The sequence below is a fragment of the Lytechinus pictus genome, unplaced genomic scaffold, assembly GCF_037042905.1.
Source record: "Lytechinus pictus isolate F3 Inbred unplaced genomic scaffold, Lp3.0 scaffold_19, whole genome shotgun sequence".
Taxonomy (NCBI): Eukaryota; Metazoa; Echinodermata; class Echinoidea; order Temnopleuroida; family Toxopneustidae; genus Lytechinus; species Lytechinus pictus.
The window spans coordinates 7,015,066-7,079,951 of NW_026974140.1; the positions used below are offsets into that span (position 1 = coordinate 7,015,066).

Below are 64,886 nucleotides of genomic sequence, written 5' to 3' on the forward strand. Positions count from 1 at the left end.
AAATATCAATCATTACATGAATTCCGATCTGTACGAAAACTAGGTCGCCATCGCAGTGTATCTAAACCGAGACAAACAAGGAATACAAAACCAGAGTAAGGGGTATCGGGGGTAGAAAATGAGATAGAGCTGCGGGGATACATTGACGCAGGAAAAGTACAAACATTGAGAATAATTCGACGCTAAAGAGAGACGTGAATGTGTTTTGGTAGAGTGTGCTCTCTTAAAGGCAACCATCAGAGACAAACAGGAAATTCTACATGAATATGTTACGAGATCACCCGATACCATATACCACAGAGATCTTGTATTCTTCGCACACACCAGTATAAGTGTACCCATCCCATTAAGCGAAACACAACTTCGATATCTTCATTAGATAACTTCCAGACGACACAGAAGTCAACATCATTTTATCTTTCGTCACGTTTCCCCCAATACACATTGTGATATAGCATACAGGGACGTAAGAGAACTGCACCATGGGGAAACTAGTTGCATTTCAGATACAATTTGATCGGCAACATGCCGTGTACTCAGCCGGGGATCTCATTTCAGGATACGTCCAAGTCGATTTACAAGATACCAAATTTCTACGCGGTAAGTACGAACCTATCCGGTCTCCATCTAGTCAGTTTTCTCATAGATTTTGTTTGATTTTACTTTTGTGAACTGATTTTGATTGAATGTAAATGACAAAAAAAAATCATTGATATTATTTTGATTAAGAAATTTAGACAGTGCTAAAGTTCCAACCCGATGCAATGTTTTCTACCATTTCTACCTCTCTTCCACATCACTATGACTTTACAACAATACCCGCTTAATAGAGCATGAATTATTCGTCGTCCATTCAATCCTAATACATCGAAATTACAGAACAGAAAGAGGGAGCCTCCCACTGCCGCTTTAATTATCCCATCACGGCTTCATCGTTTACTTTTCATCAGTTAATGATGGAAGGTGACAGAAACAATATTATTGTAAGACCGAGTTATTATCATAAGGTGCGTCTAAAGCGCATGGTCCCCAGTTAATTTGAATTCGCGACAGACTGACACACGTAGGACAAGAAAATCTGAGAAAGGATTAGCAAGAAATTAATTGTAATACCTCACCGACTGCTTTATCTTTTTTTTAATTATTATTAAATGTTATTGGATAGTGGCAATGATAGAATATTTAATGACGATGTGAAGGAGAGGAGGGGTGGACAAAGGTCTCAGTTTTGCCTTATGTTAAGAAGTCTATGACATGTGTATGAGCTGTATCATCCCTTTCGAGACTATAATGTAAACTATAAAACGCACCTTAAAGCCATATCCAAAATTCGCGTTCATGATTGGTCGGATTCAAAATGCGTTTCATTTATGATGTTGGGTTTAGTAGCGACTCGTTATATGATTGGGCCAAGATCATCATTGAACAATGTGATCTTTCGCTGTTTCATTAAACTATTATGATATGAAAAATGTGGGCCAAATGCGTTTTTATCTAGCAGTCTATTTTTACCTTTCGCTATACTGTATTGTACATTATCAAAGTACATTGTATCCTGACAATTAGTATTACTATAGTTTATCAATCCTCGTGTGACACAACCCTCAGAAGGTGACAATAGTGTTCTATATAGGTCCCTTAACATAGAGCTTAACAACTTATTTTTACGATTGATTGTATCGATTAGTGTTTATGATCAGTCGTAAGAATCCGCTCGACCATCAATCGCAATGATTTATAATATGATACCCTGTGGAGTAGAACATTACTTTCGAGAAAAAGAATTGGATTTGGAAAGGGCAACTCTTGATAAATATTTCGTTTTATCCCCTCAAATTTAAAATAAGCAAACAAAGTTTTATCAACCTCAGCATTATTATTTCAAAACGGTATTTTCATTGCGCTCATTAACATGATTAAATTGATGGTAGAACTGTTAGACATACGAAGAGTACGAGCTTTGCTCATTTTTAAAGCGACTCCATACACGCTGACATAGAAGTAATATTTATTACATGGGGGTTGCCGTATGGACTATTACAATTTAAGGATGTTGAATGAATGCGATTTGTAAGAACGACCGGTATTGTTTTTAAATGACAGACTACTATATTCACTGCCATATGAGGACTACCTTTACGATTTTTTTTATCTGAGCCATTTGGTATTTTAGTGGATATAGAGCCTAAGTGATTAAAATTCTATTTCACAACTAAAATAAGTGGTAGTATAAAAAAAGAAGAAACAGCTGCTGCAGTAGTAGTAGTAGTAGAAGTAGAAGTAGTAGAAGTAGAATTAGTAGTAGTAATAGTAGTAGTAGTAGTAGTAGTAGTAGTAGTAGTAGTAGTAGTAGTACAATAATTAGTAGAAGAAGTAGTAGAAGTGGAATTAGTAGTAGTATAGTAGTGGTAGTAGTAGTAGTAGTAGTAGTAGTAGTAGTAGTAGTAGTAGTAGTAGTAAGTAGTAGTAGTAGAAGTAGTAGTAGTAGTAGTAGTAGTAGTAGTAGTAGTAGTAGTAGTAGTAGTAGTAGTAGAAGTAGAAGTAGTAGAAGTAATAGGGCCTAGTAGTTGTAGTAGTATAGCTATATCAATAGTAGAAGTAGCAGGATTTGTAGGAGGAGTAATAGTAATATTAGAAGTAGAATTAATAGTATTAAAATCATCAATTATCAGTATTGTTTTTGTCGTAATTATGTTGATCCGGGAGAATTTTAGCGGTTCACAGTTCATGTATATTGAGAGGTGTATGCGATGCTCTGCTATCGCAATCTTTCTTATTGTGTTGGATTATTTTTATTTCATAATTACTTTATATTTTTATTCTTTCTTTGTATCTCTGTCGGTAGGAATACCATGTATGAGATATAATAGCTCTATTTATTTCACCCTCTCCACACTACCCCGTCGGAACTGAGAATATTTCTTTTTAAAAAAATCTGGTTTGCCTCCGGTGTTCACAGGAAACACCGCAGAGCCTCTAGAAATTCTGAAATATGAATTATATTTCACTTGTCTCTTTTATTTAATTTCAAACAATACAGACGATAAATTATGAACGGAGAAGCGCGCGGTTTTGGCATGTATTCCCGGGGCGTCAAAGGATCTTTCTTTCGGACCTGTTTAAATGTCATATTTGCAATTCAGTGGGTCTTAACGGCGAGTATCATGGTTCTGAATTCATGAGTGCATCAGGCCCCCTCGCCAATCTCAAAATCCCATGCATATTTGATAATATCATATGCAGTTCCTTGTCAAAATAATTCAGTGTAGCTGCTTTTTGCGTGATGACATCCATACTCCATATTCTGTGATGAGCAATCAATGAAAAGAAAATAAGGCTTATCTCGTTCCTTAAAACGTTTCAATACACAACACAAGATCAGAGCAGAAGAGTATGATCAGTTGAGTTTCTATGGGCAAAGGGGCACGTACCTAGGGCACTTCTTTCAATGCAAGAAAAAAATACAGGAAGAATAGTTTGGTTGGGCATGTTGGGGGGAACGAGTTAAAAGCGTCAAAAATTTTAAGAAACTGCGATATCAGCGCTTACCCAACCGTCTGATGCAAGAAATTGTGCATTTCTTTTTTTTGGGGGGGCGGCCATCAGGGCAAAAATTTATTAAAATAGAATAACTGTTAAGAAACAAAGAACAAAATTTAAAAAAATAAGAAATTACAACAATTTAACTACGTTGGTGAACTTTTTGATTCGCCAGTTAAAACTGATATAGATATAAAACCAAAAGACAAGAAATACAATCGCTAAAAAGTACTAATGGGCACATTACAACTACAATAATGATGATATTAACTTCTTTTTCTGTTGGTTTGAGTGGCAATTAGTCATATTTGACTATTGTCGCCATTGACTTCATTTAGAGAGTTCTTCCTTCTCCTCACATAATGATATTAAAAATATATGTTCATCTTTACCTTTTATCCTTTGCATCATTTCAATGTGAAAAAGAAAATAATTTCACAATAAAGTTAGTTGTGATAATTAGTGTCTAAATTGGCATTACAAAAATCTCACTAAAACAAACCATTATCTTCAGCCCAGTTCCAAACTAGTTGTCCTGTCCTTTCAAAATGTAATCATACCAAGGGTGACAATGATGAAACAAATTATGGCAATGATAAAAAACAAAAGAAAAAAAATCGAAATTTATTAGAATGATTACAATACTAATGATGGTGATTACAATTATTAATGAGAAAAAAACAACCAGAGTTCACAATAGTAATAGTTGAAATCATGATAATAACGTTATCATTTTATTGTATTCCGTTTTATCATTATCAAAGATAATGATGGTGATAATTAAAAACTATGGCAATAATAACATTGTTAATTATGATGATGGTGATGATAATGATCATGATCATGATGGTGATGATGATGATGATACAAATGATGACAAAAATAGAGATAATTTTAAAGAATCATCTGAGGCTTAATCATCACAATGCGAAGTTAATAAAGCATTTCCTTTTCATTTCCCCACATTTTATGGGATACTATCTATTCCTGATTTAGATTTGTGGAATATCACTAACCCAGGTAAGCTAGCTGAAGGCATTTAATCTTTCAACTCAACAGACATGATGCGTGTCCACCAATGAGCTATACATCTTGGTTACTATGACAATAAGTGGGTAGATTGATGGGAAAGCAGTGCAGAAAGGAATTAAAATGGATTGTGTGAATATACATGTAGAGTCTACTATCGGGGAATATTACTATGCAAAGACTAAGCATACCGAGAACTATAAGTAGCAATACAAAGTTTTATATATTTCATCCCACCGTACCTCTTTCCTTCTTTTTGCTTAATTAATATTGGTGCTATCATGGTTATAAAAAGGAAGGAAAGGAATATTTATGTTCTCCCATACCTTGAAATCAGAAAATGATACAATCTCCTCATACATGCCTACATTCCGCACCCTTGTTCAAATATATAAACCACCACCAAGCCCCCCCCCCCCCTTTCTCACCCCTTACTCTCACACTCACCTGAACCCACACACTGATAGTGTACTGCATTTTCTATGTATTGTACCACATCACCCGAAAAATCCTTTTTCACCAAACGAACATAATGGTAAAATGGATATGATTAAAATCGCCTCGTCGTTTTCACTTTGAAAATTTCCGTTGTCTTTAGATCATTGATGATTTAACTCGCCCTTTCACTTGTTTACTTACTTATCTGCTTACTTTCTTACTTACTTACTCACCTGTTTTAATCCAAACGATGCATGTAGGACTATGTCTGTTCATCGATCAATGGCATTATACGAAATGCTCCAAGATATCAGTTTTCTGTCGTTGCATGTTGCAAGTGAGGATGTGGTTATGAACAAAAACCCGGAAATAATTATGCAAACATGTAATAATGCGTTCTGATGTAAGTGCTTTGGCGTTTAAATCTACTTTTTGATATACTCTTTTTATATTCTTATATTCAGTGAGAAGAATTGTCTGAATTAATATTATGTTAAAAACATATTTGTATTGTATAAAAAAGCCTGTATTGAACATCTTATATCATCCTTTAAAAAAAAAACTTTGAAGAGGAATCGATTGGTTGGAGAGACTGACATTTAAACAACTATTCATCATCGGGAAATCGTTTTGGGATTTACACGAAAGAATTCAGGAGAACTCCATGCTATAGTTGAAGTGTCCCTTTGAGCTATGCATGACGTCACGTTCTCTTCGATCCGATGTAAACAAGTCAATCTCCCCCGAACAGGTCGACTTCTCTTTAATTTCTTTTTCCTTTTCTTCTTTTTTTCACCTAGTTTTTAGAGAGAGGGGATGTTGTGCCAAGACGTAATTTACTATAATGCGTAGTGGAAAAATAAGATGAAATTATCATTTTAGATGATTGTGTAACACTATTCTAGTCAAATTTTCTATTAGGATTTAAATCATCGAAGTTTTTAATTGATGTAGTATTTTCTGATGGCTAGTATCTATCCAATTCATGATTATCAGTAAATGCATGCGGTCATTTACAGTCTATTTCAACATCATGCCTGTTGTATTAGAAAAGATACATGTTACGTACTGATGGTTATGCTTTCTTTTCATTGTCAGGTTGATGTTTTTATTATTATATTTTTTTTAACTTACATTTTTCATGTTAGAAACCCCCCACTATATATGTATATATATATATATATATGTTCAATTTATATCCTGTATTTAGTCATGTGTATTGGGTTGATATGCAAATGTAATGACCCCGGAGCTTCAGGCTGAAAGAGAATGACCTACCGCTGCTCTCATGGTTTTGAAGATAAATCGACTGCTTCGTTGCTATGGGAGACGGAGAATGGATTGCAGAAACAAAAAAAATTGATGAATATTAGAGAGCAAATGAAAGAGGATATAATTAGACTTAGATTAAAATCAGATACGAATGTTTTATTGCAATGACATCGATGAATAAAACTAGTGAACCAGTCTAGGTGAAAACTTTGCATTATTTCTAACTTTTGTTTCTTTGTTCATGTATAGAAGTGTTGATGAATTGGCCTCATTTTCATGAGTGATAAAAGCCTTTGAAATACTGAAAAAAATATTTTATGAATGTATAGACAGAATAATAGCAATAGGCCTTGGTTAAGGGCTTCGAAATAACGAACAATGGGAGAGGATGATACAAAATACAAGGAGATCAGAGAAGTCATAATGAAAAGTAATTAGATTACATAATGCTGAACAAAGAGAGTAAGAGATAACAACATGAAGGGAGATTAAGAGAGGAGAAGGAAGGAAATTGTGACCCCGCATGAAATGAATTTTGCCATTTGATGATTAGGTACGTTCGGGATAGAAAGGGTGTACCTCGTGCAAGGTTCATTTAACAAGTTCAGAGAATTATTCAAAACCCATGGCGGCTTCGAAAAAAAAGGAGATCAGAGAAGTCATAATTAAAAGTAATTAGATGACATAATGCTGAACAAAGAGAGTAAGAGATAACAACATGAAGGGAGATTAAAGGCGGTGCTGCACCATCCCGAGTTTGCTCAATCTCGAGATTTTAGCCCGATCAGCCCTCTTCGCGATTAATCTCGAGATTCAAGAAACCCCGTCTGCACCATCCCACGAGGAGCTATATCTGCTCGAGCGAGGCAACAAGCCCGATATTCCGGGCATGCGCACTTTCGGATCTTGGAGTTTTAACGGCCCGCGCTTTTGAATAACTTCCCGCGATATGCAAGCAATGAACTCCTTTCACTAGTACTTTCGCCGAATTCAACCGGTGTTATGCAACAATCCTTTCAGCTCAGCGAGTGAAGAAGTGATGTATTCTTCGTGAAATATGATGGCGGAGTAGGAGGCAACGACAGAGAGAGAGAGAGAGAGGGAGAAGGAGGAAAGAAATGCTATTTGCTCACATTTTGCGAAGGAATAAGACAACACTGCTGTCAGTGTTGTTATTGAATATGACCATCGTCGATGCGATGAGCGCCTCCCCCTTCGGTCTGGCCTCTCCCGGGGTCTCTCCCAAAATCCATTCACTGGTGGGGACACCATCGTTGCTTATGAACGCTATTCGCATGTATAAAGTTGACTTTCGCACGTGTTTATGTTTTGACCAAGGCGGAAGTGGAACGCGAATTGCATTATGGACTGACGTCATGAATAAATTACCCCGAGTCCAATCTCGAGTGCGTCTGCACCGACGAATTAGCGGGATAATTCGTAAAATAGCGCGCTATTTTGCAAATAAACCCGAGTTGACTTGGGATTGCAATCTCGAGATTAATCCTACGAACTAGCGCGATAATTGCGTCTGCACCGCCAACTATCTCGAGATTTTTCAGATCGGGATAATTTGCCGGATCAGAAATAGCGCGCTAATTTGAAACTTCGGGATGGTGCAGACGGCCCTATTGAGAGGAGAAGGAAGAAAATTGTGACCCCGCATGAAATGAATTTTGCCATTTGATGATTAGGTACGTTCGGGATAGATAGGGTGTACCTCGTGCAAGGTTCATTTAACAAGTTCAGAGAATTACTCAAAACCCATGGCGGCTTCGAAAAAATGAAAACGGCCATGAAGGAGGTAATGGTACGCGTGATTAGATATTAACGGCTTACTGCATGCCAGATCATCAGAAGTAGTGTAACCATGATAAAAAATGGGAAAAAGAGAAAATCTTTTAATCCCCTTTAAATGAATTCAATTAAATCATAAAGAATATTCAATTAATTATTTATATATTTAGGGTTTGAAACATACATGTATATAGTATTTTTTGTCGCATTTTTAGATGGAATTTTCACTATTATATTGATTATTTTATAGATTTGAAAACGATTGTTTTCCATGCATCACAATTTTTTATGAGAATTTATTTCATAAATACACTAAAGTATTTCACCTAATGCCGAGACTGTTATTATATCAGTACATGTCGCAAGCAAATTAATTATGAAGGAACTAAGAAAATGTGTTTTTTTTCTGTTGGATGAGCGATTCTGATTTTTAAAATGGCATTATTTTATAATACTGATTTTTTTTAAATGAATTTCTACAATTGATATACCATTGTACCTTTCAAATGTATGAATAAAGAAATGGAGAATGGCATTTCTTAAGACATTAGGAGAATGGCCTTGAGGTTCAGATATCGCAGGGATTTTATTAATCTGTTGGCGATATGTATGCCGACTCAAGAAAGGATTTATAGTTGCCGATGTCGGATTAATCAGGGTGAAAAGCTTTCAGTCATAATACCCTGACAGCCAATGAATCAAAGAGCTTGGAAAGTAGACGAAGGAAGCAAAATGGATAGTGAAGAGAAGGATGATATTGCAAGCAAAATCTCGATAGTCTAACGAATTTTTTTTTTGCTGCAGGCAATTTAAGTTTTTAACATCATCCGAGAAGGATTATTATCATGGAAGTTGTTTACTGCTGTCTGATTACTATGGATGACTGCTTTGGGGCACCTTTCGAGTTTATTTTGTGGGTTATCTTGTTTATCGATTAACTCTGAGTCCAAAGGTTAGAGTTTCGAATTTAAAAAAAGGTACACTACACTGTTAAAAGAATTTACTTAAAAAAGAAAAATTCCTGCAACAGAGTCTCGAGAAAACCTGTAATCTTATTGTCCTGCGTAATTTTTACATGCACTTGTGTAAAAATACAGAAAATTGGTATTTGGTGTATGTAACCTTACAAATGTATGGTAATAAAACTGTTTTTTTTTTTTTTTTTCAAACAGACCTGTTCTGTAAAATTGTATATAACAAATTTTTTTATAACAATTTACAGAATGATTTTGGTTATTTATTTCTTTAAAATCTTTTTTTTTTTCTTATGTTAAATCTTCTGGGTTTTTTTAACTGTACTTTTACTGCTGCTGCGGCGCTCCGCAGCAGCGCGCTGGTGCTACTGCTACTACTACTACTACTACTACTACTACTACTACTACTACTACTACTACTGCTGCTGCTGCTGCTGCTGCTGCTGCTGCTTCTGCTACTACTACTACTACTACTACAACCACCACCACTACTAATGCTACTTCTACTGTAATGTTATAAAGTGATATCTGTGCTCTAAATGGTTAGTTCTGGATCCGCTCCCAATACTCAATACCTTCTAGTCGTAGTAAAAGTACTGCTGCTGCAGTTACTTCTACCAATACTACTACTACTTCTGATGTCGCTGCTGCTGCTGCTACTAATACTACTACTATATACTACTACTACTACTACTACTACTACTACTACTACTACTACTACTACTACTACTACTACTACTACTACTACTACTACTTCTACTACTACTACTACTACTACTACTACTACTACTACTACCACCACCACCACTGCTGTTACTACTACTTCTACTACTACTACTTCTACTACTACTACTTCTACTACGACTACGAATTCTACTAATGCTACAAGCGACTAATATCGTAAAATAATTATAACGATATGATATTCCTCTATACACAGATCACATTTTGGTCGAAAAAAGAAAATCGAAATATTAATATTTTTTAATATTAGAATGATTGAGACAGAGTACGACTGCTGCCGGCGTACCTCTTTGTATTTCCTCCATTTGTTGAAATGTCACGTCCCATGTTGATCGTAAAAATAGCTTTATATTTCATGTGTACGTGCTCAAATTAAGCACACATACACCCTCGTCATCTCACATAATCACACACAAACAAAATGACATAGATCTCGTCCCTTTTATCCCTTTTTAATTTGTTTTCATATCAAACAAGTATGTACTTCCAAAAATGTATCTTGATCAAATTTGATTAATCGATTGCTATCCTTTTTGTAGTCATAAATTGGTAATTTAATATCAAGCAATACATATTCTGCCTTTTCTCATACCATTCTATTGGCTGTTCAGGATCTTCTCTCGACCAGCCCCATCTCCCCGTTCTAACTTTTCATCCAACCGTCTCATTCTCTATCTCTCACTCTCTCTTTCATTTAGACTTTCTCCTCTCGCTTTTGTCTCTCCATGTCACTGTATCTTACCCGAATACCCGAGTACTAGCATATTTATTATACTACTCTTTATTATTTCCATGTTGCAATGCATTATGGTATCCTTCAAGAAATACGAAATTACTATTGAAAAAGAAGAAGAAGAAGAAAATGTTTCATCTGACTGACTGAAGTCCAGCCGCCAGCAAACTCGGTGCATGGATATATGTCACATGTTCAGTGATCAGTGAGTGTTATTGTACTCAAATTCATCTCAAACTTGCATGACATTAGCACATGGATGTACATGCTGGTATGCCTGGAAAACGTATCTCACATTTTGTTATAACATTAGCATGCAGGAGTTCTTTTTTTCTTGATTGTTAGCTAAGGTGAAGAACATTCATCCATTTATAGCCCACGCTCGCATATTTTCCTTTATGTTGTTATTATGATTACAATACATGATTGAATGGGTTTTTTCCACGATTATACTTCCATAAATGCAGTGGATATGCATTGCATAATTTGTATACATTCAATGAATGTCCGCCTAGTTTTGGTATCAACGCTATCCCGCTTCTGCTCATTCTCTTGTTAGGCGTCACCAAGAGTCATATGAATATTTTGTGCACAAAGGCAATTGTCTAATTATTATCCCAACCCTTTCTCTTTCCCCCATGTCTCCATCTTCCTTTTTTAACGCCCCAATTTTATTGTTCCCCACCTGTCTTGATCCCTTGTCTATTTATTTTATTTATTTATTTTCTTCTTTTTTTGGGGGGGGGAGGGGGATGCAATCCATGCACCTCTCTCCCCCTCCTTCTCACTGACAATCATTTTCTATCCTTCACCACACACACACCTACCCTCACACACACACAATTTATCTCCATCCCCTCCTTTCTCTCTCTCTCCCCCCCCCTCTCTCTCTCTCCTCTCTCCCCCGGGCTCTCCCCCTGTCTTTCTCTCGCACTATCCTTTCTCTCACTCTCACTCACTCACTCACTCATTTTCTCTCTATTTCATTGTGTAACTCTCCTGAATCTTCTCTCCTATCTCTCGGGAGTATTATGTGACAGACCCTGCATGTTTCATTAGCGTCGGCGTACACAGTGCACCCGTCTTCATATATGCTAATGATGGGTGTCGGTGAAAGAGCTATGTATATAGGGGGTTAGTATTTCACACCCAACACCGGCAAAAAAAGGTTATAATATTTAACATCATTAAGAATCTTCTTCTGATCTCACCCACCCCTATAGCTTCCAAGACACAGCTTATATACATCTACATTGTCACTTAATAAACGTTATACATCAGAAAGGAGAATGATTTACTAACACGGTACAAAATCGTAAATTAGTAAAAAACAAATTACTACCGAGTCACATGTGCGTTCTTTGCCAATCACTTGAATAGGGGCCATTTTATCACTATTATCACCGCAAAACTCTACATAATTCCACATTTTTCTCGTGTAAAATGAAACAATTTCAAGTCTCGTTTTACGGTATAACCAAAAGGCTGTGTTCTTCAAATTTCCCCTTTTTAATGCATTTCAAACATGCATTTTATTTTCTTCGCCCGTTTAAAAGTTGATCTTGATACTTGATTTTCAACTTGCAGCATCCGATGTACAGGAAATAATAATAATTTTTGTTAATCGTCCTCTTCGCAAATATATTCAGACAGATTTAAGATAGTTTAGGACGTACAAGCCTATGCATCAATCTAAGAAAACAAGGGGAGAATAATGAATAAGATATTTTGAGATGCGCCCAAAAGGAAAAGAAAATTGTGCACTTATTAGTTATCTCTTTCTTGGACATAATCTTGATAAAATTCAGAAGAAGCCCGCTGTTATTGATGTGTGCGATGGTGAGGTCGCTGTGTGACATCATGAGAGAGAGAGAGAGAGAGAGATGTCAACTCTTTGTGACGTCATTCAGTCAAGTGTCTTGCGGTTGAAATCTAAAGAGAGTGTATATGTCCCTGGCCTCACGATGAGGGGCAATGACTAGCAGTGGCGTAATGAGAAAATAAAGTTTTGAGGAGGGAAGTTTGAAATACGGTGCTCTCTCTCTCCTTTAAAAAAAACTGTCAAGCGGGCGAAGCGAGCTAATAAACAAAATCGACATTTTGTAATCAATAAGTATTAATCTCTCGTATAAAAAGTAATGTAAAAATGACATTGAATTTTTTTTTTACCAGAATTTAATAAAACAGAAGAACATCAATACACAAATATGGGAAGACACAAGATATGTTACCGTGCTACTTTATAGAGACGATCTTGATTATGAAACAGAAAATGGAGAGTATGGAGAGGGAACATTTTTTAATTTTGTGACACTTAAATATAATGGATTCTAACTCGCTCAATCTTGCCACGCATGCGTGTAATGTGAGCGAAACGTATGCTATCGGCGGTAGATATGAAAACACTGTGCCAATATACACATCTAATAATATTGGTATATCATTGATCATAAAGACCCTACAGTAAATTAATTATCTTGAACATTATCAACGAACCACAAAGGTAATGTACGAGGGATGAGCAGATAGACCACTATCCTTTCCACCATCTCTCCTTAATCATTGGAAAAAGGCGCCGGACTTTTGTTAACACTCTATACACGTAATCGCTTATAGGTGTACATAAATATTTAAGGAATAAACTGATCGTTTTTCGTAAAATCGGTGATCGAACTACATAGGCCTTTAAAGGTAAATATCATATTGTTCGTTCTGTGGAACTGGAGCAAAACAGTGGCAATACTTTTGTTACCGTTGTTGTTTTAATTGTTGTTATTTATGGAACTTTAAGTCGGTCAATCTCTCAAGTAACTTCTAAACATCCCTGACATAGGTGTAACAACACGACTGGCCAAAGCTAATCCCTTCAGTATAAAACAGGAAGGACATGCATATACAACGTGATGATAACGTTGATATCAGTAGTTAGGTCTCGACTCGGAGGACACAGTTCTCAACACAGCATCAGCTCTTTCTTCATCGAGATGTTTGTCTAACCGATATTAGTTTATTCTCGACGTGATTGTGATTATGTTTGCTCGCCAGATGTAGTATCTCAATCCAATCTACAGCCCGGCTAAAAATGCACTCTTGCCTGTGCCCCCTTTCCTAATGAATATCCCAAAATTTTCGCTCGAGATATGGAATTGAAAATATGGTCTTTGCCTTGACGATTGTAGAGAGGTTTTTATGCATGCATGTTATGGCTAAAAATGTATGAATATACTACTTCAACTCTTTTCAGTGTGTATTGTTTTTACATCCAAACTCTATGTTGTTTTTAGAGTATGTGACTGGTATGTCCTGTCAAGCTTGCCTCCTTCTTATCACTCTGCTCAACGTGAAAAATGAAATATTTTTTAATCAGAAAACAAAATCGTTCGTTTAAATCATTTTGTTCACATTCTTTTGAAATACAGACCTTAATAAATCAATTAGATACCTCTTCTTGTTATGATTCGCTATATATTGAATACGCAGGTGAACAGTAGACCTATACACTTACCAATACATGTAATATGAGTGGGGAATAAAGGCTTTTCTCCGTTTCAAGACCCAACTCACATTGATACAGATTTTCAGGACAAATACGATCATATTAAGATGAATATGAACAGCAAGTGATTTTTTCCAGCTGGCTGCTTAATTAGTATTTTCATTATAGGTCTACCAGACAAGCCCATTCAGTTGAAGGATTTGGTGGTATTCGTCTATGACGAAAGAGACATAGCTTATCTGGAAAGTAAGAGTTTTATAAACTCCCTCAAGGTCCAGACTCATGCTTATCTTCTTATTCCTTTCTCATCTCACCCATCCTCCATCCCCTATACACACAGATACACACGCTCTCTGTCTGTCTGTCTGTCTGACTAGCATCCTCTCTATTTTCCCGCAATTAATATTTGTAGCAAGATACTCGAATTCATTTTTTTTCAGAAATCGCGGGTTTTGAATATTACTTGAGAATAAAAATATGGCGCCATACGAATGTTGTGTCTACCTCCTACTCTCTTTCTCCCTTCTCTCCCTCTCTCTCTTCTCCCACTTTGTGTGTTAACTTTTTATTTGTCATGACATTAGTGTTTCCTTGGACTCTTCCCACCCCCTCCCCGTAGCCTCTCTTTAAAATAGTCTTCCACATTCCAAACCCAATGTCAAATCACTGCACTTGTGCGAGAAAGACTATAATCGTGTGCTAATAGCCATGATATCGCTGCTAGTGTAGACGCCACCACAAGCAGGAATTGCTAATGGTGCCTTTTGAAAAATATAGCCCGGAGAGGGAAATTGACAATGCCTGCATACACCTGCGTAGAAAATTGACAGTTTGAAGTCTAATGTAGTCACTTATCTGTGAATAGATATATTTGACTGATGTGACAGCAATGGGACTACTATATATTAGTTATGTGTGGATTTTGGCGGTATCTTGAAATAGACTCTTCAGCTCAATTATTTTTTTTTTTACTTTATAAAATGTGATTGGGGGAGTCTATCTATTGTATTCAGTAACAATTGAATTATAATTGGATCTATGAATATCGAACATGAAATGGTCATTCTAGATCTACCATAGATTTTAGGAAACTTATCTAGTCCGTCATGTTTGCCAGTTTATATCCGTTGGTGAGCGTCGAGATAACATGTTAAAAAGGATCATGCCATATGTTTAAAAGGTGATACATTAATTTTATTGATTAATAATAGATGCACTTTTTAATAAACTATTTCTTCATCTACTCTAGATAGTTAGAAAAATATGTTGGTATCGTGTGTGTATGTGTATTACAAAGACAAAGTGAGAAAGGTAACACCGACGGGTTTTTAATTTAATGGGGGTTTGACTATGAACTGAACTATATCCCCTTAACTTTGGCTTGAATATAATTTTCCTGGATATTTTTCAAACTTTTTTCTTATTGAGAAAGAGACCTATAAAAAGAATGTATTTAGTCCACATTGAAATGGATAGTCATGAACAAATATTTCATCCCCTCTTCTATCGCACTACGTCCTAATTTTTTTCAGAGAATCCTCAAAAAATATTAAGATGACTATGTTTGGAATTAAATCTGTCCTCTTTGGCAGCTAAACAAGGGAATATATCATCAAACTAGGCTTTAAAAAATGTTATTAGAAGGTGCATGGTTGCATGACAGTTCACCTAGCGCGTGAAAATTATAATCAAATAATGAATAACACGATTTTTAAATGATGTATACAGCTCCTTTAAATTCAGTGAATGACAAGATGTTCACCTTTTCTCAAATCCTCAAAAGCCTCTGTTATGCATGGCACGCTTGAAATGGATAACTCTTGCTACTCTTACCTCATGGTGACCTAATACATATCATGCTGGGCAGAGGATCTAAGACAGTGATGGCCACGCGCGTAGATTCTTAACTCCCCGGGATCCAACGCGTCCAGCTCTGAGTCCTGGTCCTTTCTTAAAGCATTTCGAATTCCATCTGTGCCAAAATTGAACAAAAATGTCGGTATTTATTCAAGATTATTCGATTTTAAAACATTGCTATAGGCCACCAGATTTATAAAATTAGAATACAGCTGTAAAATGATTCATTATTTTATCCTCACTGATGGAGTTATAGCACGTAATATGCAATTAGAAGTACCTACTGAAATGCTAATCTCCATGCGCTCTCATTTCTGTTGATGAATCTTGCCTAATCTTGATTACATTTGACATCTTGGAGTAAGGTTGAACGTGATGAAAATAACTAGAAATCACTCCATTCTATATTTAGATATCACACGCTTGGCAAGTTTCGAAGCAATATAAATCTTAGCCTTCTTTATGGCAAAGAAGACAAATTGATGATCTATGATACCCTTATACATCTTTAAAAAATAAAAGTGAGTTTGGTTGTGAGGTGCGCACGATCCCTGTCAACGGGTCTATCAACCGGCAGTATGAACAGGGTTAATTTATGGTGTGAAGTGATTGTGACCTCTCATTTGGCAACAGTCGCGTGGATGATCATGATGCCGTACCACGGAAATAACGTCCTAGCTTTGATCAAGTTTCGTCGATGTCACCGTAGCATTTACCCATCAATATATTATACATGTTACAATGAGACCCTGGGAAGTACACGCTCCATGTACTGTGATATCATCCGAGTTAATCTATGCATGAACCCACACACATTCGATTCCAATGCATTTCCTTCTAGGAAAGGTTGGATATAGGTTGAACAGCTGAAGCCTGTTATCAAATTTGAATGTCATCAGTTGAAGTCAAATACGCCATTACTCGGACTCTTTTCCAATCTACACAAATCTGATCATTTTTTTTTTGTCTCAGTGATGGTGAGTTATTTGGTAACTGGTGTAATAATTACTCTTTAAAAGCTGCTCACATTAAACATGTTAAAACCTATATCCTTTCTTCCTCTTTTTCCAGGTATATACATGCATTTTGTTGGTCGTGTTGTTTAACTTTCGATTTACTTTTTTCCTCTTTGTCCAGGTATATACATGCATTTTGTTGGCCGTGCGATGGTCAACTGGACAGAGATCGAATCACGTGGCAAATCAAAGGTGACCATCCCATACATGGCGGGAGAATGCTACTTCGACCAAAATGTTCAAATATTTGGAAAAGGTAGATTCTGACATTCTTTGCCATTATTTTTTAAAATCTGCACTATCGTTTTTAAAGTGCATTATAGCAATGACATATTATGTGTGAAAATGATTATGCAGGATCGTCGCTTAGCGACTAAAAATCAGTTTTTTGCTTAAAAGAATACATGATAAATTTATCTTTATGAACAACACTGTCTTGTTTCTAAAATATCTACTGCAAAATGAATTATTAGATCTTCTTGTCTTTCTGTTTTATTATTAGCATCTTAAGTTTTCATATTTTGCTATGATTTTTACCCAGAACCTTGTGAAGACAATGACGACCATCAGATTCCACTCGAAGCCGGTGAACATCGATTTCCTTTCCAGTTCCAGCTACCTGCCCGCGTCTTACCTTGTTCATTTGAAGGAACCCTCGGTTACTCGCGGTTCTTTGCCCGTGCAGTCATTGACAGACCTTGGAAGTTTGACCACGTTACGAAGAGGGCGTTCACCATATCTGGCGTAACGGTAGACTTGAATAAGATCCCCAGCGGCATGGTAAGATCAAGTTCCCTGCTTTATTAAGACTTACCATTATTGGTACTTGGTCATTATTTATGGAATGCATGATTATTATTGACTGCTCAGTCATGTTACCATGGTTCCTTCAAAATAAACAGTAAACCTACCATTATACATAGTTAAGGTATTTAAGGTAAGGCACTGCAATGGCTGAACTTGAATCTTCTCTTTTCTCCCATTAGCAGTCATTGGTTCTGATGGGTGCTATATACCTCTCTTTCTAGGTTATTGGTATGCGTTTTCCCCTAGGGCTCTGTTGGAGGGCCCATTTTGTTTTCCATTTCATTAACAGAACTCCTTCAGAAGATCTCCTATGAAAACTACAGATGCTACAAAATGCAGATGTGCGCATTGTAACGTCGTCCAGTAAAGCAGCCACATCACCCGTATCTTTAAAAATCTGATGGCATTGAATGAGGCATAGTCTCAAAATCAGTCTTTTGTCTTTCGTATTGTCCTTGAGTTTGATAACAGCTACCACCTTCAGGGTAGCTAACTGGACTTCCTAAATACTTACCTGTATAAAAGTGATGTTTGACAGTCATCCAATTATTCATTCATTGTTAAGGTTGTTATTTTGGAGTTAAAAATGCTCTAAATCGTCTTGATCATGTAATAAAGAAAGAAAGTGCACTATACGAATTATTGTAATTACCATCCTTCTTCTTATTATTAGTATTATTATCAATATTAATAGTAGTAGTAGTAGTAATAGTAGTAGTAGTAGTAGTAGTAGTAGTAGTAGTAGTAGTAGTAGTAGTAGCAGCAGCAGCAGCAGTAGTATTGTTGTTATCATTGATGCAACTAGAATGTTGTGTATACTTCAAGCCCCAATGATATGAGTAGAAAATGAGTAACGAAAGAGAAGGAAAAGCGATATCTTAGGTTTAAATGTTATTTAAAGAATTTATAATGTAAATAATACATGTAGTTGCAAAGAAATATCGTACAAATCATTTTACAATGAAAATTACGTTAAAGACGAAGAGAAGAAGAAGCTTGTGACGATAATGATGATTATGATGATGAAGAAGAAGAAGGGAGGAAGAAGAAGAAGAAGAAGAGGAAGAAGAAGAAGAATTAAGAAGAATAAGAAGAAAAAGAAGAAGAAGGAGGAGGATGGTATTAATCATTTATTTTATATAGGACTTCGAGTATGAATCTGGGCCTACAGATAAGATTTAGATGAAATATTATATTTAAAGACATTTTACTATGTACATTAAATGCTAATTTAAAGGATTTGCGTTAAACAGTATTCCCCGTATTCCATTTTCAATCTCTATCTGGAGATAGTTTCCTTTTGAACTGGTGACATATCAAATTATCATGAAAGTCATTGCTGGCTTTAGAAGTCTTATCCAAAATTATTAGAGATTCAATCTAATTCCTATAGGGATAAGTTTCCTCATGAATAAATATTGATAGTATCAACATGTATGTATGGGACCTGGGAGTCTTAGAAGTTTCATCGGATTTTAGAGAATATGAATTAATATCACAGAGATATACAATGAATAATGGGCCTCCCACCTGTACGCATTCTAATACAGGAAAGAGCAAAAAAGTGCGACAATAGGAGAAATATATCGGACCAACTTATCTTGATTATGAATATGAATTATATTTATACTATTAGCACTCATATTTTGGTGCGCCTTTTTTGGTAGCACTGATCAGTGATATCATGATAGGTTTTTTTTTCTTATTATAATTCTTTTTTTTTCTCACTCTCACTCTCCCCCCCCCCCCCCTCCTCCTCTCTCAATCCGTCTCTCTCTCACCACCCATCTTCACCTTTCTCTCCTGCAGAGCCCAGTATACGCGGAAGATGAGAAAATAGTATGTTGTTTGTGCTGCGCAACAGGACCAATCAGCGTGTCTGCGCATACGGATAAGAAATGCTACGTCCCTGGAGAAGTTGTGTACATTTCGGCGAACCTGGAAAACAAAAGTCGACGCAGTGTTTGTACGTTAGAAGCCGAATTGATTCAGGTGATTAAAGTGTAATTATTTTTTTTCCGAAAGTATTACAGAATAGAACTACTATATCTAAAAATCTTAGGAACTGTAGATGTAAACGCAGGCTGGGGTTTATTTATAAAGCTTGTCGAAACGTAATGAAAGACTGGATAAAAGAAAATGGAATTGAATGCCGAAATGATACTAAATAATCGTTAAGGATAAAATTGTATTCAACATTTCCTGTGATACAAATTATTCAGAGGAGAATGTTGATGATGTATTTTCTCTGCATGGGAAATACGGAAAGAAAACATGTACTTGTAGTCTTTCAGCTTGATTCTTCTTTTTCAAGATACTATCCTTCTTTTATCTCGTTATGTTCATTCCTTTCTGTCCATGTCTTGTTCCTACACTGCTAGGAAATTTGAGCTGAAGTTCCTGCAGCAGAGTATCGAGAACACATGTAATCTTATCTTACTGCACTCTGCAATCCTACACGCATTGCGTAAAATTACTGAAAATGTGTATTTTGTGTATGGAACCTTACAAATTTTCTGTAATAAAACTTGTTTTCCTTTTTAACGGACCCGTTCTGTTAAACTGCAGAAAATTTCCTGTTAAAACAATTACATAATACTACTGTCATTGTTTTGTTGTAAAATTATCTGGGGGCCCGACGAAACGTATGGGGCAAAATTTTAAAACAGCTCCGAGTGAGCGAGGCAAGAGAACACAAGTTTTGACGTTATTATCTTTTTAAAATAATAATTATATTTTTTTCTTCAAATTTCACCCCTTTTTATCTTTTCGTTCTTTTCTCTCTTAATCATGATTTTTTTTGGGGGGATGGCCCCCAGGATTCCCATTTGTACGCCAGTATCCCATCTAAACGTTGCGAAATTTAGTTCGAAAGTAAGTACGGATTCCTTTTTAAATTTATGAATCCAAATCTATTTACTTTCATCATTTTACGATATTTAGTCCGTGAACTACGGTGCAAGGAGAGAAGGTGTGGGTGCGCCTGGTTTCCGTACAACATCGCACGTAGTCAAAGCTATACGCTCTGAGGGGTGTGGTTCCTATTCAAGAGCCACATGGGTGCAGAAACCACTCGTGATACCACCTGTACCAGCTACGGGTCTAGAAGGGTGCAGCTTCATTGATATCAAGTATTATATTAAGGTATGAAAATCAAGTTGTCAAACATGCTTTATGTTGCAGCCACAGGGGCAAAGGCGACTCCAGGGCTCCCTCTAACAAAGTTTCAAGTTTCCTTTATTTCATTTCGACTCAACATATAACACAAATATGAAATAATAACCATGCAAATCTTTACAAGGGAATATAAAATGTAAGCAATATAACCATACAGAGTAAATAGATTGATGTTTTCGGTAAGCAATAAACAATAATGATAATGTAAGCAATAAATAATAATAATAAATGATAATGATAATAACAAAAATGATAAAAGTGATAATAAACAATAATGATAGAAAGAGTTGCGATTGATCGGATCAACCACATCTATGGATGGTCAGCAACGTCAACTTCTAAAATGCAACGTTGTTCAAAATATTTTGCTAGATATAATGTATTTTTATCCATTCATCGTTCTTTTGAAGATTCAGTGTGATTCTTTTTGTTTACTAAGGAGATTTCTTGTAGAAAGAATCCTGGTACAGATGCATTTCTTGATTGGATCAATCGTAACTCTTTGTAAGACCGTGGCCATGAACAACGAAAACTACTATTTTTTACCATCGATCAATTCAATTTATTTTTTTCATTCTTCAACATAATACAAATAAATACAAGATAAAATAATTCAATTTAAATAAAAGCATGTATAAAATTCAACATTGAATAAATGTTATACATATTCAATAAGTGATTCAAATATAAATTAATATGCATGTCAAATTTAAATCAATATAATCAATATAATTAAATATAATTAAATCAATTAAATTATATATCATGAGAAGAAAGGAGGGGTCCAATGAAAAGCAAAGCTTGTACAATGTGGACCCCTCAAAAAGATAGGATAGAATGAATATTGAAATATACGTAAAGGAATACATGAAGATAACGAAACGGGGAAAAATTCTTATATACAGGATTGTGAAATTTAGAGACAAAAGACAATAACACGACAAAACACAACACAGGTACATGAGGGTGAACAATAGTACGATGACAACTGCCTAGAATATAGAAATCTAATACATGATTCGATTCGGTTGGGAGTCACTGTACGCCAATTCCAGATGATCACGTGATTTATATGGTATACATAATGGGTTGGAATCTATATCAGACCACTCATTAATCTTTTGTGTCAATTTCAGGGTTCAAGGTTCCAACCACCATTAATTTAATGTATAAACTCGTATGTATAATATTTCATTTGCAATCTATTGTTATGTGTTTTCTTTGACCTATTGATAGTGACGTCCTTGTATTCTTTTGTTTTCAATAAATTCTGCGGTTGTCATTTGAATTGATTTTTTTAACGGAATGTATTGGAGTATTACCATTACGTTATTTCTCCTAATTTCGATAAACATTGTTCAAGATATCACTGGAAATTTCCGAATGATGAAGCAAGTTGTCTTTATGGTTCTTGTATAGATTTGTTATACTAGGATTTGATAAAAATGAATAATGTCATAAACAAAAGCGAGCATTACTTCAAAAGTACTTTCGAAGACTCGATGTGCAAAGGACCATACAACCATGCATGCAAATCATATAATTTTTTGTTTTGCTGTTGTCATGAACTTATACTATAATATTAATGCATCCCAATTTATTATCTTGATTTTAGTTCACAGCCGACGTAGCTACCACGCCCTTCGATGTTGATCTAATGTTGGAGATCACTGTGGGTACGGAACCGCTAGAGGGCAGCTTCTTCGGTCGATCAATGGACAACCAATATGATACTGCCATCGCAGATATTCATATTGACTTGGGAAAATCCGTTGAAGATCGTAAGTCCATCTTTATATGGGTTTTATGATTAAAGAATGAAATAGTAATAGCTGAATGAACGTTTGTATACATCAATTCAAATGAAGCAGATTACATCAATTACAGTATTGTTATTTTTTATATAATATTAACACATTACAATTGTTTTAAATTACCTTACATGTACCTTTAAACGGAATACAATATCTATAATAGAGGGAAATTACCAAATATATAAAATGAAGAAATGGTTCAGGAAGAGTAATTAACACAAGATCTAATAATGGTGAAAATAATGATGACTCAAGAAAATTTGATGAAAATATTTTTAAAACAAGATTTATTTTCTTAACATTATTATTTTTGTCATTCCAGTTCACACATACGAGCAATGTGCTAATGGCGCCCATGAAATAAGAGATGAAGAGGACAATGAGTACGTGTACGGCGGACTAGGATTCACCCCACTTTACAACTTCTACAAGACACCGACATCGACACCAATGCCTCCTCGACACCAGTATCTCGACGTCGTGACGTCATCGCCAGATAAATCGACATCCGTTTGACATATTGCATGTATTACGTCAAAGAGGACTTAATTACTATATGCGTTCGGTGTGACTATTTAAAACTCTGAATGTTGAGACAGGGCTGATAAAACGTCATCACTTACGTCATGATACTGACAAAAAGATTGATGTGAAGTGTATGGTAATTGATAAAGATCACCGTGCGAGTTTACCTTGTTTCCAGTATGCTGGGTATGATACTGAGGACTTGATGAGGACGTGTGGTTGAACATGTTGATGAGTATAAACAAGGTAAAAAGACCAATGCAAGGGTATAAACAAATTTGGTGAAAAGCAGGAGAGCGTTTGGTTTTCATTGATAACTACGATAAGCTACTGAATTGCTTACATCAGCTTTGCTGGGAGAAAGATTGTCTTTTAAACTCATTGGCAAGACGATACATGAAACATGCACACAGGGAGGTATTTCATGGTGTATTTTGATGACTGTTACAAGCTACTGAAACCCTTGCATCTGATTGGTGGACCTCGTGTTGACCTTGAATTTCTACCTTATTCTTACTCTTAGTACTTGAAGAGTTGGAACGCAATTTCAGTGATAGAATGTGTCAATAGAAAAGTGATATATTGTCCATCAAACGTCATATATATGTCAGACCAAAGATAATGATATTTCAATATTTAAAAAAAAAAGATAGTCAGGAACTATTTCTCGAAACCCGTTCAACACTCATATCTTTGACAATTATAAAAATACGTGTTATAAATTAGCATCCGTTTCATGATCGTTAAAGAACTTGACTTAGTGGGTCAAGAAACTTCGATAAACGGGGATTATTTTCAGACTTCATGAAAGTCAACAAAGGCTAATAGAGTAATTGATTCAAAGTCGCGCCATATAAATTGTGATCTAACAGATAGTATACAAGCTGTTGTTTCCATCGTAAATTACCTTGAAACTACCTTAGAAAGGGATTATGATAATATGGGGGCCATGTAACATTAAGGGATACACTACACTGAAAAGGTTAAGTGCTTAATATGCCATATGCTTGCAATAAAATTCAATAGCTTTTATGTATAAATACATTAACCTCATTTCCCCATAACCAGACGCGAATTTTAATTTGTGATTAAAAGAGGAAACTTCCTCTGAAAAGTCACAAAACGTGTTCATTTTTATCTTCTTGAAATAATTCAGTATGCAACATACTACCCACCCCCATCCTTAAAAAATGGGGATTATTAAATGATAAGGAATCGGATACTAGACTAAATCTGTAACTTGATGAATCACTTGACGAATTAATAAAGTAATTTATATTAGTATGATGTACAAATTTATAAATTAGAGAATAGAATCAAATATTTATCGGTGCATATATGAGTTGATTATGTAACTTGAAAATAATTCATTGCACTTTAAAGGTATTGTTTAACTTTGTGAGCAGCCGATTTAAAAAGTTCTCAAACCAAGATGAAACATGTGTACAAGTGCATGTGTTAGAACTAATAAACCCTGAAAACAACCATTATTGAGAATGAAAAGCTAAAACTACAAGGCAAACCCCGATTTTGTAAATAGGCGTCTTATAGACGCCTAAATAGTACACATAAGTGTACGGGATGAAATTAAGATGGTGTTTTCGGTCACTTTATATTTCAATTTTTGAAGCACTAAATAATTATTTTCGAACGCAATTTTTTCTGGGCTTCATTTTTGTAACATATCACAGATACAGGTGACAAGTGTGACCTTCTAGCTCAGATTTCTTAAAAGTCAAACCAATGTTAACCAATCACTTTAAACTACCAATGATTGTTATATTAGAATGTGTAAGAGAAAATCAAAGAACCAAATCCACCTTGAAATATCAGTGTTGCTACTTTAATACATTATGAATACATTTATTTTATATAACTGAAATGATGTTAGCTCTTTATCGAGTTATGACTTGACGAAAGAGTGGAATATGAAGAGCATCAAATTAGGCTGATACGATTAAGCTATGGAGAGAGAGATCTTGGTTTTCCATAGGTATTCCCGCCTTTGTTAAAGTCATTAATAAAAATGAAAATTATTGCTTATTAAAAACTGAAATGATTGTCTACTCCGAAATCTACGAACCATCAAATTCCTTAACATTACATAAAAATGAGTAATATTGATCAACTTTTTCATGCTCTGATTTATTTCAGCCCCATCTTTACTATTAAGAATTCAAAAGCTTGCCACTATTATGTTAATACAGTGACAATATTCAGTATATTTCCTATTGTGGTTTTGAAAAATACATATATACATGTATTTGTAAATCTGTTGTAAATACACTTGATATGATATTCAATATGTTATGTATCCATATTTTTACGTTTCACCTTATTAAGGATATATTCAAATTGTTTTGATATATTTATCTTTTATTAATCGTATCGTGATGGGGATTGTAAATTATTTACTTCTTTGCCTAAATAACATCAACATTATATGCACATTTTGGGTAAATTGTATTTCAATTGATTAACAAAAGAATAAAAATTTTCAGAATCGTACTTGAATGCAGAACCCCTGTTCATGATCACACAAATTGAGTTTATATTTAGTATATTCATTCATGTTCATGTGAAAATATGAATTCATGTTCATTTTTAAATGAATGTGCATTCATAAAACAAACAGTAAGACAGGGGTAAAGAAAGAGAAGAAAGTTAAAAGGACAAAAAAACGGGATGAGGTATATGCACATAGCTTTATATGCCTACTGGGAGGGGGGATAATGGTACAATCAAAGGTCACGAAATTAATTGTTTACTATATATCATTTCGTTCTGATTTGTAACCAATTCTGCCGTATAACCACATCATTTTATAAAACAAATAATGCACAGATTAAAGTTCGTGATGTTGGTGGCGATGCAGGCATTTCTGGAATCTACGTTGTTGTGCAAGTTTCCTGCTTTTGTCATTGAACAATACACTTAAAGTAATATATCGCCATTAACACACCCTGACCTGTGCATTATTTGTATGATTTCTAAGGTTTCCATCCCAGTTGCATAGCTTCCAAGTAATCATTAGAATGCCATCTTGGCGTACTTTCAGCACCTTGACGCAGAGTTGACGTAGGAAGGTATCGTAACAAATTCCTTCTGGCGTGATAATAATGGTAACCTGTAGAGTGAACTTTTTAGGTGGTTAAACGTGTATGGTTCCCTGAATAACCCACACTTTTTATGAAGCAATAAAGACGTGATCATGCTTGATGAATTGTCTTGTGTTTCTTTGATTGTGTTATTTTTTTTTCTATCGGATCTCAATGGTTATTTCTGGGTCCTCATTAATTACAAGGTATAGGTCTACATAAGACATAAAATGCTTCAGGATTCTCAGATGATTCCTCTTCGAATGTGTTTTCTCGATTTTCATATTTTTTTCATTACAATAGGCATGATAGGAAAGACCCTAACCTCAACGTCCCAAGACTTTATCAAATGTTATTAAGTATTTGAATCATTGCCAATTAATCGTAAAGGTTTCCAATTTACCCCTCTCCACATAATACAAAGAATTAATAATCCTCATTCTAATTATTAATTGGAAGTGCAAAGATGTATCTATATGATTCGCCACTTTTTGTCTCATCTGCATAGCAGAGTGAGACTATAGGCGCCGCTTTTCCGTTGGCGGCGGCGGCGTCAACGTCAAATCTTAAACGAAGGTTAAGTTTTTGAAATGACAGGATAACTTAAAAATTATATGAACCTAGTTCATGAAACTTAGACATAAAGTTAATCAAGTATTTCTGAATATCCTGCCTGAGTTTCAAGTCACGCGACGTAGGTCAAAGGTCATTTAGGGTCACTGAACTTAGACCATGTTGGGGGAATCAACATCAAAATCTTAACCTAAAGTTACGTTTTTGAAATTTCGTCATAACTTTGCAAGTATATGGACGTAGTTCATGAAACTTAACCATAAGGGTAATTAGTACACATCCTGCCCGAGTTTCAAGTCACATTATTAAGGTCAAAGGTCATTTTCGGTCAATGAAATTTGACCAAGTTGGAGGTATTTGTTGAATTACCATCTTAACTTCGAAAGTTTATGGATCTGATTTATAAAACTTGGACATAAGAGTAATCAAGTATCACTGAACATCATGTGCGAGTTTCAGGTCACATGAACCAAAGTCAAAGGTAATTTAAGGTTAACGAACTTTGGCCATTTTGGAGATAATTATTAAATGTCTGGCATAACATTCAAAGTTTATGGATATAGTTTATGAAATGTGGACATAGGGGTTATCAAGTATCACTGACAAGTCTTAGGTCACATGATCAATGTCAAATATCATTTAGGGTCAATGAACGTAGTATTTTGTCATTATATTAATGGTGTTTTTTTTGTGAATATTCATTTTACAGTAGTTTTCAAAGTCAGCACGGCTGCTATATTGAATCGCGTAATGCTTAACTAGGCAATCACTTTTTTTTCATGCTCTGACTGAATAAAAACGCACTGAGTAGATGATTATCATGAATTTATATCGAACTTTCCCAAAAGTATATGCTGCCATCTCTCGGTCCGACCAACATCCACAGCCAAATCCAAACCTTACGAAACCAACTGAGGCGCAGGCCTCGGATTATTTTCAATATGCTAATGTGTAAAGTGTGTTAAATGTTAGATCTGACTAAAGCATACAAAATGGTGTTGATAATTATACAAATCATGTCATTTGTTATTAAGAGAGCATGCAATATCTCATAATATCATCATTATGAACTTATGTTTGCAGCGATTTTCCTCTGCGTCCCGAAGTTACCCATCAAATTCCAAAGACACAATAAAAATGATACTCCTTTGTGATTGTTGTCTGATGCAATAAGAGTAAATTTATGTTCATGTAAAAACAAAGTTTTCAAATTTCCATCATATAGCCATAATGATGTTACGTAATTTGACGGATCAGTCAGCATTTCAGACCTCATTCAAATAAAGATTTTAATCAAAATGAAAATACATTTGAGCTGGATTTGTGTATCATTTAAACATGCATGTTCAATTACTATTACAAGTTTCCATTTCAGAATGAGAACAAACTTTTCAAAGGATCTAACAAGAACGCAATAAATTCATTGTGAAAAATGAATGTATTTCATGATTTTGCTTTCATTCAATATAATATGAGGATGAAGATTTGGGTTTAGGATGGAGAACGAGATTTATGTATGTGCAGATTTCCATCAGAGCTATAATTGCGTCGAAGGCTAGGGGTGAATGTAACAAATCACTGCATGAAAGCACTTTTAAGGGCTTTAAAAGAGAACACGAATCTCGAGTAGTTAATTAATTGCTAAGTATATCTGTTTAATGCAATCGAAGATATGTAATGCGCTAAAAGCATCGCATTGATTGGCGTTACGTAACTATCGAGCCTACAATATTGGTCGTAAAAATGATTGTTATAATGACGCCCGTTGGTATGTCTTCCAAACCGATCGAAAATTAAAATCTGTGCTATGGTTTTCGCTCCGTGGGCCTCTTTGCGCTTATTTTGGCGACCGCAACACGACACGAATAAAATTGTTTTGGTGTTTACTTTTTCTGGACAGAACTACGTGTTAGCAACTCATTCTAACGGGAGTGAAGAAATTAACCCTAAATTTATGAGACTTTAATAGAAGCTAAATAATATGAAGATGGATGTTTTTAGATTAAGATGTGTTCTTTTGATATCTGCGATCATATTCGGCTTCACGTTAAAGGGTAAGTTTTATTTTGAATTGCCTATTGTTGACGCTGTCACCTTTAAAAGTTTGATCAGTAACAGTGTTGGATGTTCTTATTTTTATGAAAATTATATACTATAATATATGTTTCATTTCTCTTACAATGACAAGGGTGTAGAAATACGATGGTAACATTTCGAACGCCCCCCCCCCCCCAACAAAAAAAATTGTATTTCACTCCTGGCAATAGACGCATAAGGCTATACATGTACATGAGATTACTACGTAATCATATTTTCCTAAACAAAATGATTGTCTTACTAACAAGCGTCAATAATGTATACTATATCTTATTATTATGAATGATGAGAATTATCGGTGTAACTTACTTCAAAAAAGATATTCAATATGGCGTAGAAATGTATAAGATATATGGCATCCCACAATGTTAATGGCATATATCGTGGTTAACCCCCAAAACGTGCAATATGATTTCGACCATTTATCATGTTTATCCTTTTTTAATATAGACTGATTATCATGCTTCCTTATGAATGCACAGAAACGTTTAAGACCCAGACCGGACCCAAAAGTGAAATTGACAAATCATATACCAATCGAAAGCCTATAAACTACTTAATACAGAAATACAAGGTTTATGAACTTTTACCGCTTGACAGCTTAGTATTTTGCTTAAGAATAATAATAGTAATAATAATAATAATAATAATAATAGCTCCAATGCTTATAACACAACATTACGTCATGGTCTCGAGGCCGGTGTAAGCCTATTATCGAAGCCCGATAATTAGAGTTATTCTTAAGCAAAATACCCAACTGGTGAAAACGCATAAAGCTTACATTTCTTTGTTAAGTAGTATATAAGCTTTCGATAACTCTTGTCAATTTCACGTTTGACCCGGTCTGGGTCTTTAAAGTTCCATCTTCTTTACGTGATAGTGAGATACGTTATGCTGCCAAGTCGTCTTATAAAAAGCAAAACGACATGAAACCTCTGATAAGTCGACTTTGCAAGATTACGTATCTTGCCAATTCGACATGATAACTTATCGAATCGATATGTATATCTGAATATCTCCATATCTGAATATCTCCATATCTCATCAAGTAGATGGTACTTTAAAGCTTCCGTATGGTTGCTATTATGGAACGATTAATTAAAATTATTAGCATGCCCCTTTGTCTATGTTACCGGGAAAAATGTCAAACTCCCGTCGTGAACACGGTAGGTTTATAAATGATTTTCAATTAAATCAAGATCAAGTCGTGATTATTTGCAGAGATATTAACTTTCCGTTTACATTTATACATGTTGTTCAAATAGTTAGTGATGCCGAGATGATGATGACGATGTCGAATTCGACCAGGACGACGAGGCCGTCTTTCAACACGGAAACCCGTCTGATCAGAAACCTCCTGTCACAATACAGCCGTTACGTGCGACCAGTCTTCAATGAATCCACTATCATCTATGTATATTATCATATGAGATTGTCAAGAATTCTTCAAATGGTAATTAATATTTGTTAATGTGAATAAATCGTGCGACAACTACAACATCATAATAAAGGTCATAAGATAAAAATAGCATACATACAATAAATTCAGAGACACAGATTATTTGTTATATTAATACCGTGACCGTGATGCTTAAGAATTATTAAACTAATCTTGTAATCCTGGATAATTAAGTTTTAATAAATGAATAAATACTTGATTATGTTGGGCACTATCGTTTATTTTTCGTCGTATCCTGTATCAGTAGAATTTCCGTATTAACTTGAATCATGGGTGAACAAGTAGTTAATCGACTGCCAAACGTGGCTTGGCGAATGATTGTAAGATTTTACTTTTACTCCTGCACTCCATATCCATGCCCCTCTCACTCTCTTTCTTTCTTTCTTCATCTCTCCCCCTTTAACTTTTATCCTGAATAAGTTCATTTCTCTTTTAATTGAACAGGACGAACGGAACCAGATTTTGATCACAGCGATGTGGCTCGAACAGGTAACCATTTGTATTTTTTTCTTAAAACAAGATGACTGTGAGAACTAAGTGTATTTTTAACCATAAGCCCAGCCCTAACAAGAGATCTTTATTTTTATGTACACAGAGAAAATGATGCCAGGAAGTATACAATGTATGTAAATAATCAGTGTTATCTAGTGGTTTCATAATAAGAATGACTTTTCTTTACTTCTCGTAACACAAATGATCTGTTTAATGGTGTTGATGACATTCTAACCTTTTCTTTACTTTTAGTATTGAACTCCGCGGAGTTTCCAAGAATTTGAAGCCCCCTTTTATGTATTGCACAACCACTTATATCATGCGAGGTTTTAAAAAATAACATTAAAGGAATGTCTGAATGATCAATGTACCTTGACGTAAAAAAAAGAAAATGTATATAATACGGAACAGTGTGTGCCTGCGTCCTTTTAAAATCGGATAAATTGTTACGCGGTAATAGTGTATTCTATTTTTCTTGGTTGTCTGAGTTGTTTTGTTTCCTGATTCCTTCACTTATTATTATGTGTTTCATAGAGCTGGATAGATGAATATCTAACATGGAATCCTGATGAATACGACAACATAACCGCTGTTCATATTCCTACCACAATGATCTGGATACCGGATACAGTGCTCTACGAAAGGTAACATATTTTAGTTAGTCTTCAGTCATTTGGTTGATATGAATGCTTGACTTTTAGATATCAATTTTGATATCGTCCTTTTTGTCTTATTTTTGTTCTATTGTGCCCTTTCCCCTACCCCACCCTCAATCTTGCTCTCCATACCCCCCCCCCCCCCTTCTCTCTCTCTCTGGCGATCTTTCCCTTCTATTCTGCCTTCATTCCCCTTCTGCAACATATTCAATCCCCGCTTGTCGCTTTCATACATATCTAACGCTCTTAACTTCCAGTGCGGACGTCGAAAAGGAGCTGGGGAATGACGTCATGCTCACCAATGCCAAGATCTTCTACAATGGAACCGTTTTCTGGCAAGCACCTGCTATCTTCAAGAGCTCCTGCAGTCTAAGCGTCGAGTACTTCCCCTTCGATCAACACAGCTGTAAACTCAAATTCGGCCCTTGGGCCTATCTCGGCAACGAGGTTATCATGAAGAAACAATCAGGTAAGTTATCGAAAATAAGTATACAAAATAATGTGATGAATTTCAAACAATACAGTGGAATTGAGCTCAGGGCTAACTCGCAACACCCCTTCAAATCAAGACGTATTTTTACTTCTCTTGATATCCCGATATATTTTCAACATTGTCTCCATTGATACCCGATTGATGTTCCTAAAACGTTTGGTTTTAAGACTTCTTTCTCATCATAATCCTGATAGGACACCCAACCCCCTGCACAGAAGGCATTTTGAAAACAACACGGGTTTCGTTAACTGTGTCATGACTGTTTCACTATCCTTTTGGCTATGTAAAAAAAAAAACATACTCATTAATTATTCGTACTAATGCCTCAAACTACTTTCAGACTCTGGTGACTTCTCACAGCTGAGTCCGAATGGCCAGTGGCAACTTCAGGGGATGCCCGTTGTAGAGAATCTCATCAAGTACGGTTGTTGCCCGATCCCATACTCGGATGTCACCTATTATATCAACCTCAAACGGAAGTCACTTTTCTACGTCTTCAACCTCCTCTTCCCATCGGTCTTCATGTCTCTGGTATCGTTGTTGAGTTTCTACCTCCCTCCAGACTCGGGAGAGAAAGTGGGTCTCAACATCACCAGCCTACTGTCTCTCGTCTTCTTTCTCCTTCTGGGAGCACAGCTCCTGCCGCCGACCTCGGAATCGATTTCCTACCTTGGTGAGTGATTGAGGAATTTTGTTTCAGATCCTACCGTCAAATATCTTCTTTTTTTCTTAAGTACATTTCCTAGTTCTGATCTTAAAAATATGCCCTAATAACTGAACAGATATAAAACCTTTTCCTCTGACAAAAAGCTAAATAGTTTATTAATATTTGCAATGATCGTGTTTTTTTTTTTACATTTGAAAATTGAAAATCATCAAAATGGGCCTAAATAGACCACCATTGCTGTTGTTGTTTTATCCTATTCTTTGATTCCCACTCATTTCCATCTATTCCCGCAGGTAAGCTGTTTTCAACCATCATCGCAATCATGGGAATCGAGACGGCCATCTCCGTAATCATTCTCCGTCTTTACCATCTTCACTTACCCTATCCTCCGCCTGCATGGGCCCGGTGGCTCATCCTCGACAAAGCCGCTCAACTCCTTCGGCTCAATGGTTGGCGTCACGAATACATCGATGACGAAGGTTCCATGCTCGAAGTCATCGACCACGACGCACAAGACCACAAGACGAGTGACCCATTCGAGTTCGACAATCGAAAGACATCGATGGAGACCAAGGCGATTGGAGAGAGTCTTCTGCAGAAGCTTGATATGAGCCCCGAAGACGTTGCCGTGCCAGAAATCAAGGAGAAGCATTCCAGCGAGGATTCGGACTATGGTAGTGAGGTAAGTCATGGTCACATGATGGCCACGTGACTGAGCATCTTCATCATTATAAAACTTACCATGGATGTATCACAATGGCAATATTATAGTAACCTTTCACGATACCGAAAGACATACAACAAAGGTATTCATTACCATTATAACCATCACAAATCGGAGGTTCTATTATGACGGATGAATCGATGAACTTCATGGAGCAATTTTCAGTGATTAAATCCCGATATTGATATCTGATCTTCTCTCTCTTTATTTTTTAAGACAGATTAAACTTCTCTCAGACCTTCAGTTAAATTATGTTGCATGTTCATTATGTTTGAACAATTATCAATGGTATATTTCTTTTTATGGAAAATGAAAATGATTTGTTGATTGTAATATGTTTTTTTTTTAGAGAAATAAAACATTACTTAAAAAAAGGAAAAAAAAAGAAAAATTGGTAGAACTGTTAAAATAATATGTTGAAAATTTTGCCTACATATTAATAATTACAAACTCATTTAGACATTGAATACCATGATCTTAGGGTAACGTTTTAGATCAAAGTGTGAGCATTGTTAGTGGTGCACTTCCAGCAGTGGCTGTAAGGTAAACGATTCGTGTTTTTTATTGTTTTTTTTTAATTGGGAGATGTTGTGTATTTTCTGTTTTATTCATTTTTTTTAATTTCTGTCAACTTTTTTCCTCATTCCTGCAGACCAATGACGACAGCATGGGGTCATCGATCATGCGCATTAGCAACTACATTCGCAGACTGGTAAACATTTCTCGGAAGAAAGAAGCACTGTCTGCCATCCAGCAGCAATGGATAGATCTGTGTCTCATTCTTGATCGGGTTTTACTCATTCTCATGATGACAGCCCTGTTTCTTGGATGTATCAGTATTCTCTCTATCATGTCAAATCCCGCATCCCAAGAAGAATTTGAAATTTGGTGAAGATGAGAATCAAATAATATAGTTACCATGGTTACTGTGTATGTAAATGTATATCCATATATCAATTCAATTCCATTCAAACATTTATTTTCTTCCATTTCACCAATTTTTACATTTTCAATCACCGTCACTAAGGCATCAAACTATGGAGTGCTATTCATTATTATGCTTCATTTCGTGTAGTTTTTTTTATGAACAAAACTATACTTTAAGGTCCCGTACAAATGCGATAGCTTCTGTCGTGTAGGTAAAGACAGATTCAGTGAGATTGTAATTGTCTTTGGCACGGGAATAAACGACCAAGTGTTGTTTGTATATCGTCACACATTTCTATTATTTAATATTAGACAATGATGATTTGTATGAAAGTGATTTGAAGTAAGTGAAAAGTGCGATCATACATTGTGTTTTTGTAAATAGACATATTATAACAATGTACTATATTACCTCTTGAAATCGAGAAGCTTAACATGCCGACATTGATTTGGGTCTGTAACACTTAGGCCTTTAGTGCCGAGCGACTTGTAAGTAGAATTGATTGTTGTTGGTAATAAATTAACTCCCAGAGCTAACTTGCCTTGTTGAATTATTTTTATCATACTGTTAATCCATGATGGTCGATATATGGAGATGGATATAATCCAACGTGTGGGGCCAACACTATTAATCTAATATGTTAAAAAGAAAAGATATTCTTGAGTTCTGATGTGTATAAAATAACTCTTTTATTCTTATTACCATAAGTTTCAAACAGAAAGTTAAATATATTACCGCAGTGCTTTATATTTTTAATATAGACGACCTATTCAGAAGCGGATCTAGAGGGGGGTTGGGGGGGTTGCAACCCCCCAAAAAAAAAAATCCGGGGACCATTTTTTTAAATCTTATCTTTTTTTTTAAACTTGTAATTTTATTTTCACACACAGATTTTCAAAAATGTTCCCTACTGTGGGAGGGGGGACACCCCCCTCCCACACCCTCTCCCCTCGCTCGCTCCGCTCGCTTGGACTCGGTCGCTACGCTCCCTCGCATACCACCCCAACCCCCCCTTTATAAAAAGCTGGATCCGCTCCTGCTATTATATCATAAGTTAATGTCCTCAAAAAACTTTCCTAGTAATTAATTATGTTCATGATTCCCCCAAAAATCATTATTTTACATATTTAAATTGAAGATGGGCGGGCCAATGCAAATTCTTTTCTATCTCCACTAACTCACCAATTGAAGAGAGGGAAGAAGAAGAAGTGGTAGACGAATAGATTCGGGGAGACCAAGGAAGAGAGTGGGATAATGAGGTTGGAAGTATTGATGAAGTGAGACTTATGGGAAGGTAGAGTGATAGATAAATAGATAGATAGATAGATAGATAGATACATACATACATACATACATACACACATACATACATACATACATACATACATAGATATATATATACATACATAGGTATATAGATACATAGATAGATAGATAGATACATACATACATACATACATAGATAGATAGATACATACACACATACATAGATAGATAGATAGATAGATAGATAGATAGATAGATAGATAGATACATAGATAGATAGATATATAGATACATGGATAGATAGATAGATACATACATACATAGATATGTAGATATATATATAGATATATAGATAGATAGATAGATAGATAGATAGATAGATAGATAGATAGATAGATAGATAGATAGATAGATAGATAGATAGATAGATAGATAGATAGATAGATACATAGATACATAGATATATAGATAGATATATAGAAAGATAGATACATACCTACATACATACATACATACATAGATACATAGATAGATAGGTAGATAGATAGATAGATAGATAGATAGATAGATAGATAGATAGATAGATAGATAGGTAGATAGATAGATAGATAGATAGATAGATAGATAGATAGATAGATAGATAGATAGATAGATAGATAGATAGATAGATAGATAGATAGATAGATAGATAGATAGATAGATAGATAGATATATAGATAGATAGAAAAAGGTGGAATATGGAGACATGACTGAATCAGGAGAAAGAAAGGTAGATGAAAGATTGAATCGTGGACAAATGAGTACAATAATCAAACAGACAATGGCGTACTGGTGGGGATTCAGTGCCCCCCCCCCTAAAAATGTATCTGTATTGTGTTGTTGAATATCAGAATTTATCTTCTGAATACCTGGCCATTTTTACTTTTCAACACTTAAAATTCCAGATCTAATTCTAGAATCATCTGATTCTCTCTATTAATGAATCATCCGCTCAGGAACATTGTCTTGGTGAGCCACTGCAACTGCAAATAGGGAAAGAGAAATGGAAAGATATTGGCTAATATAGAAAACAAAGAATGTGAGGGAGCATGGTGGTGCACCTATATTATATTACGATACTCGAAATAGTAATTTTAATTTCGTATTACCAAAACGTGAAGGACATATTGGAAACACTTTTTATTTTAATGGCATCCAATCTTGGAATGCTCTTCCTGATAAAATAAAAGCCGTTAAATTCTTTTGTCAATTTAAGAGTGCATTAAAAAATCACCTAAAACTGGAAACTGCCCGAGAACAGCATTACCAGTAAAATAACACATTTTGTACAGTTGGTTTCTAGTATTGTAGATAATGTATACATTAGGGTATGTTAAAATATAATCTTGTTTCACATATTAGGAAGATTATTGTTTGCTTCAGATGTTTGCAAATTATATGACTGATGGATATGTTTGTATGTATTTTATTTTTTTCCCCCAATATTCCAGTACTTGTCGTAGTTTATATTTTTTGTTACAATATGTTAATGTTTTATACTAACTATAGGACCCCATTGGAAATAAGCCTTTCGGCTTTCATGGGATATCCTGTCAAGGTATTTCCTCAATTTCATTGTAATCTCCTGTGATATTCTTGACGAATAAAATCAATCAATCAATCAATATTATGATTCTTCAATGTGTAGTGAAGAAGAAAAAAAGTAGAAAGGGAAGAAAGGAGAAAAGATGGGTACAATTAAAGAGTGAGTTTTGGTCGTTTTATTGTAGAGTTACCTCTTATTTATCTGAAAATTGACGTCACAACCCCCCCCCCCCCTCAAAACGTCCGGGAGCACCCTCATATGTACACGCGACAGATAATCCGTTTTGAATACCCTGAAGCAGGGGGGGTGTCAGAGAGGAAAATATCAATGATCCCGACGGGTTCCGTAAGATTTAATGTCATTAGAACCTCTTATTGATTATGAATATATACGACATCATTAGAATTTCCTAAACTTTCACACAACTTAAATTCATTAACAGATTGATTAATGAAGATTGATTTGGGCTTTTAATATGGACCATCTGTCGGGCGGTTATGGAACATGGTGTTAAATTCGATTTTAAAAGAACGATTGATTTTTATCTTTTAAGCAACTGTAGTATTAAGTTTTGTAACTCATTTCTCTTGGTTGGGGCTAGAAGACGGGGTTACACTAGCCAAACTTTTCCAATGTGATAATCCATTTTCGGTTCCCATAGAATCAGAACATGAAAAGTATTGTCATGAACCCAGATTGCCTTGCCAGCTACATGTAACAACTTCTAAATGATTTGCCCATTTTGAAAGGTAAAAAAGTTTTCTGATCTATCTTTTCTACTCTACTTTTTTCTATTTTGTAAAATAAACCCAAATAGCTTTCCCCCTCCCTCCCTCTATTCTCTCCCCCTCCCCCCTCTCTCTCTTTATCTCTTCTCTATCCTTTGGTCATTTTAAAATTTTAAGGGTGATTAATGGACTCTTTTCTTTTTCTTTTTATACTCATTTGATAACAATATATATTATCACCGACACAAATCCCTTATTTTATTGTTTCTCATTTAATTCTTCACTCAATTCTGGACGATTAATGTCACATAAAAATATATACGCGTTCATGGTAATTCTATTCTACAATATTTTCGGCACAATAGACACTTTGTATTACATATCATAATGGTATGAATATTAATACTTCAATTCTTCCATCTTCATGGTCGTTTGGTTTTTGTTTTGTTTTGGAGAAATTTATTTTTCTCATGGAGCGACGATATACAAGCAACTCCAAAATTAATCATATAGACTATACAAACAAGTAATGTTTACATTGCGTCATTTGACAGATAAACTACCACAGTAGAAGGACCATTTCCGTGATTTCTTTCTCAATATATACAAATTATTGCAACTTTCTAAAGCATTCATATATTTTTATTCAACGGAACATAAGCAAAAGAGAATGGAAATTATATGATTGAGATTTAAATGAAATTCAGAATTATTCGTTCTTAATCAAGTCATGGGATAATGGTTCGTCGATAGCAGACTATACCAGAAAAAAATCAAATACATCGTATTTAAATCTAATATAAACCAAACCAACATGGTCCTGTTTTATATATAGACTTGTTATAATAACAAAATAATCTACATTTCATATAACAAATTTACTATCAGCCAATTAAATTGATGGATTTTAGTAGATTTAATCCGTTATTGCAAACTTGTTAAAATATCTGAGGTTTTTATGAAACCGATCCCCATATCTTTAGATAAAAAGTTCAAATTAATAGATTCAATCACAGAAGGTATAAGTTAAATCTATAGTAAGAATAGTTTTATACACTAAATCAAAATGAAATCGGAACTTGGACAGCTAAATTAAACCTTCATTTTTCATATAGAACCAATAAAAAAATGGGGGCGAAATAAAAAGGTGAAAAGACTTTCGGAAAAATAAGGCAAGTATTTTGCAAAAATGCCATTCAATTAAAAAAGATTGAAATATAAATTTAAAATATACTGTTACTTAAACCACTGTCAACATAATGGTACGTTTCTAAATAAGAATAAAACGATCCCAAAATTGATTTCCTGAACTGACATTCGCAGTTCAGTGAGATGCATAATTAATATCATTGCTTCACGTACATTTTAAAAGTGTAAATAAATTCACAATGAAGAATTATATTTCTATATAAAAAAATCTTACACCAATATTTTGAGAAATACAATAAAAAAACTTAATTCTTGTTTTTTTTTTCTTTATATCATTCTGAATATTCCTCATGGTTTGCCGTACTTTGCTAAAATTATTTTCTTTTTAAGTACAAATAAAAAAGGACAAAAATGCGTCTTAAAATTTGCATTCAAAACATTTGCGTACTTAGGACATGTATGAGCATAATAGATGTTTGAAATATTATAAGCTACTAAAAAAATTCTTACACGTCCAATGATTGTGGTCTTGACAATTTTTTAGAATCCGCATCTCGTACGTGTAAGAAATAAATAACTAAAATATAATTCTGAGGTAATTTTAAGACACCTTGTTGGCATTGGACAAATCTCTGTTTTAGTAAACAAAAAATAATAAAATTGGTAAGTAATACAAACATTGCATATTTATATACATGAGTTGAATTTAAAAACAACATTCCAGTCTGATCAAACTCACAAAACAATGCATGAATATTCTTTTCACTTTGACCAATAAGAGCTAATGCTATTACGCAGGAAACGCATATTTACTTATGCGTGACTGTGTTGATAATCTGCGGTCTTGTCTCCGAAAAATTCATTTTACAAGAAAGGAAAACAAAATACACTATTCAAGTTTTTCTTATAATTACAAAGGAATGTTACAAATGATTTTGACGGGCTGATAAGTACTAAAAAAAGTACATAAAGAGGCAGTAATTATACAGCTTTAATTATACAGCTGCGTCAATCTTGGCTCGGGGCGTCGAGCTTTCGCTTATCATTGTAAACAACTGACGTAAACCGACAATCGAAACATTCATTTCAATCACTAGCACATGCGCTAATTGTCATCGTTTTAATGAAGCAAATAAACTGACTATTACAGGCGTAACGAAAATGAATAAATAAATGAATGAATGTCATAATTGATTTTACAAGTGTCAATTCAATTCTATAATCAATCTACGTGTATTTTATTGCCATTTTTATATAATAAACAAAACAACAAACATATACATGCATAATATACAAAGCATAATAAACGTCACAATAGATACTTTACTTTCAAATAATATACAAAAGTGATCGGTAAATGAATAAGTCGTACTGTCAAAAAACATTTTGATAATTAATGAATTTTGAAAATTAGCAAAGCTTGTATTGGTAAGCCCCTCTGGAAATAAACTGTGATTTTAACCACGTGCAATTAAAAGTAGAGTAGGTTTAAAAAAATCAAATATAACGAAGAGCAGTATGTGCTTTTGCTAACAAAGAGAGAGAGAAAGAGAGGGAGAACAAACACAGGTCAAGATAAAAACAGTAACATCACAAATTAACTTTTAAAAAGAAAAAAAAGAAAGTGGTAGAACAAAGAAAAATGAAAACGAGTATCGCGTTCATCCAGAAAGAGAATAGTAAAGTATCGAAAGTCAAAGCATCGTGCCAATATTAGTTCACAGAGAGCCAAATGACATGTGCATTATCTCTGCAGTGGCGGAATCAGGAGGGCTGTAAGATACGCTAAATCTATTTTAAAAAAAGTCATCTGCGCCCTCTATTTTCAAATTCGCTCTTTGCACCCCATACAGAAGCACTCTTTTTCAAAACCCTGGACCCGTCACTGTTATGTGTCGCTGCGCCACTGGTTGCCTTATGCAACCATGTTCAATTATAAAAACATCCATTTGGATCACTAACGCATGCGCCATTTATGATTTAGCATATTTTGTTATAAACCTACTGGATGATTTCCCTGCGTGTGTCGAGAGTGGGGGAACGAGCGTAAGTAGCCCTATACCCACATTGACAAGACGTTCTCAGAAAATACAACATCATACATCAATATGTTAATCTCAGTAAGCACTGTCATTTCTGCCTTTCTAGATCATTATGCAGTAGATAGCTCCGTAAATGTTCTTTAGATTTCGTCGGGTGTTGTAAAAGGTTTTGGCTGACATAAGATGGCAACGGTGCAGATAACGGTGGCACACGTAAACACCCACATAAAAAGACGATCAAACACTACTGCGACATACTTCCACTCCGTCATGATATCTTCCTCGGCGTCCTCTTCCTTCTTCTTCTTGACTATGTACTTCAGATTGGTCATTATATCATGGGTCATCGATTCGAACCTCTTGGACACTACCGAAGAATCCTCCGACGATTTCTTCTCCGAGTCATCCATGATGGCTACCCCATTCAGGTTGGTAAGAAAGGTATTCTCATAGACCCCAGCGTGTGGCTTGTTCTGCCGTATCTCGTCATCGTTGTCGTCATCACCCATGTTGACAATGAAGCTACCCATGCACATCATGCGCGCTAAGAAACTGAAGGTAAATTTCTTCATACCTCGTGGCACCCGATGAGTTCCCGGAAGTCGATAATGGAGACTCAGAACGTACACTGTCATCACAGTAGATAGGGATACCAACACGATGGTACATGCGTAATATTGAGCTGAAAATCAAACAAAAAATATGATAGTGTTTGGAAGTAGTAGACACTGGTAAAACAGTTTGTTTAACAGCATTCTTTCCCTTCTACATAATAATAACAATATGTTCCATTTATATAGCGTAGCTGCTACAATTATTGCATATACTCTACTGCGCTTGATACTTGGTATCATATTATTACCCCGGCTGTAGCTGAGCTGCCATATATGCGCTAAAGCATTCAAGGAATAAATCATACTGGGTACCCATTCACCTCACCTGGTTCGCGTGCAGCACAATGTGGGCAAATTTCTTGCTGTAGGAAAACACGCCTCGGCTGAGATTCGAACCCACGTCCCTCTGATTAAAAGACGAGAGTCCTAACCACTAGACCACGACACCCCCACAACATTACATGACTAAGCAATATAAGCATGATGTTCACAAAACAAATTCCGAAATTATGATTCTCTGTGTCTCTTCTGGGAAGAAGCATTTTTTCCAATGAAAACTCTTTCTTACAGGACTACCTACCAGTCACCAAGGAGCTGTCCTCACATAGTAGTTGCCCAGAAAACACTTCGACGTATATATCTCCGAGACCTAAGGTTATCTTGCATAACAACAATTATTTTGGTCTCTTACCTATCAACGGAACAACCTCTGACGTGGGCGGCATCGTCTCAGCTACTAGCAACAAGAAGACGGTGAGTGCCAGGAGAATCGTGATCCCGAGGGTGACCTTTTCTCCCGCGTCGGCAGGCATGAAGAAATCCAACACGGTGATCAACGAGATCAGAACACAAGGTCCGAGAAGGTTGATGAAATAGAAGAGGGCCCTTCTGCGAATAATGACGGTGAACTGAACATCAGGGAAAGGTTCTGGACAGCAACCGTAGTAGAAGAGGTTCCTCTTGACGGGCATACCGACGAGTGTCCACTCGCCGTTGTCGATGTAGGCAGAGATGTCGCCGCTGTCGGACCGATTCTTAAGATCAATCTGAAACCCATGATAAGCCCAGGATCCAAACTTTAATCGGCAGTGCTGCTCATCGAAAGGGAAGTAGGTGATGTCTATTTTGCAGGTGCTTTGGTAGATGGCTGGGGCGTTCCAACGGACGATGCCATCGTGAGAAATGGAGGCACTGGTTTGCATCATCCCGCTGAAGCCACTGTCGGCACTGTCATTGAAAGAAGCAAACAGGACGTGACTTTAGTTTGCAAAACTCGGACCATAGTATTTCAATGTCACAAAAATAACTACATAATGTGGTTTAAATGTTAATATTTTGATTGGGGTTAGGCATCTGTTCATCTACAAGATCAATAAATGTGTAGGTAAAATATACAACCAGGCAAAGGCTTATTCGTCCCCCGAATTCACCAGAATGTCAAACTTAAGTAGAGAGTCATAAGCTATTCTTACTTTCATATGTTCTAGGACGTAAAGGATATGGTTCCTTGAACTGCGACAAGGGCATGTAGTTGGTAATGGTCTAATACATAATCTTGAAGTAACTTGGTAAGGTTATAAATGTATTGGGTTTAATACTTGTTGAAGTTTGAAAGGAACTTACAAGTGAGAGATAAAATTACAATACTTGACACAACCATCATTCCTTATTATCATAACGTTAGTTATATCTGCTGGAAAGAACAATTTGTCACACATTTTGATCACAGTGTATTCACATAGTGGACTATGTGAAATATTATTCACACTGTTAAAATGTTCATATTGTGAAGATATTTTCACACTGTGGACATCTCGACAGTGTGACTGTTCACAGCGTGCTCACATGGTCGACACTGTTAAAATACTCTTTTAAAGTGTGATAGGTGATTTCACATTGTGACACACTGTGGCACACACTCTGGGATACTGTGTTCTTTCCAGTAGAGATGGTCTTGCAAAGACAAAACAAACTGATTGAACAATAGAAATACAACATATTCAATAAACAAGTTAATGACTTCTCCTCCAACTAGAGGTGAAATAAGACAGAGAATGAAAATGATACATACTTGGAAAATAAAACAATGTCTGGTCTCCATATAGTTCCAATAGGTACTATCAATACAGATGTGTTACCATAGTCGGCAGGATCCCATACCAGATTACTGTCTGACCATTGCTGTATCAATAAAAAAAGGTTTTATGAATATTATGTGTTTAATGGTAGACATCAATCTCAAATATCACTTTCTGCAGAAATCAATTGATTTCACTTATACTTATTGAAATGTTGGTGTACACTCTTAAAAATGTTGGGCAACATACGGTCCACACAACAATTGGTTAAAACTTTATCCAATTCTGGGTAGTTTTACACCAATAATGTGTGCTTTGGGTGAAAACTACACAGTATTGGTGTAAAACTACCCAGAATTGGATAAAGTTTTAACCAATTGTTGTGTGGACCGTATGTTGCCCAACATTTTTAAGAGTGTAGAATTAAAAATATTTAGGCGTGCTTTTTCTTCTTTTGTATATTTTTAATATATCAAAATTTCTTGCGGTCTTGCCATTTCTTCTTTTTTCTTTTTTAAATCTTTGGTCACGTGATCAAAGGGCATCAGACACATTTATCTCTTAGTATACAGATCAGTGATCAGACATATCAGCAACATATGATTTTTGTGACTTCAAAGGCTGCATAGGAGTGGGCGAAAGTTTTAGATTTGCTAAGTGCTTGCGCAGAATAGTCATTCCTTGTCTATTGCATGTATACCATCCCCTCACCCTCCTCCTTCGTCTTTTCTTCTTGATTACAATGTAAATTAATCTGTAGTTACTTACCATGCGCATCCATAGGTTAAGAGTGATGACTTGATTTTTCTCATCCTATAAATGGAGAAAACAGAAGCCAACGTATTTTGGTGATTTTCATACCGTTTTTTCTGTACTCTACTTGAAAGATAACAAGTTATAAAACCCCGTTTTCATGTAATTTTTATTGCTTCATTTTTTTTAGTTCTTCATTTGCCTTTTTACTTCTTTTTCTCTTTCTCCAGCGTTCTCCTTTATATTTTCTTTATTTTGTGCATCTATTTCGTTCTTTCTCTTTAGCATTGTTTCCCTTTCTTTCTCCCTCTTGTCTTGTTAACGTCTTCCTCTTCCCGTTTTTCGTTCTATTCTCCATCATTATTTATCGATTTTCATTGCAACTCGGACTGTAAGTTCCCTATACTGATCCGTTCATTCTACAACCGCCCCCCCCCCCCAAAACAAAAAAGGACGAATGAATAATAACAAAAAAATACTCAAAGTAAATGCATTTGCAAAACGACCACGGCCAAACGACGAGCTAATAGAAGGGAGAAATGTTTAATTGTTTTTTTATTTCAGCTTTTTTACACTTGCAATCAAAGTCAATATCTGATTTAAGTGTAATTTATTGACCCCCCCCCCCCCCTCCTTATGAAGGTATCAATAAACAATAAATAGATTAGCAGATTGAGGCTGGAATTCTGGTCAACTGGCAACTATTGTATAACAAGCAATTGAAAAATGTCATTCTGGAGTGCCGCAAGGCTCTGTGATCGGCCCGACTCTCTTTCTATTATCTGTTAATGACATCCAAGATCAGATAAAGTCAAGTATGAGGGTATTTGCTGATGACTGTGTTATTTATAAAGATATTTCCAAAAGTATGGACCATCACATTCTTCAACAGTATCTCCAGCAACAATCCGATTGATCTTCAACCTGGTTGAAGAATTTTAATGTGAAGAAGTGTGCAGTTATATCAATAACTCGAAAACGTGTGCCTGGCTTCTATGATAACTCTCTCTGTAATGATCTTATACCAAGAGCAAGTGAATACAAATACCTATTTGTGACGATCACTGCTGATTTACGTTGGAATAAGCATTGCCAGAACATCAGACACAAACAAGTAGAACTTTATATAATTTTTTTACAACACATGCCACTCTTCCTGAATGAGTCTCTAACCCTTACCATATCAATGATCTGTTGTATGGCTGCTCCGATTAAAACATCTATGGGGTCTGATGATTTAGCAACAGGTCTGATGATGTTGCTGTAGTTGGAAAGTTTGTCGTTTAATAATCTGTATTCATCTTGAGTTCCGTACACACCTGTGAAATGATATATTAACAGAAAAGTAATTTTTAAAAGACTGAGAATCATTCATTCATGAAAGTTAATCTGTGTTGAGAATCACTCATGGTGAATTAGAATAACTGAATTTATATCATGAATGGCTCTGATTAATTTTAGTTACACATTGTCACAAAGAATGACATGTCAGTTGTACATTTTTCTGTCGGTGGTTATTTGCCTGAATTAAGAAGAAGCATGAATGCCCAATATCAACCAGAGGACCGACAGTTTTCTATCATCTCCGAGTGACTTGGTAATGAGGATTAAAAGCCTTACCAACATGACCAAAGGGTTGGATCACTGGGTTTTAAACCCGGTTCCAAATGATCTATCGTGCATCAATAAGTTTCATTTTTGGGTTATTATTATTATTACAATTATTATCATCATTATCTCAGGTCATTCTCTCTCTTTTTCTTAATTTAGAAAATATCCACAATTTTGGTCCATTTGTTGTCCGATTTTGATTCCATGCGAAAACTATGTATTGTATTGGAATCCCACCATAAACCTGGCAATATAATAGTGATAAGGGAAATGAAGTATTTATTGTTTATTATTATTTTAATCATTTTTTTAAATCCATCAACAGCACAAAAATATATTTTGGTAAAATATTTGCTTTGTAAAATATTCCGGAAGTCAATCATTTTTATTTTCACTTAGATTTTTGTATACTAGTCCTATTTTAATGATAAAGTAAATATTATTTTGAGCAATGGTGTTCTCTTTTGCTTTTTGCGACCATTCACATTCGATCTACTTTGATTACCGCCGTTGCTCGGCTCGAAATAGCTAATATAGTAGGCAATGAAAGCAAAGCTTAAATTATAGCAATAATTACTATCCCGATTATGGCGCCGAACTAATGTATGAGACCGGGATCTATTTACACACACCTTGACCAACAGTAACAACGAGCCATGCAGATATCATTCTTAGGGACCCATTTACATTTGGTTTGATAACTGGGGTAACTATTTGAACGAAGCACATCATATATACACATATCAACAAAACGTCGCCGGTCAAATAAATCCGTTTAAGAATTATCTGTAAACAGATCAAATGCAAATCATTCCAATTGCTTTTTCCATCTCTTCGAAATCTCCCTTTTTTGTTCACCCTCTTTTTTTTTCATTTTGGGTCGTAGGTCTCAAATCTGAATTTCGTTTACACATGGATAAAGATGACTTGGTTCATATGGAGCGTTGTGATTAGTCTTTGTGATTAGTAATCCCAGTGATTAGTAATCCCAGTGGATTGGTCTTCTGATTTTGAATCCCAGCCATGGCGTAATATCCTTCAGCAAGAAATTTATCCACATCGTGCTGCACTCAACCCAGGTGAGGTGAATGGGTACCCGGAAGGATTAATTCATTGAATGCACGAGCACTAAAAGGCAGCTCGAGCTAAAGCCGGGGTAATGATAATAATTATAATGCGCCTCGGAATAGAATATTTCTAGATAGATGGCGCTCTATAAATGCCTAATATCATTATTATTATTATTATTATTATTATTATTATCATTATTATTATTATTATCATTTTTATTATTATCATTATTATTATCATTATTATGATCATCATCATTATTATATTAAGACCGTTTGTTTTGAGACACTGCACTGCTTTTACTATCCAGTGAGAAAGTGGCCACACCCTCCCCCGTCACGGAAACAATCTAATATTGATTATCTTGTTGGAAAGAAGTGATGAGATTAATGTACTTTCGACATGATAGTGCATCGATTCACATCGTTATGCAACGCCTGTGTAATTAGATTAATGCAACTTGCCCATCGAGACTAATGGAATATAGTCTGCCACTCGATACCATGCAGGCAAGCATTATAAATATTGAATGTGATCATGAAGGGCGAAACCCGTGAAATAAATTGCCAAAAGCCGCCCAAAATGTATTAGAGGAGTCTAACAATTACGCTATATCATATTCAGGCTAAATGATGCCATTATGGTTGTCATGGTGCCAGGTTATGCTTAATTTTTATGATTAAAATTGGGGACGATGACAATACAAAAACATGTTGGAATATTTTTTATCATTGTCTACTGAAAACTATTTAGTGCGGCATTTACTCCAACGAAAGTCCCATTTTGATTTGCTCTGTTTTTTTTTTTTTTTAAACAGTTGAGATTGTATTTGTTGCAAAATCTTTGCCTATTGGGATAAGTCTTTCATCATGATTTGAAAGGTATGTTTGTGTATATCAAACATGGGTCACAGACAATAATTTTGGAAATTGATATTCGGGTTTGGAAATGTCTCCAAATATTCAAACAGGGTAAATTCCTTTTCCATATAACATGCATACAAAAAAAAGGAATAGTTTCTGGATTTGACAGGAACTAAAGAATCCCCAGAAACCATATCAATATGATGAGGAAAGGGTCCGGGTATTATGTATGGGAATGTACACTCCAGATCCAAATAAAATGGTCATCACAGGAACACACATTATAATTTTGGTCATGTTGGTAGAGGCACGTTTGACCTTATTATCTATTGGTCATGAATGTGGTTTTACCAGCGATTCATAATTTCCATTATCAAACTGACCGAGGGAGAAAGAGTGTTAAAATGGCAAGCCGGAATGCATGGGGAGTAACGAAAATACGCGAGATTATTTTATGTGAATGGAAGGTCAAGAGAAAACTGACAGCATCACCACAAAAGCGCCAAAATGACCATGTAATTGGGCTTCTATCTATTTATTGCATTGGCCAATACTTTTTATTAATAGGCCCATTTTAACCCTATTAATTCAGTGTAGCTATTCAATCATGCTTATGTAACCGTGGTAACAACTCCATTAGTGGAATCAACTATAATGCTTGACAGGGCGATAATTTGCACGCAATGATTTTTCTTTTATATTTCGTTTAATTTGGATCGTATGATTCATAATCGGTCTTGATTATCAGTGTATACTAAGTGGGGTTAATACCGGTGGTCCGGATACCAGTAAAAAAAATGCGGTAAATTGATTTTTTTTACGTTATTGATTGAATGCCGTATAACTTCGATCTGCGATTTCTTAAACGTTTAGCGATGTACTAAAAAGCGCATTTTGGTCTGCATGATTTACCTATGCAATACCGGAGGAGCTTATAACGGTCCGATGAATAATAAACAGTAAAGATAATATTAATTATATTAAACGGCTTTTTCATGGAATACTAGAAGTATTCCAATTGTTAGGGCCATAATTCATAATCCATCTATAATTCATTCATTATTTCCTAACTCATAGAATATTGCTACTATTTATTTCTGAGCCATATAATGTAGTATAAAATATTCAATATAGTTTCATATCGTCAATATAGATTAATTGTTCGCCTGTGCCGTATAATAATAATTTGTTTGGCACATGAAATAATAATCATTTGCAATGTCACTGTTAACTGTCATTGTGAATTTATGTATCGCCTAAAATATATCAAGGTCTATTGCATTACAGATTTCTATCGCTTTCTTGCATACAGTAAGATAACATTTTCAGTCGACGGGATGATGCACATGATTGATAATGATTATGGCTGAAAAAGGAGAGTAGGGATGGTTTATTGAACAAAACAAGTTAATTCGCGGCCCAAAGGCCGAATTACAGATTTTCAGACATAAAAGCAAATACACAAATATACATAAAAATTAAAACATAATGAAAAACGGGAATTAGAAACACAATTCCAAAATACATTAAAAAACAACAATCACATGCCTGGGGTAAATAATACATACATACATACGATATTGTGAAATCAATCATCATTGTAATACAATAATTATATAACCATTTATTATTTGATTCATTATCATAATTAATCTAAGATTTCATTATTAATATTTTTATCATTATTATTAATATTTTTATCATTATTATTAATATTATATTACTATCATTTTCATTATTCACATTATTATCATCAAAAATTAAGTATTGCACATAGAGAAGCATCGACGCATTGTATCACACTCATAAAAAAATAAAAGGAGATGTCGTTCATAATTTACCACTGGTTTACAAATTATTACAATGTTAGTATATAGGTCATACATTGTGTAGGACGGCTAACAAATGTATTTAAATTCCGGAAGGCTTGGCAATTAAAAAAAACCTCGTGTGACTCATAAATTTATTGATATTATAAGAACAATTAGCAAACGTGCGTTAATGTAGTTGTTATGAACATGAGAAAGATTTAAACTAGTCCGGGTTATAACTGAGCAAGGTGCCACTTGGAGAAGGAGAAATTTTCATATAGTGCCTCTAGACCAGTTTTTTACGCTGAATATGAATATATGAGGTAAACAGGCTGTATCCTGAAAATTAACCTGTGAGGGCGCTTTTTTCAAAATGGCCGCCATATTTTCCGAGAATTTGAATTTTCGTACATAGATTTTGACATAAGCATTCAATTGCCATAAAATTAGTGTCATATGAAAGCCAAAAGTCACCCCTCCCCCTTTTGCTTATTGCTAATTTATTTGGAAATTCACCATTTTGGACCCAACATTGAGGCAAAAAAGCGTTTGTGCTTTATTATTTATTTTATTGATTTGAAAGAGTAGAGTTCGTTCTACCAGCTACATAAATAAGCGCAGCACATCGAACGCTAGCCCTCTCAGGTGCTGTCTAAGTCACCCCACCCCCCTCCTCTATATCATGTATATTGCCTATTTATTGGCAATTTCACCATTTTGGATCACCCATTGACATGATTGAGGCATAAGGGCATTTCTACTATATATCATACAGCCAATTTTATTTTCTTGCTATTACTTGGAGAGAAAAGCATGGGCTTTGGTATATCAGCTACACATTATTAAAAAGCGCTTGCACATCGAAACCTAGCCCTCTCAGGGCCTGTCTTAGTCAGCCTCTCCCCCTCTATATTATGTTTATTGCCTGTGTATTTGAAATTACACCATTTTAAATCACCCATTGAGGTAAAAGGGCATTTCTACTATATAGTACAGCCAATTTTATTTTCTTGCAATTACTTGGATAGGAAAGAGTAGGCTTTGCTCTATCAGCTATATTTAAACAAGTGCTGGCAAATAAAAGCCTACCCCTCCGGGATGCAGTTGAAATTACCCCATGCCTTTTGCATTATTGCATATTTATTGAAATAATCACCATTTTGAAGCCCCCATTTAGGCAAAAAGGCATTTCTGATTTATAGTTCTTCCACTTTTACTGCCTTGAAACCACTTAGGGAGGAAAGAATAGGTTTTGCCTTATCAGGCACATATAAAGAAGTGCCGGCAAATAAAAGCCTGCTCCCTTCAGGGGACTGTCGAAATTACCCCCCCCCCCATCTTGAAATTCACCATTTTGGAGCCCCCATTGAGGCAAAAAGGCATTTCTGATATATAGTTCTGCCTTTTTCACCCTTGAAACCACAAAGAATAAAGGCTTTGCTTTATACAGCTATATATAAAGACATGCTCGGAAATAAAAGCATATCCCCATGAGAGGGCTGTTGAAATCACCCCGCCCCTTTTTCATTATTGCTTATTTGAAAATTCACAATTTTGGAGCCCCCATTGAGGCCAAAAGGCGGTTCTGATATATAGTTCTGCCACTATTACCGCCTTGAAACTACTTGGACGGGAAAGAGTAGGCTTTCCTCTATCAGCTATATATAAAGAAGTGGCTCTACTATATACCAGAAACACCTTTTTTGCCTCAATGGGGGCTCCAAAATGGCGAGTTTTCCAATAATTGGCAAAAATCGTAAAAAAGGTGGGGTAACATTTATAGTCCCCTGAAGTGGGTCAGGCTTCGATATGGCAGCAATTCGACATATATAGCTGAAAGAGGGGAATCTACTTTCCAAACTCTTCCTCTCTAAATGGTTTCAAGAAAATGAAATCGGGTGTTTATACAGCAGAAGTGCATATTGCCTCAATGGGGGCTCACAAATTGTGAATTTTCAAATAATTAGGCAATAATGCAAAAGGGATGGGATGGTTTGACAGCTGCCCAGATGGGTAAGCTTCAATGTGCCAGCACTTCTTATAGGTAGCTGATAGAGCAAAGCATATGCTGTCCTCCTTAATTGGTTTCAAGGCAGTAAAAGTGACAGAACTATATATCAGAGATGCCTTTTTACCTCGATGGGGGCTCAAAAATTGTGAATTTTCCAATAAATAGGCAATAATGCAAAGGGGGAGGGGGTGATTTCGACAAACCCCAGAAGGGGGTAGGCTTTTATTTGCCAGCACATCTTTATAGATGATAAAGCAAAGTCCATTCTTTTCTCTCTCAGCGGTTTTAAGGCAATAAAAGTGGCAGAACTATATATCAGAGACGCCTTTTTGCTTCAATGGGGGCTCCAAAATGGTGAATTTTCAACAAGTAGCCAAATACCGAAAATTAGTGGGGTAACTTTTACAGCCGCCTGAATGAGATAGGCTTCGATTTGCCAACACTTCTTTATATGGAGCTAATAGAGCAAAGCCTACTCTTTCGTCTCCAAGTCATTGCAAGAAAATAGAATTTGCTGTACTATATAGTAAAAACGCCCTTTTGCCTTAATGAGTGATCCAAAATTGTGAATGTCTAATAGATAGTCAAATACCGAAAATTGGTGAGGTAAATTCTACAGCCCTCGAACATTCTGAAGGGGATAGACTTCGATTTGCCAACACTTCTTTACAGCTGATATAGCAAAGCCTACTCTTTCTTCTCCGAGTCATTGCAAGAAAATAGAATTGGCTGTACTATATACATATAACGCGCTTTTGCCTCAATGGGTGTTCGAAAATGGTGAAGTATCCAATAAAATAGGCAATATACATGATATAGAGGAGGGGGGGGGTTGACTTGGACAGCCCCTGAGAGGGCTAGGGTTCGATGTGCCAGCGCTTATTATGTAGCTGGTAAACTCTACTCTACCCTACTCTTTCCTCTCTAAGTGGTCTCAAATCAATAAAATGGGGTGTACAACAAAGCACAATCGCTTTTTGGCCTCAATGTTGTGAATTTTCGAATAAATTGGCAATATTAAGCAAAAGCTCCCCCTCCCCGAGAGGGGTAGGCTTCAATGTGCCACTTCTTTAGATATAGCTGGTAGAAAAAAGCCTACCTAAGTGGTTTCGAAGCAATCAAAGTGGCTGTACTGTATAGCAGAAATGCCTGTTTTTGCCTCCATGGGTGCTCCAAAAAAAAACAGTTATTTTTCCAACAAAATAATAGGCAATATACATGATATAGCAACGGGGGGGGGGGGGAGGAGGATTTCGACACCCCCACCCCCTGAAAATGTTAGGCTTCGATGTGCCAACATTTTGTTTTATGTAGCTGATAGAGAAAAGCCTACTCTTAACTCTGCAAGTGATTAACTAGCGGACATAATTGCATTTAAGTTTTAACTATACATTATACATGTTATACGTATTAATCTATGGAAATGCATACAAAAAGCGACATTTCTGAAATTGAAGTATTCAAGTTTGATAGCTTATAAATTTGCTAAAAAGAATGATACAGAATTGAAATTTCATCCACAGGATAATAGTATATCAATAAAGTTTTCAGAAACATTTCAAGGTAATTGATTAAATTTTCATAGAATTATGTAAAATCATGTATTTGTGAAATTTTTAATTTTTGGGAAAAAATTACAAAAAATGCAGTTTTCTACTTAAAATCTCAGCCAAATGACCTATTTATCCCCTATAAATAGTACCAAATTGTAGAAATTTATTTGGCTTTCATATGACACTAAATTTATGGCAATTGAATGCTTATGTCAAAATCTATGTACGAAAATTCAAATTCTCGGAAAATATGGCGGCCATTTTGAAAAAAGCGCCCTCACAGGTTAATTTTCAGGATACAGCCTGTTTACCTCATATATTCATATTCAGCGTAAAAAACTGGTCTAGAGGCACTATATGAAAATTTCTCCTTCTCCAAGTGGCACCTTGCTCAGTTATAACCCGGACTAAACGAAAAAGAGAGAAAAATCTAAGCTCAGTTTGGTATTGGAAAAGTAATTATCTAAAGCAAAGTAATCAAAATCTTGACAAAAATTATGAGAATTTTCAGTTACATAGAATTCAATAAGTCAATAAGGTAAGGGATGGCACTTTGTCGAAGTTTTTGAGTCCTACATCTCAGTTGTTGCCTGACCCTACTGTTTCTTAGGGTTCTTAAGTGCTTTAATTGAAGGAGTCATCCAGGGTTTATCACAGCTGTGCATCTTTACAACTCGTGTCGGTAAGAAACGATCATTCATACAATTCATCATTTTGTAGAACAAGTCAGTCTTTTCATTGACAGATGACTGTCTTGAGGACCGGATACCAATCACAGACCGTGATAAAAGATCCGAATTCTCGTAATCTTGAATCTGGCAATGGTCTTGTGACTCCCTTCACTACTTTATTATGATAGTTACATGGTATGGTAGGTGTCCTGAGAACAGCATGCACCAAGAGGGCATATTCTCCTGGGTAATAACCACTTGTTGTTCAGAGATCTGACATTGCACAGATAGAATTTAGGTAGATTCGGTGTCCAGCGTTCAGAATTCTTACATGTGCCATTCTTCTCAATGCTACTGAAGTAGCTTAAAGTCCTTGGTCGGATCATGGACCTATTACGAATAGGTCCATGGTCGGATAAATAGAGGAGGATCGATCTGCTTTCGAGGATTCGAGGTAACAATCCAAATTGACCCGGTGAGTCTTTCTTCCTGCGCGACGACCTCGTTTGCGGGCACATCCAAGAGTCTGTATATTGGAAAACACGTCTTGGTCCAAACCGAGGTCTTGGTTGGGGTAGGTTTCGAAACTTTAAAAGTTCCTCTCGTGAATAGCAAATGGATCTATTGTCCGGAGGGTGGCTATTGTCCATTATACATGGCCATGGCATTCCCGGACACAACAATGCCGGCTAAAACAATCAATGTCCGAACCATCCGAACTGGGCGTTGTGGCGTGCGCCTGTAATCCAAGCAATGTGGGGATGTTACAAATTGATGCAGAGGTTCGAGGTTCGAGCCTCACGTCTTTCGGGTGGTGATGTTAAAAGTCGGTCCCAGACTTAAATAATCATATCTTATTGATACACGTCTGACGAAACTCAAATACACACACACACACACACACCCTCACGAACGCTGTGTTACATACGTAGTTAGCGTGTTGACAAATGTTTATTAAATATGTTACTGTACATTCAGGGTATACTCACAACACAGACAAAGCAAGAATTTAATGTCAGCAGAAAATGGATATAAAGTCACAAAACTTTCACAAATATGATAGTATCCATAAAATCCAATGAACGTCAATGTGTGATCAAAAATTAAAAGTCCAAACAAAATAGACAAAAACGCAGGAAAAAATATAACGAAGGTAGGCGAATCTAAAAAAAACGGTGCTAACTGCTTAACAGCGCCCGACTTGACGATAAAAACGAAAGCAAACAGCATAATTATACAAAATTACTAGAAATATTAATGAAATGTTGGAGTTAACAGTGTAAGTATGTCATAAAATTACACATTTGGAAACGAGATTATTGAAAGTGTGAGATAATATAAACTGGTCACCCCCTCCCCAATATATAAGCTATACACCGAGATGTTTTGAAAGAGGTCGCTTTTACTCCATAGGATTTCAGCCATGAATCCATTGAAAGGATTTACAAGAAAAAAGGTTCGCTCACGGGCATCAGACGGGTTGTATAAGCCTATTCTTTGTTTTTCAACTACAACATGATAGAGCTATACATGGATTCTGTTTGTTGTTCTTGTCTTTTTATTTTACTGGGCTATTGTAGGTATTCCGTAATTTGAGCCGACTGGTTTTACTTTGATCTGACCAAGACTGCATAAGACACAGCAAAACGCTCTTTAAAATTTTCATACAACGCTGTTTACTATATGAGCCTTGCAGTACTTGTTTAGCAGGTCCAAATTTCCAGTTCGGTTAAGTCGATATTAAATTATGGTAATCAAGATTTATTAGTAACTAACAATCTATTAGAAAGTATGAATTCCCCCCAGTAACCATTAAAACAAATTTTACAATTAATAAATAAGTAGTAGTCAATTACCAGAGTATAAATTAATATAAATCAAATATAATATGAATAATAAAACAGTTAGAGACCATAAAATAATATCATGTCCAGTTTCCTTTAATCAAATTTTCAAATTTTATTCGAAGTATAGCAAAATTCCGGGCTAAAAACAGTTCCCTCTACAGGCAAAGCCCAAGTTCAATTATTCTCATTGTTTCTGATATATAAATAAGACCAATATTATCTGGGAATGTAATCAACTAATATGTATAAATAGTCTATAAGCAAAAATAAAAAGTAAATACAGAAAAAAAATCACGTTGCTATTGTACTTCGATAGATCTTATGTAAAAAAAAATGATACTTCTTAATAATACTTTTAGCTGCAATTCAAATATTTATTCTGAATGTCATTAAAACGGATATCTTTTATCGGTTCTTGAGTAAATCAAACAAAGTTGATTACATCTATTGTTCATGATCTATAATATATTATAAAATCTGCTATTTCGAATTCAAAGTACATTAACAAATTACATAGTTTGATTTATCAGAGTAATACGGAATTGATGGGATAAGAGCTACGATCAGACAAACTGCAACAAAACTACTTACCGGCTAAACACGCTAACATGCATAGAATAATCCCCGCCGACGCCATTTCTGTTGATTTCTGTTCCTTTGCACTCTCTTTCCCGCAGAAGACTTTGTATCATCAAATTCCACTTTCTCACAAAAATAGTAAAACTCGTTCTTTGTAGATTCCCAGATGTGATGAATGTCAAGTAGAAATTAATTCAATAAAAAAAAATTCGTGATAACAGTTGTTAGAAAGTTGGAGTTTTGTGTATAACCTAAATTGCTGGATGCATGCTAAGCTGACAAATTTTCGACTCGAACTCGTAGCGATCGATCATTTTTACTTTGGTTGTCAGCGCGTGCCTAGTTAGTAAGTGCGCATGCGTGTATCATTGAACAGCAAAATGGTAGAAGTACTCGACTTGAAGAATGAGGGAATACATTGTCGGGTGTGTACTTTACAAAATCGATATTATTAGATGTAACGTACAAGGGGATTGGAATGTATTATGCCCAAGATTATTTAATTCAAGCGTACAAGGGCGTAGGATTTTTTTACACGTGACTAATCTTATGATACAATAAGATTAGATAACACGAAAATAAATCCAATAAACCAAAAAATTTAAAACGACGTAATGAAATAGGGTGAGCTATAGTGACGGTTAGCTAGTTTCCCACTGAATAATGAAATAAACTTGAAAATTTCCATTGCCTTCTTTTATTGTATCTGGGATACATATTTCTATGCAATGTTTATTTGAATGTGTCATTTATTTAGTAGAACACCCACTGTAAAGGGAATAATACAATTAATCTTACATTAATTGGTTGATTGATTGACAAAGCAGAATATGAATAGCAGAAATGAAAAAAAAAACTGGAAAGCATTGTTTTTTTTGTGAGTACCTTGCATTAAAATAACTGATTAAAATATATGAAATGCAAATTATAATTAATGTACCATAGAATATTCAATGATACTAATGGAGTTAGCTTTAAGCTTTTATGCTTATACACTATATGCGAAAGGTGTCAATCTGAACTCTATGAGAACGGATTTCAATCTACAGTAAACTTTATTCGGTTTCTGGTTAGGACCCCCCCCCCCCCCCCATATCCCACCATTGTAATTCGTTTAAATAGCATAAGTACATACTTTTTGGGGGCTCTTTTACTGACCAGTGGCCCACCTTTCTATTCTCCCAGTCCCAGACGGATAATCCTGTAACCTCATCTTAAGAATAACCAAAGTGTCAGTGATTTAATCGCGACGCCCTGTTTGTACTCATTCCCCAATCATCACTAGATTCTTATCCTTGGTATCATTATCGAAGAAATCTGTCGCCCTCCCCCGTGTAATTTTGTTTACTTTCAATTTCAGCACACATTCAAACGACATCAGACACAAGTATATTTACTGAAAGGGACCACGCACGGGTGACTACACACGATCGATTATTAGTCATGTAGGATGGATAAGGGGAGGTTTAAAATCAATACAGGTGCAGATTAAGAACCATACATATGATTTAACAGCTTGCCCTGTTTATTGACTGATTTTCTGAGTAAAATTGACGTTCCTATATATATATACATAATATAAGAGGCCCAGTAAAGTCACCATATACCACAAAGTGATGAATGGGTGTGTATAGAAATTCTCATCTAGGTGAGTGGAGGCAATGGTCATGAGGGTGTTACGCACTGAACTGGTTCAGTTCAGTGGTGTTACGTAACAAAATGAATATAGTTAATTGATCACCGTAGAGGGCCATGCAGATGTAGGTATTGAAATATTTTAAATAGAATTTTCATTTCTAACAATGTCTCAGGAATGTCAGAATCTTCTAGTATATCCTTTGTTCATTGAACATTGAAACGATCTGCCGGGCGGGGGTTGATGTTTCGCATGGACATTCCTAACACCTTCGGTCCATGTGTCGTACTTGTGATTAATCTAAATAAATACCAATTTTTATTCAAATGGTTCATGTTTTTGTTTAATACATTGCGGGATTAAGATATGAGGTTTGCAATATACAATTTATGTCCATAGAAATATATATTACTCTTTATTATTTTAATATCATTTTATCATTTACGACAATTATTGTTGGTGAAGCTAAAAGGTATTAATGTCATTTTGCATTACGCCTATTTTGATTAAAAGCGACATACAAAGAAGAGCGAATTTAGTTGTGGTTTAATAGAAACCAACTGATATTACAACTATAGTTCACAACAAATATGCTGGAAAAGAGTGCATTTTCCTCTTATTGAAGAAGTTATGTCGTTTTATTGTCGGTTTTAACGAAATATTTAAATATCTAAGTATGTATTGAGTAATGACAGCATTACTCATGCAAAAAACTATCACAAATGCAGCCAGCAATGGGTTTTAAAATCGAATTGTTCAAATCATGTTGGGCATGTTATTGTGTGGCATATATGGTGATATTAAATGGACTCAATTCAGCGTGTTTAAAGCAATAAGTTGTTGCAATGATTCCGTTTGTCATCTGATGAAATAAAAATAAACATCGTAGTTATTACCAAAAAATGGCGACAACCATGTTACCATGATCTAATATAAAATTCCACACTATCATCATGACTAAATCATGATGCTGGTGATGATGATGATGGTGGTGGTGGTGGCGGTGTTGATAATGATGATGACGATGATGACGACGATGATGATGATGATGATGATGATGATCGCGGTGATAGTGGTGGAGGTGATGATGATGATGATGATGGTGATGATGATCATGGTGGTGGTGGTGTTGGTGGTGATGGTTGTTGTTGTGGTGGTGGTGATGATGACGACGAGGATGATGATGATGATGATGATGAAGATGAAAATGATAATGAGGAGGGGGATAAAGATGGAAATAATTATAATGACAATATAATAGTGATAATATTTATGATAAAAATAATAATCATAATAATGATGATGATATTAATAATCATAATTATCATACTACTAATACTATAGTAACAATGATAATGATAGTAATGTTGCTGATGAAGACACTATTTAAAATAACAAATTTAAATTTACAATTAAAGTATGATTTTGAACATGGTAAAAATCATATTTTTGCACATGTATCATAACTTTAACCCTTTTTTCTATCTTGTATACACATCCCCTAAACCAAGAACCCTCCTCCTCCCTCCTTAGTCTGCTGTGCAAACCCTTCACTCCAGATAAGGGTCTGAATGTGCAGCCTACTCATGCCTTGTGTACTGAATGACCTCTCGCCTGAATTGAAACAGCAAGTTTTGTATGTGCTAGTCTTTGCGTGGAGACACACTTGTTGATCAAAGTTTCAATCAGGGTCTGTGCCTGCAGACTACTCACCCCCCTGCCACCTTGCAACACGCAAGGTAATCTTTACTTTAACAAAGAACAGAGACTACAAGATGTGCTAAAATTAGAGAAAATGTTTTAAGGTTTGATCGAGCAAACTGAAAGAAGTCAAATCATACAACAGTATACGGTATATTCGGGACCAATGAAATGCCCTACAAAGAAAAGAAATGTGTTCTACTTTGCTTTTCAATTTAGAAGGGCTGCGAAACCGGGGGAGGGGGCTTCACCCCACACACTTTTCAATAAACATGTAGAAAACGTAAAAATTACCATCTGAAAGTGTTCTCTCTTTTCTATGGTCAGCCTTCCCCCCCCCCCCCCCCCCGCGCACACTTCTTTTTTTTAAACATGTTTTTATTAAGGATTTCATTCAAATGGATTACATATTCTCAAGATAAATACAAAACAATTACAAATCTTCATTTTATATCAGCAAGAATATTCAAAAAATAAATATAAAAAATATAAAAAATAAAACCCACACCCTCACTCACCCTCTGTCACATGCACACACGGTTCCCGATATAGGACGAACTAACCTCATTACATAAGAAAGAAGAGAACGGTCTCAAAGTGAATTGTTAGAAATGGAAAATATCCGAGGAGCAAATATCATTTCTGAATAAAATAATATTCAAAACTTCAATGTGAAAGAGACACGTCGAAAATGAAATTTGTACGAAAAAATAATTGTACAAAGTAAAATAAAAGGGGTGTGATTCGGGTTGACCAGGTTCTTGCCCTTTTCGCTGATGCATTGTTATAGTCATACCGGTAATATATATATGTGTAAAGTTACACATGTACAACAGCTTTGGCAACTCTTTTATTTAAATATTGTAAAGAAATTGATGAAGAGAACAATGGTAGGCGTAGCTTAAATCAAGGTTCCCCAGAGCTATCTACCCTTTGGAAAAATTGGTGATGCCGAAAAAATGTCTCTGCCGGGAATCGAACCCGGGCCCCCAGCTTTGAACGCCGGTGCCTTAACCACTAGACCACAGCGACGGGTTAGTGGCTAGGGCGACCCCGATCCGTTTGACCGACAGATAGACAGATTTTCGACACTATACCAATTATAATTTCCTTTGTCGGGTGAAGGTGGGTTTCGAACAATATATATATATATATATATATATTAATAGTCTGAAAATCATAGATTTTGAAAGGAGCGGAGCTCTCAAACATGAAAGGTAAAATCACACTGCCCGTAATGTGACAAAAAAAGAAAATTCGGAGATTCGCCCGGGATTCGCCATTGTCATCTTGCAATCAAGGCAACGAATCTTTTACAGCGCGCTTCCTCCATCTTCAGCGCATTGATTTCTTTGAAAGGTGAGTGTCACAATCTGTATGCCCATGAGCAGACGTGTTTTCACGATTGTTTCAGAAACGGTTTTTGAATTTTCTTCTTTCTATTTTGTCACATCATGGGCACTGACGAAGAGTGTGACTTTACCTTAAATTTTTAGAGCTACGCTCCTTTTAAATCTACGATTTTTTATTTGACGGCATTTACAAAACCAATCGTGATTATTTTATTCCTGAGGGCCTTTACCGAAGCAGACTATTTCTATTTCTTTTATTGCTAAACCTCGACTGTTGGTGGTGAGGCACTTTTCATATTTTCCTGTTTTGGAACCGGAGATTCGCCATTGTCATCTTGCAGACACGGCAACACGTCTTTTTAGATGCGTCTTTTACATAGCGCTTCCTCCATCTTCAGCGCATTGATTTTCTTTCAATGAAAGTTGAGTTTCACAATCCGTATGCCCAGGGGCGTAGCTAGGACTTTTCCAGTGGGGGATGTGGAGGCCCCCATTGCCAACAAATATCGGTACCGATTACCGACATCCGGAGCTCATGTGTCATGCTAAATTTCCACATTCACATTTTCTTTCGTCATGCACAGGGGCAGGTCCAGCTTTTAATCATAGGGGGAGGGGCGAAAAATATTGTTATTCACATTTTCCCTATCGCGGCCGCCCACTGGCAAGTCTGAGTTTTTTTAGGGGTCAGTCCTAAGTAAATTTTTATTCTTAGAAACATATACATTTAGACCTGAAAATTGAGCATTTTGAGCATTCGTATCTAACTAGAGGATCCAGGCGAGCACGAAGCGCGAGCTGAAATTTTCGATATACTGGCCTGCAAAATGATGTGTTAAAGACATTTCGCAGTGATCCATAAACAGAATACATATCTCACCAGTCTCAGAATGCGAGCGCGAGCTGAATATGTTTATATTTCGACCTGAAAATTCTATTGTAGCCATGAAGAGGATATGTATATTAACCAAACAATTGATGCGAGCGCGAAGCACGAGCTGAAAATTTGGATTTCCGACCAGAAAACTAGACATTCCGGATATTTTATATGAATGATATGCCTATACAACTAAGCAATTCATGCAAGCTCGAGCTGAAACCTTAAATAAACTGATTTAAAAAAAAGGACATGTTAATGACTGTTTGCAGCCACTCATGAATAGAATACATTTCTCAATACAATACAAAAAATGAAACATTGAACCTGAAAACTGGACTGGTCAAGGACGTTTTTAATAAAGAACAAGGTAAACAAGCGCAAAGCGCGAGCAGATTTTTTTTTCTTCAGATTTTAAATCAGAACTAGAACAGGACATTCGAAGCAATGTTTCCATGATAAGGTTGGGCATAGAACTAAGCGACTGTTGTGAGTGCGAAGCGTGAGATGATTTTTTTTTAAATTTTACAACCTGAAAATCGGACATTTTAAACAGTTTTTGCAATCATGAATACGATGGGTATCTAATCTAATAAAGCGCTAACTGTTTTATTTTGAAGATTTTGACTTAAAATCGAATAGTCTATGCAGTTTTTGTAATCATGAACAGGAATGGTGTCAATAAATGGTACGAGCGCAAAGCGCGAGCTGAAAATCTATGATATTTTAACTTGAAAATTGAATATTTAACACGTTTTTACTCAAATTCAGAATGTGTAATTGAACAAGCTGTGTATCTCAATAAACATCATACTATCCAAAGCTGATAAATTTGGATAGTTTGACAGTTTTAATAGACATAATGCGAGCGCGAAGTGCGAGCTGAAATTTTTATATACTGACCAGAAAGGGAAATATTGTAAGCACTGTCCGATATGAAGGAAAACTGTGGATAGGATATCGATCTCACCAAATATATGATGCGAGCTGGAAAATCTTTTAGATTTAGACCTCAAACCGTGACCTTCTAATCACGGTCGGTAGCGAAGCTGACAACTTTTGATATTGTAATCACTGTCGGTTCAGAGAGCTCCCCACGTTCGCATTGCGGGAAAAATATACAATTTAACGATGAAAGTATGTAATTTGACATATATCGACAAATGTAAAAACCGAGCAAGAACAATTTTTTAGAGCAGTTCGAACAGTCTTTCGTGACCCGACAGTTTGTCATTTTCCAGACAGACCTCAGTCCAACAGTTCTGCGCTTGTGTACTTGACAATTTATCATATTTCCAACATCTCAGACTCCGCATTTTTAATTACATAATCAAAACCTTGTCTACCCTGTCCTCTTCTCTCTTGTTTTACTTTTATTTTTATTTTGTTTTCCTCTTCCTCTTTGCCTCCTTTCTTTCTTTCTCTCTCTCTCTCTCTTTCTTTCTTTCTTTCTACCTTTTTTCTTTGTTTCTTTTATTTCTTTTTTTCTTTTTTTCTTTCATCCTTTTTTTCTTTTTCTCTGTCTCTTCTTTCCCCTTTTCTTTCCTCTTTCTCCCTTCTTCCCCACCCCAGTTCTCGCCCCTTTTCTTTATTTTTTTCCCGACGGCAGTGCAGATTTGCCGACGATAGTAGTGTCGCACCACCCCCCCCCCCCCCCCCTAGCAACGGCCCTGCGTATGCCTTTGAACACACGTGTTTTCACGACTGTTTCAGAAACGGATTTTGAATTTTCTTTTCTTTTTCTTTTTGGTCACATCATGGGCACTGACGAAGAGTGTAACTTTACATTTCATTTTTGAGAGCTACGCTCCTTTTAAAATCTATGATTTTGTTTATTCTACGGCATTTACTAAACCAATTATCATTACATGCTAGAAAGCTGCAGAATATGAGTTATAATCATTTTTGGAAAGAAATTAGGTACATGAATAATAATAAATCACCCTCACCAACAAACATTGAAGGAGTCACAGGAGAGGTTGAACTATGTGAGTTATGGAGACAACACTTTAAAGATTTATTAAATTGTATTAGAGGTGAAATGATTTTAGTTAACGATGTTTCTTTTTACGATGACACGTATATGTTTCCTAGAAAGAAATTACATGTAAGGAGCTTGATGACAATAAGTCACGTTGATTAGATTATATAACTGCAGAGCATTTATAGTAAGCTATATAGCTCCAAGTTAGCTCTTTTACTTGATGTATGCTTTTCTGGGGTTTTGATTCATGGAATACTGACTGATAATATGCTATCTTTCATTTTAGTCCCTGTGTTGAAGTCAAAGCGGGTCGCATTTCTAGCAAATATAATTATAGACCAATTGCTTTAGCAAGTGTTATTTCTAAAGTATTGGAGAAGATAATTTTGTGTAGGTTAGAGAAATATTTATTAATTTGTGATAATCAGTTCGGCTTTGAAGCGAAGCACGGAACTGTTATGTGTATTTTTGCTTTAAAATAAATCATTGCAGCTATCGAAAAATAAATTCCTCTGTGTTTTTATGTTTTCTTGATGCCTTCAACATGTTCAAGGCATTTGATTGAGTCAAACTCTTCCCAAAATGTATGATAGGGGCATACCAAGTTATTTGATCAGAACATTGGTGTACGTATTGGTATATGGTAACCAAACTATGATGGTTAGATGGGGAAGTTGCCTATCCGACTTGTTTAATGT

At 35.5% G+C, this 64,886-nt stretch overlaps 3 protein-coding genes across 3 annotated transcripts; 2 read left to right on the forward strand and 1 right to left on the reverse strand.

Moving 5' to 3' along the window:
• Nucleotides 1-17,022: 17,022 nt before the first annotated feature.
• Nucleotides 17,023-26,438, forward strand: LOC129260001 (arrestin domain-containing protein 3-like). The gene is made up of 6 exons (XM_054898100.2): nucleotides 17,023-17,152; nucleotides 17,438-17,676; nucleotides 19,513-19,695; nucleotides 20,647-20,847; nucleotides 22,496-22,661; nucleotides 23,017-26,438. Exons 1-6 carry the CDS (start codon nucleotides 17,026-17,028, stop codon nucleotides 23,208-23,210), a joined length of 1,110 nt encoding a protein of 369 aa, XP_054754075.2. The 5' UTR covers nucleotides 17,023-17,025; the 3' UTR covers nucleotides 23,211-26,438.
• Nucleotides 26,439-28,426: 1,988 nt separating this feature from the next.
• On the forward strand, nucleotides 28,427-34,942 carry LOC129260000 (neuronal acetylcholine receptor subunit alpha-10-like). The gene is made up of 8 exons (XM_054898099.2): nucleotides 28,427-28,944; nucleotides 30,253-30,440; nucleotides 30,891-30,935; nucleotides 31,473-31,582; nucleotides 31,852-32,063; nucleotides 32,428-32,760; nucleotides 33,048-33,436; nucleotides 34,131-34,942. Exons 1-8 carry the CDS (start codon nucleotides 28,872-28,874, stop codon nucleotides 34,368-34,370), a joined length of 1,590 nt encoding a protein of 529 aa, XP_054754074.1. The 5' UTR covers nucleotides 28,427-28,871; the 3' UTR covers nucleotides 34,371-34,942.
• Nucleotides 34,943-38,238: 3,296 nt separating this feature from the next.
• LOC129260960 (neuronal acetylcholine receptor subunit alpha-10-like) lies at nucleotides 38,239-46,007 on the reverse strand. Its single transcript, XM_064114234.1, has 5 exons — nucleotides 45,801-46,007; nucleotides 44,637-44,681; nucleotides 43,862-43,971; nucleotides 42,482-43,017; nucleotides 38,239-41,858 (listed from the first exon to the last, which is right to left on the reverse strand). The coding sequence occupies exons 1-5, from the start codon at nucleotides 45,990-45,992 to the stop codon at nucleotides 41,317-41,319; spliced, it is 1,425 nt and encodes a 474-aa protein (XP_063970304.1). The 5' UTR covers nucleotides 45,993-46,007; the 3' UTR covers nucleotides 38,239-41,316.
• Between the last annotated feature and the right edge of the window lie 18,879 nt (nucleotides 46,008-64,886).

Coding starts and splice junctions, on each gene's coding strand:
- LOC129260001 (XM_054898100.2), top strand. CDS start 17,026: ATGCATTTTGTTGGCCGTGCGATGGTCAACTGGACAGAGATCGAATCA. Junction 17,153..17,437: donor TGTTCAAATATTTGGAAAAG/GTAGATTCTGAC, acceptor ATTTTTACCCAG/AACCTTGTGAAGACAATGAC. Junction 19,696..20,646: donor TAGAAGCCGAATTGATTCAG/GTGATTAAAGTG, acceptor TACGATATTTAG/TCCGTGAACTACGGTGCAAG.
- LOC129260000 (XM_054898099.2), top strand. CDS start 28,872: ATGAAGATGGATGTTTTTAGATTAAGATGTGTTCTTTTGATATCTGCG. Junction 30,441..30,890: donor TGTCAAGAATTCTTCAAATG/GTAATTAATATT, acceptor TTAATTGAACAG/GACGAACGGAACCAGATTTT. Junction 32,064..32,427: donor TATCATGAAGAAACAATCAG/GTAAGTTATCGA, acceptor AACTACTTTCAG/ACTCTGGTGACTTCTCACAG.
- LOC129260960 (XM_064114234.1), bottom strand. CDS start 45,992: ATGATTCTCAGTCTTTTAAAAATTACTTTTCTGTTAATATATCATTTC. Junction 44,682..45,800: donor TACAACAGATCATTGATATG/GTAAGGGTTAGA, acceptor CTCCATTTATAG/GATGAGAAAAATCAAGTCAT. Junction 41,859..42,481: donor AGAGGTTGTTCCGTTGATAG/GTAAGAGACCAA, acceptor TTTGATTTTCAG/CTCAATATTACGCATGTACC.